General features: G+C 37.8%; 1 protein-coding gene across 1 annotated transcript; it reads left to right on the plus strand.

The window, feature by feature from the left end:
• The first annotated feature begins 6568 nt into the window (after window positions 1-6568).
• LOC131572990 (ceramide kinase-like) lies at window positions 6569-49872 on the plus strand. The gene is made up of 13 exons (XM_058826476.1): window positions 6569-6890; window positions 15741-15854; window positions 17049-17171; window positions 19116-19241; window positions 19760-19823; window positions 23872-24017; window positions 32659-32733; window positions 34240-34392; window positions 35196-35301; window positions 37962-38032; window positions 42690-42895; window positions 46006-46214; window positions 47131-49872. Exons 1-13 carry the CDS (start codon window positions 6752-6754, stop codon window positions 47228-47230), a joined length of 1632 nt encoding a protein of 543 aa, XP_058682459.1. The 5' UTR covers window positions 6569-6751; the 3' UTR covers window positions 47231-49872.
• Window positions 49873-51336: the final 1464 nt, after the last annotated feature.

Here is a 51336-nt window from a genome sequence, read left to right on the forward strand (position 1 = left end):
TCTGGGAATAAAAGATCCACTTAAAATGGCTCCACTTAGAGGCCTAAAAATGAGTTGGGAGAAAAATTGTTGCTTTGGTGATGATAGGAATTTTTATGTTAACAATACTTTCATCCCAAAGCTATTTTATTGCATAGATTGGAGCCTGCACTTGAAATTTGTCAATAGTATCATGCTGGTGGCACACACATGCCCTGTAATAGTGTAAAAAACCATTTAGGCAGTTATAAACCATAAAAAATCCTACTGTTCCTGTACTCAGAATGTAAAAAAGTTAGTAGAGATGAGGGAGGTTGCTACTGAACATTATACATTGTTTGATAATACTTCAACACCAGAACTATAGAAAATTATTTGCCTGCCCAGAGTTATGGCTTCTTAGAGCTTTTCTTGAGAGCTGGTCCCTACACAGGGTTCTGTAAAAAAGTGCCCAGGCATGCTCCAGGCAAGGTCTGCACAGGCCTGGTAAAGAGCAGGTTTTCTGCAGCTTTGAGGGACTGGAAGTAACAGCGAAGCATATCTTATAGAGAAAAATATTCTCTTATGATACAGTTGAGAGGGGTGGACAGAAGAGAGAAATTTTCTGATGTCACCAGCACTTTATTCATAGACTGACAGAATCATAGAGTGCTTGGGTTAGAAGGGACCTCAAATATTCCAATCCGCCTGCCTTGTGCAGGGAGACCTTTTACTAGACCAGGTTGCTCAGGGCCCCATCCAACCTGGCCTTGGACACTTCCAGGAAGGCAGACTGGGCAACTCATGCCAGTGCCTCACCACCCTCCCAGTAGAGAATTTCTTCCTAGTATCCAATCTAAACCTACTATTTTCCAGTTTAAATTGTTCAGTCTGACACTGCCAAAGAGCATCATCATTCTGGCAGAGAGGAGTCTTTATTTTTCATTGTTTTTTTAAAAGTTGAGGGGGAGGAGGGAGTCTTATATCTCCTCTGGGACTTTGGTTCAGACTAACAGTTAAAATAGAAACAAGGAACTAAACAAAGAAATACAAATCAGTATTTCTGTGTATATCTGTAGGTGGGAGCCATAGCTGCAACAGCTTGAAATAAATAATAGTAAGTATTTTTCACAGTGATAGGCAGTTTATGCAGAGAATATACAGAGAGGTTGGAGCTTTGGAAGAAAGGAAGGATTCTGTAAATTTCCATGGTTCGGGAACAGCATGTAACATTTCCCTTCCCAAGAAAACAACGTACCTTCTGGATCTATTCCCACATCCTGCTGTATATCAACAACTTTGTCTCAATTACCTTTTGGCTCAAGTGATTAAAGGGCTGCAATCATCCTTTGTAACAAGCCTTTAAAATTGCTCTTTTCTTTTTTTTTCTTCCCAGATCATTTCCAACAATAAAATCCAATTTAAACTTTTATGATAAAAGTGTAGAAGAGCTTAAAAATAGCTCAGGTATTTTTCTAGAGAAGGTGATGTCATTCTTTCCATCAGCAGAAAGAATATTTTACTCATGCTTTAGTCTTTGTTTGCTGATAAGTAGAAAAGAAATTAAAATATTAGTCAGTATTTTGATATTTAAAATGAATTATTTTCCTCTGTTTTATTATCTTTGTTGGCTAGTTTTCATTTTCCAAGAGTATTTCAATTGCCAAATTTGACCTCTTTGTGTATTTACACTGTACTAATGTGACTTGTGTGTGTATTTGAGAGCAGAATTTGATTCATGTGTAAGTACTTCAATCTGCCTGACATGAACTGAGATAAAAAATTTTTATTACTCCCAAGCAGCCTTCTAAAAACTTTCTTGGGGTATTTTTTTTTAGGAAGAAAAGAAATATGTCATAGTTGCTTGTGGGCAATAAAAAAGAAGAAAATATATGAAAAAGTAAAAACCATTTATTGATTTTGGTTCCAGTTTTAAATTCTTGAGCAGTAAGATTAAAGTTTCACTTCTGCACTAGCTGTCATTTGGACAAATCCACAGCTGATTTTCACATACATATTTAAGGAACAATGTTAGGAACACCTTCACTGATCTTGAACTTCCTCCTCTTCCGTCAGTGGGACTGAGCACAATTGCAGATGTTCCTTGGGACATGGAGGAGTCCTTGAGCCCACAACCATCTCCCTGGAAGCACTGGGCATAGCAGCTGAAGGGTTCCCTTACATGTCTGTGACTAGCTGTGCTTTTCAGGACTCCTGCTACAAATCTAGAACTGCAACACATAACTGAGTGGCCAATTATGGTGGAATATGATTCCTCTTTGCTCCTCAGCATACTTATGTGAGAATTATGTGAGCTTTCACTGTGGTTAAGATATTTTTCACTTTAGACTCACTCTCTCAGATAAGATTGCATACACAGTACTTTCTACCTCTGCCAAAATACTACAGGAGCATGCTTGATTTTCAGTTTGGGAATAAATTAGTTGCAGGACCCTAATGAAGAAGTACACCTGTAAGAGATTTGGAAGAGTGATAGCTGGAGTTTGTAATGATTTAAATCAATAGTTTGGTAATGCAGGTCATGCGGAAGAATATGTCACTGCTGCTGTTGATTAAATAAATGTACCTGCTTAGAAGAGTTACTTAATTGACTGCCTGCATTATCATGTAATGAACCTGGTCTGTATAGCAGTGTTGCTAGAGTGAAGTACTTTTTATAGAGATCTCAGAGTCATAGAAAGTTCTTGCTATGGGCAGGGACACCTTCTACTACACCAGGCTTCTCAAAGCTCCATCCAATCTGGCCTCAAACACTTCTAGGGATGGGGCATCCACTACTCCTCCAAGCTACCTGTTCCAGTGTCTCACCACTCCAGGTGGGGTCTCACAAGAGAAGAGTAAAGGGGGAGAAACATCTCCCAGGGTGAGGATGGCTGGCCACACTACTTTTGATTTAGGCCAGGATACAGTTGTCATTCTGGGCTGCAAGAACACATTTCCAGGTCACGTTCAATTTTTCATCCACCAGCGCCCCCAAATCCTTCTCCTCAGGGCTGCCCCCATCCCGTGTTGATATTGGTGATTACCCAGGTTTGGGACCTCGCACCTTCCCATGTTGAACTTACTGAGGTTTGCAAGGGCCCACTCCTTAAGGCTGTCAAGATCCCTCTGAAAGGCACCCCTTCCCTCAGGAGTAACAGCTGCACCGCTTAACTTGGTGTTATTTGAGATGAATGATTTAGTCTAAACTCAGACACTGAGGAGAGAAATTTGACTTTAAACACTGTGTTATTTTCTAGAAAGGTAGTAAATGGATCATAGCAATAAACTTTGTAAGTTGTGTTACCTTCCTGCATTCTTCTCATTTGACATTGTGATTGTACTTGTTACATAATGTATTATTGTTCCCAAGTCAACTACAATTGCAACCTTTCCTTTGGCCTCTCTGGACCTATGAATAAAGTAAGGTGTTTTTACAACCATGCCATTTCTCAGGGTGTAGCCCTGTGATGGGATGTCTTTACCACTAAGGCAATAAATCCTGCAATTTACTGGCATCACTGCATCCACAATAATGTCCCCTCAGTGGTAATTAAAGGCTTAGGTAATAAGTAGTAAAACAATAATTGATGTGTGTGCTTTAGTCTACTAAATCAGTCATCCTTTAGAAATTATTTCTCTGTTACAATCAGGGAAGAAAAGCATAAAGTACTAAAACTGATTGAAAATAAAAATGTATTGGTTCAAATTTGACCTTTACTTTCTAGAGACAGATGCACATGTTGATATTCAGAGAACTACCAGAGAGTACCAGAGCAGACCCAACAAAGCACTGGTAAGACTTCCTGCAAGATATTCCTGTTAGCAGCATGGAGTATCCCAAATCATGGGCTCCTCAAGACAAGAGAGTCATGTTGCTCCTGGAGCAGGTCCAGTGGAGGGCAGCAAAGATGATTAAGGGACTGGAGAATCTCTCTTACGAGGAAAGGCTGAAGAAGATGGGCCTCTTCAGTCTTGAGAAGAATAAGATGTATATACATTGATGTATATAAGTACCTGAAGGGTGGGTGTCAAGAAAATGGAGCCAGGCTTTGCTCGATTATGCCAAGTAATAGAACAAGAGGCAATAGGAAGAAATTGATGCAGAGGAAGTTTATATCTGAATATGAAGAAGAACTTTACTGTCAAGCTGACCATGGACTGGAACAGGTTTCCCAGAGAGGCTGGGGAGCTTCCCTCACTGGAGATCTTCAAGAACCGTCTTGGTGCAATTATGTGCAATGTGCTCTAGGATGGCCCTGACTGAGCAGGAAGGTTGAACCAGATGACCCACTGTGATCCCTTCCAATATTATCCATTCTGTGATTCTGTGAACAAAACACTAAAATAGTGTGCAAGGAAGAAAGTTGAGTTCTTCTTATCTAAAGAAGTAAGACATGTGGATGCCATTCCTGCTAGTGGTACTAGTATACCTTAGTAGGCTTCTAACAGACCACAGAATATTTTATCAGTTCTGTATTTTAGAGTTCAAGACTTTAGCCTTAAGTAAGCAAAAAGGAGTTTTCAAATTAATAAGAATAAAAGGAAACCATTATTGGCAGGAATGGTAAAAGGAATTAACTTTTTACTTCTTCAGCTAACATGGATCACAGTGTAAGCATATTGATTCTGGTGACTGTAGGCTATAAAAGATTAAATCTCCTTTGCCCACTGGAGAAATGATAGATAAGTACCCCTGTGCAATATTTTCAAGATGACAGTTTTGTATTAGTGATCCATTCAATCTTGGAGCACATCTGAAAGGTTCAAGAGCAAAAGCCTTCTGTGGGAGGGAGCCTGTGTTGGAGCAGGGGAAAGACTGCTGTACCTGCAGTGGCAGAAGCAATGTGTGATGAACTGACAGTAATGCCCCATGCCCCATTTCCCTGCCTCTGCAGGGGAAGGCGGTAGCCCTGGAAAGGAGGGAGGGGTGGAGGAAGGTGTTTTTAAGGCCTTACTTTATTTCTCATTATCCTGCTCTAATTTTCTAAGTAATAATTCAATTAATATCTCTGCTTTGAGTGTGTTTTGCCTTTGACAGTATCTGGTGAGTGATCTCTCTTTGTCCTTATCTCAGTCATGAACACTTTGTTACATTTGCTCTCCCATTTGAGCTAGGGAGTGAGGCAATAGGCCTTTGTGGATGCCTGGCATCCAAACAAGATCAACCCACTACACCATCCAAGTGCAAGTTGGATGATAAGAGATGATGTAGGTGGCAAAATACAAGGAACCAGTGAGATATTAATGACTGCTCAGAACTGCATTTAGCAGACTATTGTTCACAATCGATTTTTGCAACAAACTTTAAGTCTCAGTATAAAGAGCTCTGTTTGTGGACAAAGAGCTCTCACAGGTGTTTGTGGAGGGACAGATTTGAAAATGTAAACAACAAAACAACTGGCAAAGTATTCCTTGAAATTGTGGAAGTGTGGCATACCTAGACTTGTTCACCAGTAAAGGTAATACGTCTTTCAAGGTCGGAGGAAAGACTATTGGAATGACTGTGCTAGATGACAACTACTATTTGTTGTACAGGAAGACTATCTTCAACACGTAACTTCGATGACAGTGCCTAGCTCATTTGTTTTTAGAAGATGAAATCATAGAATCACAGAATGGAATAGGTTGAACAGGACCTTAAAGATCACCTATTTCCAACCCCTCTGCCATGGGCAGAGACATCTTCCACTAGCCTCAAACACTTCTGGGAATGGGGCATCCATAGCTTCTTTGGGCAACCTCTTCCAGTGTCTCATTCTCACAGTAAGGAATTTCTTCCTAGCATCTAATCTAAACCCACCCTCTTTCAATTGGAGTTATTCCCCCTTGCTCTATTCCCCCTTATAAATGTGTAAAGACACCTCCAGTTGTAAAATGTGAGTGAAATGTGAGTATATTATAAGGTTCAGAGCAAAGCTGAAGTGCAGAAGCTTTTTCAGCCTAAGCAAAGCCAGCTGGAGTGCTGGCCCTGGGCTGGACCCAGCTAGGAACAGACCGGAGATGTTTTCTATTAAACTCTGTAGGAAGTACTCTGATTTGGAGGAAAGATGGAGGCGGGTTCTGCTGCTCTGTCTGGCCTGTTTTTTGGAGGATGCTGATGGTTACACGCTTCACCAACACCAAAGAGGGAAGGCAGCAAAGAATTAAGAGCTCAATTATAGTGAATTACTCTCCCTATATTTAAGGCAGACGCAAAACGTTTTTATGTAAAGGAAGGTGAAGTTAGATGGAGAGGCTTGTATCACCACATATTTGTATGTACTCAGCATTTTCATTATCTAAAGGAAAACAGGGAAGAATCCATCGCCACTGACATAGGTGCTTCGTCGTCCCTCAAAACAACCCACGAAAGCAATCCAAGCCCGTTACGGTGTCAGCCCTGGTGTCTCTGCCCGGAGCTGGGGGCTGGGGGCGGGCAGAGACCCTTCCGTGGCTCGCAGGGCGCTCGTCTCTCTGCAGCGGGGTGAGCGGGCAGAGGCAACCGAACTGCCGGGCCCCGGGAGCCCTCGGTGAGCGGGCAGAGACCGCCGCGCTGCCGGGCCCCGGGAGCCCTCGGTGAGCGGGCAGAGACCGCCGCGCTGCCGGGCCCCGGGAGCCGCCGCCGCTCAGAAGCCGCAGCCCCGCCCCGCGGCTCTGGCGTAGCGCTGACGCCGCGCCCGCCCCGCCCGGGCCAGCCGGGGTAGCGGCGGGCCGGGGTCGCCGTTAGCAGCTGCTGGGCTCGCCCCGCGGCGCCCGCCCGTTCCGCCGGGCCATGCGGTAGCGGCTGCGGCGGGCCGGGCTCTCGGCGGCCATGGAGTGGTTCCCCGGCGGCCGCCGGCCCCGGCTCGTGTCCTCGCTGGGGCTGGGGCGGCGCTCCTGGGAGGTCACCTTAGACGAGGAGCGGGGTCGGCTGGCCTGGCGCGACCCCCACCCGCCGCGCCGCGCCGCCGGTGAGTGGGGCGGGCGGGGGCCGGGGCGCACCTGCCGCGGCCTGCGGCGGGCCGGGGCCACCCGAGGGGCGCCTGCCCTCAGCGGCGGGGGAAGGGCGCCCGCAGCGTCCCCGGCGGCGGCGGCGGCGCGGTGTCTGCGGGGGCGGCCGGCGCTGCCCCGGCGGCGAGGCGGCGGCTCCGCGCCCGGGGCTCCCTGAGCATCCGGAGAGCTCCGTCGGCGTGAGCGCTTCCTGCCCTCGGGAGCCTGTGCGTCGCCGCTGGGTTCAGAGTCCGAGCGGCGGAGGGTGGCGCGATCCCACACGGGGCCGGGCAGGGCGCTCGGAGCGGGGAGATGCAGGCGGGACGGTCCGCGGCAGCAGCCGCCTGTGCCGAGCGCTGGTCGGGCCGGGCCTCCCGTAACAAAGCCGAGAGCTGCCTTCGCTCAGCCCCTGCGAGCGGAGCAGCCCAGCCGAGCATCTGCTCCCAGCGTGCCGCTGATGGCACCGGGGGACACCTGTCCCGCAGCTGGGCGAGTACAACATCGATTTGTTCAGCTGAACCCCATTATTTCTCGGCGCCTCGAGTACGGAGAAGTGTGTGGCTTGTAATGTATTTAAAGGAATCGTAGCAGTACATAAGAGACTTACAAAACCTTAAAAACAATTTTGGTGGTTTTTTTTTAGTTGCAAGACTTGTGTTTAAAAACACTTTCATACTGAGGTAGTGTCTCAGGCAATGACTGCTGTTGCTGGTTTTTTTTGTTGGTTTGGATTTTTTTTTTTTTTTGAGCTTTTTAAAAATCTCTTAGCTTTCTCAGGGGCTTAGTGTAGTAGAAATTTAACAAAGATAGTTTAACTTTTGAGATTGGTTTGGAAATATTTAATATAAGATACTAGTTTGACGTGTGATAACAAAGATTTCCAAATAGTTCCCCTTTTTGCAGTTAGCATAGTGTGGAGGTACAAAACTGCTAGTCTGAGAAGTCACTGATGAAAACACCTGAAAAAAATCAGATTAACTTCTGAGAATATTTGCATGTCAAACTTTCTACTATACTTCTAAGAGGTACTCTTTCAGAGTCTTTGACCGTGGGGGTTTAATATAGTAATTATTCCCACTGTTAGTTTAGCCATATTAACATGGCATGTGAACAGTTGAAAATGGGTAATGTCCTTTTTTTCAAAGCAGCTGCTGTAGAGTTGGAAACTGCTGTCATCCTCATTTTAGCGATTGCAGAATCTGAGACACTAATAGTGAGAAACTAATAATAGAAAAGCTGACTAGAAGTTTCATCTGAGAAAGCTTTGAATATAGATGTTTCCAATCCTAGGCAAGTCTCCAAACTTAAATAGTTAAATAGTTCTTCCATTCTTACTATGTACTTTTGTTAAATATTTTTCGGATTTTATCATAATATCTTATTAGCCTGAGGCTTTTTTCAAGAAGGTGCAGGAAAAAGGAGAAAAAGAACTCAAGAATTGTAAGAATTTGGTGTTACAGTTTACATGTCTGATATTTGGTTATGCTTTAAGTACAACCCTTCTTATTTATAATATAAAAATAGAGTTTGTTATCCTTCCCTGGCTGTTGTGCAAGTAGTTTGACATAATCTAGTGTTTATCAACAATACTGATGAAAAAAGTAATCATAAATTCTTTAACTTTCCTCAGTTAAAGGAACTTAAGACTTTAAGGATAAATTGCTTCTTTAATTCTGACGATCTAACTACACTGCTGTGAAAAATAGGCTGTATACTTTTCAAAATGAAATTAGTCTAGATAAAGGCACCTGGATCTTAAATTTAAAATAGAAAGTTTCAGGCCCTTTTGGGATAATTGCTCCTACTAGGTAAAGTATCTCTTACTTTGGAGATAATTTGATTTTAATTGTGTAAAATCCTTTTAAAAATGCCTTTTCAAAGTCACTAGGAGACTGATGTGTAGGCTAGAGCAAGTTCAAGAGGAGTGCCATTCTCCTGTCTGATGAATTCCTTTAGACCAAGCACGAGTGCCATGGATTCACACCAGCTCTCTCATGAGCACTCTAAAGTTTATAGCTGCTTGCAGTTGTGAATTTTTACTACTTTTTTAAGTTGTAAGTTCTTGACTTGCTCCTGGTAGACCAAACCGTGTATGAACCTGCCCTGAAGCTTGTTCTGAATGTCAGTTCTGGGAATGGTGGAAGGAGAGTGGGACACAGTAAATTAAAGTCTATATGAGTCAGTTCCTGAAGTAGTACCAAGCTGGAGATGCCTTAACAGGCAAGGGAGGTTACTGAGTGCAACCACTGTCTTGTAGCACAGCTATTTACAGGATTTTGGTAAACATGATGTGAAATCACAAGAGAAAAGAGAAGAAAAAGAAATGCCTAAGTGTTCTGGAGGCACTAGTATAATTTGTGTAGGGATCAATACAATAGATAATGTAACTTTTCTTCATAACACCCTCATTAATTCAAGTGTTCCCTGAACTCAAGCTTTAATATCATCACAGTTTTGTGTTATTGCTGCCCTGTTGTCTCCAAGCTCTTTTTAAGACCTGTGATGATTCATTGAGTTCTCTGCAATTATTTTTGAAATATGAGCAGCATACATGACAATATATAAATAAACTTAATAATATGGGAGATGGTTAGTTAGAAGCATATAATTTCAGACGAGTTGCTTGACCAAGATTAGTATCTTTCTACCATTTAGCCTTTGACTACATGACTACATTGTGTCTAAATACAGACTAAATTATGCAGTATAAAAGTGCTATATTTCTTGTTTAGTAGGCAGCTATTACAGTGAAGCAGTTGTCTTTAAACTGTAGAAACTCAGGGTTACTTATTTTCAGGGCACTTATTACTGTCTTGAATTTAGGTATATATATCAAAGTTGTTTGGTATATGTTTTTTCAAGGTTTTCAGACTTTGACATGGACAGAACTAGAGCTATAGCTAGGTGTATTGTAGAAGTCTTGAAATGTTTACCTTTCCCTGTTGTGTCCAAAATCAGGAACAGATAGGAAGCAACACAGACTTTGTCCTGTTGTCCAGGAAAATACAGTTTTAGGGAGTATGGAGAGATTCTTCTGTTTTCTCATCTCTGTACAGTGATATTTATATATATGCATACATGTATGTGTATGTATATATATCTATATATATGTATATATACAGACTTGTATATATATGTATTTAAATCCTGTTCTGTCAAAATGTAGACTTATTAATTCAGGAGAATTCTTTTTAATGCTGTCATTTGGAAGATATCAACAATAACAAAGACATCAAATGCTTGCTCAAGTCATGGTGTATTTTTAAATTCTGAAATACGATTTATTTCCTACTGTTAAACTTTGTTTAACAGCATCATAGTTTCAAGTTCTCTCTTCAGCGTAATTACGTTCCTGTTTCCGGTTCTTTGATGGTTAGACATGTTTGAACTTATATGGAAAAGTTTTACCTGTAAATTTTCATGTGTTTCTCTGTTACTTTCAGCTGTGCATCTTTTTTTCCTAGGGATGCCTTCGTCTTCAAATTTTCTGATCAACATTATTTTTCAGCCTTGTAATATTTCCCTCATGTTGGTGGCACAATCAGGTTTTCCTCAAATAACACGTGATAAACATTTTGTACCAAATTCATAGCAGAGTATATATTGTACGTATATACTTAGAGGTATTTTAGAAGCATTGGCTAAGATTTTGTTATGCCTGGTACTAAAGCATTACAATGCTTTAGTAGAAGCAGAATGAGATTCTCCTGTCATTTTTCTAGGATTTTTTTTTTTTTCTAAAGTCCAAACATGAAGGGGATGACCAAACTAGACCCTGAACTCTGTGCATTCACTTATGGTGTGCACTTTCTTTTAGTCTTTGTATTTCATAATTCTTTTCCAAAACAACTGCCTGAGGAAGGTGTAGTACTAGTGTTCACAACACAGATGTGATTCTGGTGTATTCTAAAGAAAGCTCAGTTTGATAAACAGGGTACTTAACAGAGGGTGGACCAGCTTGGCAACAAGGTCTGTCCAGCACCTGGTGCTTGCAGAGTGTTGGCACTTCCTTAGTCAAGGTCATTTGTCATCAGTTATTCCCATCTGGCAGTGGGAAGTGTGCAGAAATATGAACCATGTTTCTCTATAGGCAATGCCACAACTACATTGCGCAGGTAGTATGTGGGAAATAATTACTCCAGCAGGCATTGCTTCTTTGGAATGTGTTGTCTTCTTGGAAGAGATGTTATTCAAATAGAGATGCACGCTACATTAAACAGTACATGTTCTTTAGCATACTCCTTTTTGCTGGATTGTTTCCCCCCCTTAAGGTGAAAAAATGCATCTTACTCCCTACTTTATCATTGAAATATTTATAGTTGAGCAGAAAAGATTTTATTTGGAAATGCAGAAGAAACACTAGGAAGACATTCAATAGTATGATTTAAATATTCGAGATGACCCAAGTTCAAATTGCTGTGCTTTGATTCAGATTCATGTGATGTGAAGTAGCTGTGTGATCATAGTAGAAACTGGTCTGTTGGTTTACAAAGAAGCTTTACTTTAAAATAAAAAAAGTAAATTTCCTTATACATGGCTATACATGGTGAAATAATGGTCTTTGGATGTTTCTGTTACTTCTCCACAGTTTTGATTTAAATCAGCTGTGATACCCTTTTTCTTCCCTCTCCCTTAGGATGTGAATTGTCAGTAATTCTGCTCTATATCCTACCTTCTCTTACCATAGTGTTTATTAAACACAGCTTTCTATACTTCATGGGTGGCATAATACCATGTACCTTCTGATAGAAAGTATTCCTGTTGCTTTTAGGTGAAGACAAATCTTAAATCTGAAAGCTTGACCCTTCTTGTGGACTCTAACAGCAAATTAGGTTTTAAAGTGACTGAAAATACACTTTTTCTTTAAACCTATATCCCAGCTTTTTACTTGTTGATATTTTTAAGTCATGAGAATATGCTAATAGTTTAAATTAATTCCAAATGCCTCTGCATCCATGGGCCTCAGCTGAATTTTAAGAATAAAGCAAGTGCTGTGATCAGCAATGCTTTTGTGCTTATGCACGTGTCTAGGTTGCTTTGATCTAACATATTTGTGAGGGGGAAGTTAGGTCTGTAGGATATGTAGCTGGCAGTGATGAATGAACAAGTCTTGACTGAAGTTCTGAGTGAGTGCTCATAAACTCAGGAAGTGTTCTGTGGGAGTGGCAGACAGCAATGACACACCAAAAATCTTTTCTTAACACAGAATAACACACTTCCTAACTGCTGGCTGCATTTTGAACAAAGAAAGCCCACTGTTAGTGTGATTACCATGGTTTTGTTTCTGTGGTTTTTTTTTTTCCTCCTCTTCCACTTGCTTAATGTGGGAAAAGTAGTGTGCATCTGATCCAGTGTTTTGCTGATTTATCAGTTTGCTTTTAGGAAAAATGTTAAGATTAAGAGCACTTATTGACCCAGAATGAGTAATGACTGGCACAGCCAGAGTGCTGAGAAGATTGTCAGCTGTTTACTGTGTTTTTTGTTTGGCTTTTAAAGTTTTTACTTTATTTGTTTGGGTTTTTTGGTTTTTTTTTTTGCCATGCCCTTTCACCCACCTTCTCTGGATGGTCAGATCTTTGTCTCTAATATGCTAGCCATTGACCACATTGAAAATTTTGTCTAGAAGCTGTTGTGTGCTACTTGGTTGAATAGATTGGACTGAGCCAAGTAAAGTTCTTTGTTTGATATTGTCTGAGCCCATATTTCAACCTTTTTTCATTAATGTTGATCTTGTAGTACTGGTGTAAGCAACTTTTTGTGTGTGTGCTTGTTTTGTTAATGTGGCAGTAAGGTTTTCCGTGTTTTGGGAGAAGCACATGAAGGTGAAGGCCTTTGAGTAAACACCTTTATGCTGTGTCAGTGAAATAAATGTCTCATGCTACTTGATAATAGGGTAAATGCTACAAAAGTAGGTGTGGAAAAGGACTATAATGAGTCCATTTGTGAGCCTTAAGGAGAGGCTGGGTTAGTGCTATTTTTTATGGGGCAGGTTTTGGTGACTAAACAGCAGATGAGGGCATTGTGTTCATAGGAGCAGGACTGTTGTGCTTGTGCTGGAGGTCTCTGCTTCACATTGAAAGCTTCTTCCTTCTGGGGGAAAGGAGGAGGGGTGGTAAGATTAAATAGTTGGTTTGCCACGTGATGAAACAATATTCTGTGTAGCACTAAGTCAAATAGTGATAGAGATACTTGGACTGATAGAAATTCTTGAGTTCTATTCAAGCACACTAGAATTTGTTGTTATAAGCAGTAGGGAATTTTCTGAGTAAGGCATGTTGAGACAGCTTTGCATCTTTCTGGCCATCTGCAATTACTCGGTTCAGTAGTGTGTGATTTTGACTCCCTTAAGATTGGAATATGCTCTCAGGAGAGTGGAGCTGCTTGATGCTTTTATGGTGCTAATTAGTACTGAGGAATATAATTGGCAGAGCTGGTATTCCCAGAACGGAAACCCTTCTGACTTTCACCAAAGCCAAAGGGAAGGTGGGATCTGTTCTTCACCTTTGCTCCTTTGGTGTTTCACCCTTCCCCCCCCCACCACGCCCCCCCAATTTTTCAGGAATCAGTTCTTCAGATTTGAAACTATGGTGCCGTAAGATAAAAAAAAAAAACATATATACCTATGAAACAAAAAACCAAAAATATTTACTTTTTTCTTTCTTTGCCATGTCTGTAAAGAGATCTTCTTTAAAAAAATCAAAATAGTCATGCAACTGTCGATGCAACTGTTCGAGGGGGAACACAGAATTAGGAGAGCTTATAAGTGGTTTCAAGGTTGCTAGAAGCTATGTAATATGTGCTGCAGTATATACTCCAAATAAATGCTTTTAGTGATACAGATTTGGAAGTGCTTTAGAATCTATTAGCTATCTGTGCAGTTGGACAGCTTTATTGTATAAAAAATGCCTAATAAAACAATTAGTTCAGTTGCTGTTCCCAGCATACATGGTAATAAGTATGCACTATCTACAACTATTTCCAAAAATGTTATTTAGAGCACTGTCATTTAAATTTTTGATCAAAGTGTGGTTTCTAAGTTTTATAACATATCTTTGAGCAGTAACAAAATAAATTGCCATTTAAGTGCAATCTTTATAGATGCAACAAGCTTTCTTTCATATTTTGACATATGAATCAGTGGCAGACCTAGTAGACAAATAAATAAAACCAGTTTTGGGAAAGAAAGATTAAAGAATGTACTTGATTTCCTTTATTGTTCCATCTGTGTTCTGTATTTCTTTTTCCTTGGATAAATGTTAATCATAATGAGATCCCTTTGAAGATCTTGTATCTGTTAGGAAAACCAAATAATTGTTACTGCTTAGTATTAGATATAGTCTTACATGTGTGTATGTGCAGTATACATATCATACATCTCCGAGTTCATCTCTGCTGCTGGATCTTTATAACAACATTATGTGACTGCTGCACTTGCCTGTCATGCCTCAAATATAGTAAATGCAATCATTATAAGCTAAAATTTGTTTTTGAGTTGAAACATTCAAATACAGCCAGATTCCTAAAGGACCTCAGTGTAAAGTTTGAAGGCTCCATTTCTTTTGAATCATGCTAAAAAATTCAGGGAAGATAAAATCACTAAATGAGTATAAATCACGTCAAATACCAATACCCCTTGAGTCAGTAGTCCACAAATTGTCAATGCATGTAATGATATGTAAAGCCTCTTTTGACTAAACCAATCAAATAGAATGGGGAAAAATAATAAAAGTGAGTTAGTGGCAAATGAATTGCAGTCATAGCTGTGAAGAGGTCAGGAAAACTTTTCACTCATTTTACATTCCCCACCACTACCATTGTACTACTGCAAAATAGTGAGGAAAATGAAATATAGAATAAAGTCCAGTAACAATGGTATTATTGCCTGTATTTTATGTGTTGAATATCTTAATGTTTTGGTATCACTCTCTTTGTATATTTGAGAGAAGCAAGTATATTATAATTCTTATTATACAAGAGATTGTTTACATAAGACTATATTATTATAACAATATAAATCTTTTATACATGCATATGTATACAGAGAGCACCTTCTTGTACATAAATACAAAACATGCATTTTAAGTTTCACTTTTTTGAGATGAAGTAACAACAGAGCAGTGTTGAAATCAGTAATGAGACAAAAGTCTTCAATTTGACAGGAATTAAGAAACCTGAGATGATGTTTAGGAGCTATAAGAGAAAGGAGAATGAGGTTAGAGGAATTATTTCATAGTCTGAGAACAAGAGGCCTTTAATTCTGAAAAACAGTAGTTTCGAAGTTGATATGAGGAAAATATTTCACAGTACATGAACATAACATCTAGAGTTCTCTTCTTTAAAAGCTTAGTGGGATTTAAAATCTTAAGAACTCATATGAATGCCCTTCTTTCATAAGCCAGCTAGTTACTTGAGAATAACAAATAGCCTCTGTATCTGTGCACTAGATTTAGTTGCACATTCTTTGAAGTAGCTTGTGCTGTTCACTGTCAAGTATCTGGACTAGGCCCCATAGAAGGGGCAGTTTAATTACACTGACATCAGTGTTGCTGGGTTTCGGCTTCATGCAAAAATACTTTTATACATGAAATACCTAATTTTCTGAGAAGTCATATTTAAAATACTGTTTTGGGTAGTTTGTAAGTGGTAATGGATTATGTGCTTTGACTAAAGACAAAATAAAATTGAGAATATTCAGAAAATTTCTAGTTATGCTTTTGGTTGTGCTTATTGAGCAACTGCTCTAATCATATGTCTGTATCATATCAGGTATAGAAATAATCATTCAGGTGATGTTTGAAGATTCTAATATGTGAGGTCTTGTGTTCATACAGAAAACTGTTTTGTACCTATCTCTGAGATCATTGCTGTAGAAGAAACTGAGTTTAACAAAAAACAACGTAACATTGGCAGATGGCAAAAAATGGCAAAGCTACATGCTTTCACAGGTAAGGCAAATAACAGTCTCTGGATGCTTGTGCTTGTTATTCTGTTGAAGGTACTTTAAGGCAGACTCAAAAGAAATCATCAAAGTTTAGGGTTTTTTTAACAGAAGTGATATGTTTAAAAAACTCCACCCCCCCAAAAAAAAAATAAAAAAAACAAATGAAGAAAACCAAAAAACCTGACAACAGCAAACTTCCAAAAAAGACACCCCAAAAAAACCCAAGAAGAAATCCCCACCAAAATCCCAAACTGAAATAAACGCAAGCAAAAGTCTCACAAACAAAAGAACCCCCACCAAAAATCTGTTTATATTTAAAGATCCTTATTTGAAAAAAAAAGAAACCTCTTCTTTTAAGAACACACACTATGTTTAGTTATTTTTAATGAAGTTGAAACTAATGTCTGAGTGTTCATCCCAGTGTCTTTTTGCTGCTGAATGACTCTGCAGCAGGACACCTGCTTTCTACTTCTTGACTGGAAAATCGAGAGAGGGTGAAAGAATGTTTGGGGTTTTCTAAATTATCCCTAACCATCAGGATGTATGCATGAAAGTTTCTTTGTATTATCGACTGCATTCTTAAAACAAAGTGCCAGAAGTAAGTGTCTGTTTTGGGAAAAGTGTGGTGACTTCTGTCCTAAAAAGATGTCATGCCAAAATTTTATGTTGTGGAGTATTTTTCTCACCTTTAGCCCTCCAGTAAGAGTGATTTGAGATACTGTATATGAAGTGTAAGTATAAGGTCTTAATGCAGAAGAAAACAAAATATTTTTTTTCTCAAATTTCAGCTTTATAGCTGAAATTCACCCTGTTGGTTACATGAGTTGATGTCAGTGTGGCTTATCTTCTTAAACTTGTGGCTTTTTATGTAGATATTGCAGACTTAATACAGATAATACATAAGCTCAGTGAACTTCTGAACAAGTACGTCTATAATAACTTGATGAGAATTGGCTTCTTTAAAAAAAAGTCTTTGGATGACTGCTTGTAGCAAGTGTTTTCATTTATGTTTTCATTTGGACTCTACAAATGTGCTGGTCATACTCTGAATGCTTTTGTCATTTGTAGAAATGTGTAGTGAGGGTTAATTACAGGTCAATATTTTGGAGATTGTTCTGAAATGCATTTTTCATTTCACAGAACCATCTCATTATGTTTTTGTTTTTCTGTGTTTTTGTTTTTTTCTTAATTTAAATAGTGTATTATGTGAAGAAAGCCCGGAATCACCGCTGGCGGTGCAGTGATGTGACGTTTTGGTGTGTTGATGAGCACTTATGTAATCAGTGGATACAGGCGCTGAAGGAATTACTTGAAATGCAGAGTAAGTTTGAATAAACTATGAACATTTGCACCATCTTTTTGTAGGCTTGTACATAAATCAATGTTATTTTGATATATCTGCTTTTTTTAACTCTTAAGAGCAGCTTATGCTCAAAAATTGAGGGAGCCAAGAGTGGAGTTGAAGTGTTTCCTTATCACTACTTTATCTTATATATTCACTAAGTTGTACTGAGTGCTTTAATCAGTCAGAACTGTTGGTGTCATATAATTTTGCCCAGATATAAATTATTTTTGCAAAATAGAGACACACGGGAGGCTTAGCAGAGGTTTTAAATGACTGTAGCTTTGGAAGAAGCAATGTACAGATGTAAGGTCGGGGATTTAAGGTACTCTAGAGATTTGAGGTCAAGGACTGTAGCAATTGGAAGATTTTTGGGTGTGTTTCACCTTTACAGACTCTTTGTTTCATCAACAAAATGTGTCTCATGTAGTAAGAGTTCCCATTAATAATTTTTGAGACTCTTGGACATCTCCTTCATGCGAGGTTAAAAGTGATTTTGAAGGAGTTATTCCTGAAAGAGATACCTTGATGGATGTCAGGAAGCAGCAGGAGTAGAGTATCTGATAGAAGGGAAGTCAAGGGTGATCATAGCAGAGGCAGTGCCCTTGCTGACCAGGGTCCCACTGTCTCTGAGCAGGGTGGACAGAGCAGGGGTGGAGAAAGAAGCAGGTCAAATTTATAGTCCAGGTGAGATAAAGTAATTGGGTCCTTCCAGGGAGGCTGGAGGAGAACAGCTGGAGCTGGAGCCAGGACTAGAGACGAGCTCCCTACAGTGTCGGTCTGAAGCCCATCTGAGATACAGAGCTGGAGAAGGGGTTGGGTACAAGTACACCTACAGTGGGACTCGAGCAAATATTTAAGGCTTACAGAATAAATATCACTATTTAACAAAAACAGTGGAAGGATTCTTAATATGGTTTTTTTGTATACATTACACGTCTTTTTCCAAAATGAGGTTTGTACAGCCATTCAGTACACCTGTGAGAACTGTGGCCTCAGCACTCAATTCCATTTGAATGCAATTGTTCATTTTATTGGTAACAAATTCCTTCAGGAAAGGGAATATATTCTCAGATGGGGTTACAGATTTTAACCACTCTGTCTAGTTTGGGTGATTTGTTCTAAAAGTGTGCTGATGTAGTAAGTCTGATATTTTTTCCTTTTAAAGTAATAATCTAGAATTCCTCTAGAACTGGAGGAAGTACAGATGTTAAGGTTTTTGTCTGTTCCATAAAAAAGGAGGATTTCTCGGGGCAACAGGTATTACTGTCTTGTATCTGTTAATGCAGAGGTGTAATAATAGTTTTCATTGACCCTACTTAGTGTAAATCCATAACTGTTTGGACAAATTTGAGATAGTAATATCAAAGGTGTTTTTGGAGGGGGAAGGGGTAACATTAACATTAACTAACACTGTAGGACAAGCACTTGCTGCACAGCACATAGTTTCATCAGGTAGTCTTGATGTGACTTGATCACAGAAAGGAAATGGATTTTAACTGTATAATTAAAGAAAGAAGAAAGTTTAAAGAAATTTATGTAAAAGTATTTTCAGGTGTGCTTCACTTAAAAGTGGCTTTGCTATTGCTGCCCTTTTCATCTTGTATGCCCATAAAGCTCATGCAATTAGAATAACTTGTGTAGTGGGAAGGTATTGAAGGAATGACAAGTAAGAATGTGAGATAGGGAGTCAGAAGAAATTATTCTGAATTTCACTTGCTGTTTTATTAACAATTTGTTCTGTTCTGCTGGTATCAGTATAATAAAGAGAGCAGATAAAGCGGGCTTTTAAACCCTCTTCGTTAAGAGTTACAAGTCTTTTATGCTGTGTTTGCTTTGGTGTTAATAGGTTTGGGTTTGTATGGCTTGATGAATTTTTGGTTTGTATACAAAAGCAGTATACTATGGTTTTCTTTGCTGCAGGGTCTAGACCAAAGCACCTACTTGTGTATATTAATCCTTATGGAGGAAAAAGACAAGGGAAGAGGATTTATGAACAGAAAGTTGCTCCACTCTTCAGTCTGGCTTCTATATCCACTGATGTTGTTAGTGAGTAACGAACACTTTAATTTCTTAATAAGCACGGTATGAACTTTTAAAACATTCTGGAATAGCTAAAGTTCTTTCTGTTAATTACCTTTTCTTACTAAGGAAATGAAACAAAGTGGTAGAGAATGTTTTCTAATTAAAGCATGGGTAGCCAGAAAAATGGCAGCCTTCTATCAGCTGCCTGCCTACTAAAATAAAACTTCTGGTGCTCCTGAGCTATTTGAGCTCTTAATAAAAGATGCTGCCTTTCTTCTCTTTTTGAGTTTCACTGTTAAAACTAATTGATCATTTGCACAATTTTTACTGAAATATATTTTTCTGTATATACTGTGTATGTCTCCTTTAATTCTTTCCCTGGCAAAAATCTTTTGAGACACATCTTATGGACAGGTTGTTTTACAGTCACATTGGTAATAGAATCATGGTTATTAATGAATTAATTTTTATGATTCTATATTATATACAGCTTTATAGTAATATTTTTAATAACAAATTATATTGTGTTTATTTATTCATAGTAACTGAACATGCTAACCATGCTAAGGACAACTTATTTGAAGTTAATATTTATAAATATGATGGGTAAGTAACTTTACTAGCCTTTTTTAAATTATTTTCAAACTGATATATTATGTAATTGGTCTGTTCTTGTCTCTAATTTAAAATGGTAGCCTTCATTACTAACATATTTATTGCAGCAGTACAGAAGTCCTGGGGCGCATACCTTTTCATAGGAGATCCACATTTAGGAATACAAAAAGGAAGCTAAAGTGTTTCAGTAAACTTGTTCAACACAATATATTCAAGCGTAGTATAACAATGTTTGCATGAGATTTGTGTTCAAAAGATGAATGTAAGATTATTCTGCTCAGTTGAGCATTCTGTTACAGCTCAAAAGCTACCCAGAAATGTTTTGTGGTCTTGACATACATGAGTTCAGAGCACTGCACCAGTAGCATTCAGCCTGTGTGTAAAAAACATGTTCAGAAATGTTTCAGGTAGTTCTTCTTGCTGTAGATGACTGTTCAATAGTGGCTACATTGTTTGGGTTTATTTGCATTTATTCTGTGTTGAAGTTACTGCTTTAAAAGAAGACCTGACTGAATGGTGATCTTGCATTCCATTATTAAGTCTGCTGTAGAAGCAGAATATTTTAATAAAAATGCTAGTAATTTCAGTTTCCAGTTCATGACATGAAACAAGTTGCAAGTCTGGAAAAACATGAAAATGTATGCAGATAAACTCTCATAACTACAGTATTTTAAAATTGTATCTTGTGCCTGTTGACAGGTACATTTAAACTAGTAAGTAGCAAAAAGAAAACACATTCAGTCTTTCCAGAGTACTTTTGCTGCAGTACTTTGCTATATACATTGTCTGTGTCGAGTAAGGGCATGATGTTGGGAAATGTTGTTAGTAAGAGATGGCATTCATAGGCTGAGTTCCCAGACTTCACCTTCGTTAAAATTACTTGCCTTCAAATAAACAGTTTTGTCTATACTGTGATTTTTCTTAATTTTTCAGGAGTTCAAGGGAGGGAAACATTGATCATAGAAAAACCTAGTTAGCTGTTATTTTTCCTTTTCATTTTATTTGTGATTTGAAGTAAGTGTACTGATGGTTGGTGAAATTGCAATGCAGAGCAGAAATGGAGGCAGATGAGCCCACGTCAACTCCTAGCAAATTGTTTTTTTACAGCAAGTCACAGTGACTAATTATGATGGTGTCTGAAGTGTTTTTGGCAGATTCAAAGTCTCATATTGTAGAATTTTTTTCCTTTGGTGGGTTTTATTTTTTTTTTTGTCTCTCATGCCAACGTGAACAATAGGCCAGAGAAACTGCATCTTTTTAGAATCTTATGATTCTTCTGTTCTTGGACTGGGCCTGAATGGCAGTTTGCTGGGGATCTGCAGCCTGTCTTTCCAAGCCTGACTTCTGTCCATCATGTACAACTCTTTTTCTGTGGTCAGCAGTGATGTTAGGAAGGATTTCCTGAATTAATACTACTTTTTAAATAACTGATTTTGTGGTCATCTGGAAAATTTAAAAAAAGGTTGAACCACATAAATGTGTGTTTCTTCAGCTTTGACTTTCCTCACATACAGTAAAAGGTTCTTTGGATTCCTGCATCTAATTGATGTTCTGTTCAGCTGTTTCTGTAAACTGGTTCTGATGTGTGGCTTTTCCTTCATTCAGTGATGAATTTCTTCATTTCATCTCCAGATTTCCTATCTGGCAAAGCCATACATGGTTCAGCAAGTACATACAGGATTCTTAATGATAATTGTTTTGCTTCTTTTCAAATGTTTTTCTTTAGACAGCTAATTTAAATATGCTCGTTTCCTGTTTGTTCTTCGTATTTTGCCTTATAGGAATTTCTTACAGGGAATGTAGTCACCTAATAGCTCAGTGATGGAACAGATTTTCTTTAAGCACGGTTACTTAAAATACTCATTTGGTTATGGTATAGCAAGCTTTTGTCATCACTGTGCAGAGCAATTAGAACACTGTAGTATCATGCAGGTAAAAGCCATGCTTGGAATAAATGGCATGTATCACTGTGGTTCCTTATACATGTGTCTGTTGCACAAGCCTTTTAAAATTGTTTCTAGTTGGGGTTTTTTTAAACTTTTTTGAGTTAGTTCACAGAATGGTTGAGATTAGAAGGGACCGTAGATCTTTAAAAACTCATTTGACTTGTGAATTAGCTTCTGAAGCCCTCTAGCAGATGTTGTTTGCTGTTATCATCTGTCTAAGAGGTGAAATGCTCACCCTTAGTGAAATAAGTAAAATAAAGCCCGAGAGTAAGAATCACTTAAGATGTTTCTTTCAGATATTTTTCACTTGGGGCCTTCATGTGTGGCATATGTCTGACCCATACATTGGTCTTCTGATGTTTGCTGTGCATTTGGTTGTGCTGTTATAGTGTATGTGAGGTTCTTTATCATATTTATCTTTGATAGGTATAGACATTCAGATAACTGTCCCCTCTGAGCCTGGATATAGTGTTTGTTATAGAAGATGATGAGAGGGCTGGAGCACCTCTCCTATGAACACAGTTTGGGTGAACTGAGCTTGTTCAGCCTGAAGAAGGGGAGACTCCAGGGAGATTTTAGAGCACCTTTCAGTACCTCAAGCGGACTTAAAAGGTAGCTGGAGAGGGACATTTTACAAGGGCATGTAGCAATAGGACAAGAGGGAATGGTTTTCAACTGAAAGAGGGAAGGTTTAGATTAGGTTTAAGGAAGAAATTGTTTGCTATGAGAGTGGGGAGGCTCTGGAACAGACTGGCCAGGGAACTCATGGATACCCCATCCCTGGAAGTGTTAAAGGCCAGGATGAATGGAGCTTTGAGCAAACTAGTACTGAGACAACACTGACCTTGAACTGATGTGGAAATTTTTTTCTTAAGCCCATTTTTTTGAGTTTGCAGAGAAAGATAAGGCTAAAATTGAGGAATAGTGTAGTTAAGCTATTAGAAGAGAAAAAAATTATGAAAATTGAAGACAAATATCCTTTTATTTCTTCTCCCTAAGTCTCCTAGGTCTTAATTTAGAGTTGGAAAGTTCACGTTTTTAAGACTGTCCTCACCATTCATGGAAAAGAATGACTGTTTTTTTCCAGCTTTCCATCTGCTGAAAACACAACTAAATTTAAGTTATCTACACCTAAAAATTAGGTTAATTTGTCTTGTGAAATAAGTGCTCATTCTGCAATATCTGTTGCTGATGATGTGAAAGTATTAGTTTATGAGTTGGAAATTATTGTTGTAGATAACAGTACACATTCCTAGACTTGTGTGCTAGGAACTACATAGGTAACTCTGGATTTCTCATGTATTCTTTTAGAGTGTATTGGATTTAGTTTTTTTGTTAAAGACTGTTAATGCTTTTAGAGTGCATTTGATTGTTGCTCCTAAAAGGTATACTGCTGTAAAAGAGTCTTTTTACTTCCTAGTGTTTGCTTGGCTGTGGACTCTGCTGAGTTTTAACACACTCAGGATCTGTGCAGCTGCTGTACCAGCTCTGACCTGAATTAAATTTGTGAAACAAAGTTTTGCATCTGGTAACATTTAGAATTCTGTGTCATTATGAATGATTATGTAGATATACATGACTTCTGTCTGTTTGATGGGATCTGAGCATGTTCAAAAGAAGATGCAGGCATGCACTTCTCCGGATTTTGACTTTCTAAATAGTGTAAAATATACTTCTGCCTGAAGTGCCAAATATTAACTTTTCCCTTTTTAGTAAAGGTACACTGTTTCCATTTTGTGCACTTCAAAAGCTGTTTGTACAGTCCTGTTCAGTGTTTTATTTGTATAGTGAATTTCCACTAATATTTGTCTGTCTGCGCACAGTAGTACAGAATAAAGATTCTTGCAGGTTGCATTCCAACATTTTTTCCTAATGTTACAGATATGTCTAGATGCATTTGCAGTTTTATAGCTTGAAATTTTTTTCTGCTTTTTGTTAATTGCCTAATTGACTGTGGGCTACTATATCCTGTAAAAATGGAGGAATAGGATAGAACAACTATTTTTGGTGTGCCCAGTGCATGCCCTAAGTAGAACACTTGCCATGTTGTTTATTGACTGTTAGTGTGCATTCTAATTTGTGTTTCCTGGCAGTGTTGTTTGTGTTGGTGGGGACGGCATGTTCAGTGAAGTGATGCATGGTCTCATTGGAAGAATGCAGAAGGACTCTGGCATAGACCAAAATAATCCCAAAGCATCGTTAGTCCAGTGCAATATAAGGATTGGCATAATTCCTGCTGGTAAGAAAGGGTTAACTTTCAGTTTAATTTATTCATTCATTCTTGAATTTTTTTCTTATTAATAACTTCTTGAATTTAGGCCTAAATGTAAGATCTGAGCGATGATATTCTATCAAAACACCTAACTAAAGCTGTTTGTATCCATATAAAATTACTGATCACATGCAATTTTATTTAGGAAGAATATTTTGTCAAGGAAATCAAATCTGAATGTATAACTTCAGAATTTAATTACTTTTTTTTTTTTTTTTCCTGGCTTACTGTGTGTTAATATGACATAAGGTATTGACAGTAATACCCTTCTAAACACACTGAGGATTGGAATTTACTAAACAGAAATTTACCTGTTAAGTATTTTTCCAGTTCCAATCCTCCAATAATTTAGTTAGAATTATAATGAGAACTTTCCACTCGTCTAGCAAACTCCAAACAAGTGCTAAGATTCCTGGACTCTCTTTTCTTCCATTTGTTCTCACTGCAGGTACAGGGCATCTACAGCTGAGGAACAGGTCTTGCTTTCCAGATCAAGCTGCAGTTGCTGCCCTTTGTTAGAGGTCCTACACGTTCACAGTTCTCAATGCCTGCCACTTCTTCAGGCAGTCCTGCCTGCTGGCATTTGAGAGAACTCATTCTTCAAATTGAGGTCATTCTTGATATTATTATTATTATTATTATTATTAACCATAAAGGCATTTCTTGGATCAGTCTTGCTGTTTTCAGTCTGGTGTCCCAGCTGTTACCTCATCCTGCCCATTTGGGCCTCAAAGATTCCTTCAAAAGCAGATTAACAAGTTTGCTTTCTCTTACAGGGCTGAATTAACTGTTGTAACTCTTTAACAGAATCAGTAATTTTGAGGTCTCTATAGGAATACAGATGGACAGACGCCAATCCTTTCTATGCTGTTCACTTTTCTTGTCTGATGTTGAGCTTTGAATTAAAGAAAAGGGCATGAAATAAACATTGTGAGCTTCTGGTTAGAGTTGAAATAAAGGCTTCTGAGAAAATCTAGCACGGGTTATGAAAATTTCCCAAGTGAAGTATGGTGTTTGTACTCTCAAGCTATTGGTGACTATAGCTTATCCTTACATCTTGGTGAGAAATGTTTCCAGACCCAAACGATCTGAATTGCTGCTTGCAAGAGGCCTAATATTTTCTTCTTGCAGTGTAATAAATTTTGGATATCTAAAAGTTACAATGTGAATATTCCCATATGGTTTTTCACCCTCAAACTATATTTAAGTATATTCTGATTTTATTTATTAAAGCTTTGTATTAAAGTCAGTGTGTGTAATAAACTTCACAAGAATATAACTTGATTTGTTCTTCTCCTTTCTTGGGAAAATTTCTAGAACTAAAGTTTTTGATTACATGACTGGTTTCAGCAGATTTTGCCTACTGGTGATGTGTGACTATAAGAAGATACAATTGAAAAACCATAACTTCAATATTAGGAGCTATTTCTTTGTCCTCAGGAAAGGTTAACCTTGCTTTTTCAACATATTTATTAATGCATTTTTTCCAATTGCACCCAAAAAGTATGATCTTAAATGATATTTTAATTTTGTTAACATGAATCAAGTCACTCCTCTTACATATTTTTGTTTTGCTTGTTGTGTTTTGTCCACTGTATTCTTTTGCTATTTGAATGTATACTGTATGTTCCATTCCTTGAACTGACATGAGGCACAGCCTTGTAATCAGTGCTATAGCTCAAATATTTTCCCCAAGTGATTATTCAAATCCCACAAAAATTATTTATAAAGATGTGTAAGGAAGCTGGCCTTAAAGTTCTATTAATTGTTTAGAAATAGAATAATATATATATCCTGGTCTGTTTGTATATTGTACAGTATTTAAAATGATCCATTACTGTATATAAGGGAAAATGTTTATTTTCTGAAGAAGATAGTCAAGCCACTGAAGAAATCTTGACACATCTAGTCATTACAGTGACCTTAAATTGCGTATGAAATAGCTAAACCCTCCCTGAGGGCAGCAGGATTTGGGATTTTGTTCTGGTTTGTATTTTTCCAGCCCATGGTGAAGCTGTTCTTTATTCTTGTTTGTTTGCTGTAATGGAGTTCTGACCATGTATTGATCCCAAAATATTCTCTAGTTCTATCACTAGTGCAAGAAGTCTGTTTCAAAAATAAGTGAAATTCTTAAGACTTTTTTTTTTTTTTTCCTAAACCAACAGTCCTGAAATACAAGTCAAATGTAATAATGAAATACTCATCATACATATAATAAAACTTCCTCCATTGTGTTCTTTTGACTTCTTTATAACCTCTTTTTAAATATCCTAAGAACTCATTAATAGATTTTGAAAACAAAGATTACCCATAGTTTAGAGATGAAGATCTAAAGCTCTGTGTGTCTTCTGATACAGAGAGATGGTTTACTCCGTGATGACAGGAGCCTGGGGTAACGTGACAGTGGATCAGTGTTTTCACCTTTTTTATCACTTAGTTCCTGATATCAAGTTGTGTTAAGAGAAATGTGGCAAGTTGTGGTTTGTGGTTGTGATTAAACAGTTTCTGTATTCAAACAAACACTAAATTCAGCAGATAGTCTTTTCTCAGAGACTGACAGCTTAATTGTTCAAAAGTTCAAAATTACAAATGAAAGAGATTTAATGCTAAAACCCAGTCATCTATATGACTGGGTTTCGATGATAAGCTTTATTTCATAGCAGAATTCTATTGTGCAGGCTCTCTTTTTTGAATGGTGAATACTATTTGTAAATCATGATTCTAACTTTCTGGAGCAAGTCCCTGCTTGGCTCTTTTTTTTTCCTTGAACTGTTGTGTCAGTTTCCTGACAGCATCTTTCTTTAGTGTATCTTATGGTCAAAAAATATAATTTATTCTTATGCATTATGGAACATTTCTATGAATTGTTGACATGGATAAAAGACTTCTACTCAAATGGCAGTTTTAACTTGTGAATTTCTCTTAGCTGCAGCCATGCTTCAAATCTGCCAGTGGAAATTGACTGTTTGCTGTAGTAAACGGACTTGCTGTTAAGAGTACTTAGAGGCTACAACTCTGAAAACCTCTGCTTAGTTATTTCTTCCTCTCAGCCTTAAAAGCAAGTTATTTCTTACTAGCCTTAAAAGCACGTTCAGCCATGTGATCTAGTAATATGTCTCCATAGTAAAAATAGGATCATTCCTGATACGGCTTGGACACTGAGGTTTCATCCATGTTTCAGTATTAAAATTGCACCCTCTGGAGTAAGCCAAATTAATTTGCTGTTCTTATTACAGTTGGCATAGAATAGGAGGACAAAGCTATCAACTGCTGTTCTTTTTTGGTTTAAAAGAATTTACTAGATTAAATACTCTTAATGATCTTAGCAGACAGGAAAAAAAAGAGCCCACTTCACTCTGTGGTGGTGTACTGCATTCATTTCAAAAACAAAGCCTGCAGCCCACCCTGGGGAAGAATCTAAGCACTTGGGAATATTGAGTAAAGTATAGACACAAAGTTAATACCTGCAGTGATTTTAGGCTTCTATTATAGCCAGATCACTCTGTGTTCTGGTGGTCAGCTCTGTAGTGTTTAGGATTGAAGGATGCAGTATGATTATAATCAGACTGTGGTGATATCACTGTAGAAGTTAAGAATGCTGAAGACAATACAGGCTTCCTCTTACGAATATAATACAGGAAGAAGATGAAGGATTCATTCACAGACTTAAAAAAGAGATTCAAGTCAAGTTGTGAAGTGTGACTGGACTCATACTGCTGTGATTTAAAGTGCAAAAATTATCTTTAAAATGTATTAAAACATAGCAATAAAAGCTATCTTTCTTGTTTAATTACTCCAAGTGATCTGTTCTCAGCCTTCTCAGCTACAATGCTTGTAATATTTAATAAACTTTGCCATTTAGTTAGTGTCTCATTTCAAAGTTTGAAATCTAAAGTACATGTTTTATGTTCCTCCTTCAGTATTTTAAATCCATTGAACTTCTTGAAATGACAGTCTTAAGGCTAAATACTGCATTTAATATAGTGGGTCTGCCATGGAGACAAGTCAATATTACTTATTCCTGTGATGTTAATTTCATCTCTAAAATCTGCCATTATTAGATTAATCCATTTTTGTTGTCCTGTGTTACTGAACTTGAGCTGAAGTAATTATCTACCAAAATATCCTACACCAAAGTCTTTCTGGACTGTTTCACTTTAAGCCAGTCTGATGTTCTGCAGATGTTAAACTTGACTTCTTGGTTTCTGTGTGCAGAAAGGAAGATGTATAAAACTTTGAGTAGGTGCATGGGTGTAAGCCCAGACTCTTCATCTCTCCCTGTAGCAGTAGCTTCTCCCCTAACTTTTTAATGTATCCTTTTCATTTAAAAATCACTTCTCAGAAAAGTAGTTTTGTAGAATTTTTCAAAATATTAAATGCTGTTTGATCCAAAAGTATGCAGTTTCTCTGTCATTAGGGCAGCTTACCTGACATTTTGTCTGTGCCATGACTGCATGGATTATGGATTCACATAAACTGCACAAATATGAGACACCCGCTGAAGTTGCTGTTCTACCTGTTTTCACTACAAATACTGTTCTTATATTAATTTGTCTGAGGATTGTGGGTGCCAGGGAGCACCTACCTCTGTCAAAAATATCACACATAGAGCAATGCTCATGAGCTCTAAAAGTATTTCTATTTCTTTATTAAATTTGCCGTTTTTCACAGGATCAACATCTAGCTGACTTGCTTCTGTCACTTGCTTAGTTTAGTACTTCAGTTGTTTGTAATTTGTTTAGGTTTCCATCAGTAAAAGCATGAAAATAAATATTTTTAGCCACATTTGTAGTATGTTTTGGTTTAAGAAACCTTAGTTGTTAGTAGTCTAATCATGATTCAGATTATTAAGTCTAGCACTTTGTCTGTTGTTCATCCACCAATCAATGGCATGAACTCTTCCATACAACCAGCAAATTACTGTTTGGTTTTTTTTTTTTTTTTGGTGGTTCTATTACCAATTTAAATATGTGGTGTCTGAGTGTACCTGTTTGCATAACTTGTCTACTCACAAATATCTAGCAATGTTCATATGCAAAGGGGAAATCTAGTGATTCAGCTGTAGCACATTCCACGTAATACAGTCCCTCACTTTGCTTTATTAAGTATTGCTTTAGTAAAACTTACTTATGCAAAGTGCATGCTCTTTCATACTTTAATAAATAATCTTGATCATTCTTCTTTTAATTAAAAGGAAGGATTTCCTTATTTTCTATATCATTAAATATATTTATATAAAAGATTGTTGCTTTCATCCTTGTGGAGAAAGAGAACACAGAAGAACTTGCCTGTATAATAGCCATGTGGATGTATGGTACCTCCTAGTAAAAAATAGATTTTGGGGAAAATGAGTGATGTATGGTAAAGATCGAAAGCAATTATACCTACTTTAAGAAAGACAAGCCATTGTGCCCTCTACATATTTCATGTTTTCAGTGAGTTCTTAAAATCAAAGTATCTGAGATGAAAGCTTTCTTCAGCTGGGAGGATTCAGACATTTGGCATCTACCTATAGTATGGTGGTATGGTGCCACCATCATTGTAATGTACTGGTACTATGCAGGATGATTGTAGTACTAGAGTAGGAGGACAAGCAGAGTAATCTGCAGCATTGGTGGTTGGTGTCATTTTAGATAAAGGAATTAATCTCCTTAGGGTAAGTTTCAGTTTGAAACTGACACAAATCTTCATGCTCACATTTGGTGTCTGCAAGTGAGTTGGGCATCTGAACTTATAGCAGAAGGCATCTGGTCAGTAGGATCAGCAGAGCCTGTTGATCTTCTGTTGTCTGCTTGTCACATGCAGATGTCTTGCTTCCTAAGGCCTGTCCGTGGAGGCCTGTGTGTGAGTACCTTGACTCAAGCTGCCGTCAGCTATTCCTGACAAGGTGTCCTTGACCAGAACAGAAGCTTTAGCACATTGTCTGCAGTGTAGCATGCACACATTTAGCTGTGTGTGACTTAACCTGAAACTTAATCATTGCTTTGCATGCTGATTTTCTTCTCTACTAGCAAACCAATGCAATAATTAGTTTCTATACTGAATATGTTTCTGTCTTTAAGTGAATGAAGATCCAGTTAGCAAGCAGTCCAACTACTTTCTTCACATTTGCATGTAGTTCTCTGCAACCTATAAAAACCTCTTTTATGTTCCTTCACTCAGCATGTAGCCCTTAAAAATCCCCAAAGAAAATCTGGCAAAGTGTATATATATAATTTATCTGTTGGTTTAGCCAGAGTGTACAATAGCCACCACTTAACATTAGTCAAGAATCATGCTCTATGGGAAGCTTCTTGCCCAAATTGAGTGCTCTGGCAATCCCAAGATACTAATCATGGGTTATTATTCAAGCTATATTTACATTCTAATCCTGCTTTTCATATTAGACTTGTACTGATGAAATAACCCAGATTTTGGTGGGTCTGTGTGTGCATCTGTTCAGAGTGCTGTTTCAGCAGTCATAGGTTCCATGTCTAGTAGGGATCCCCCTAATGATCTACAAGTTTAGTTTGGTTAAGTATTCAAAATGATTCAAACCCTTAGTCATCATGAATGTTTTTGTGACCTTTAAACAAGTACTGTTGGATTTGTACTTGGTGTGGTGTTATGGCAAGTTACATGACACACACTCTTTCCATATGTGTGAGGAATGCCATAGTAGTTATATTCATGTACATAGGTCACTGGTTTTGTTGTTCCATACTACCAGCTCCAAGAGGAAAGAAACCAAAAGTGTTTTACTGTTGGTATGTTCCCCAGTCTCCCATTTTGGAATCTCAAAATTAATTTCAGACTTCAGTTTTATTTTTAGCCTTTCCTTGCTAGTTAATGAATAGAAATGAAAATAAGTTATTTTTAATTGCCAGACAGATTAATCAACTTTTAATTGAATACAGAAGATCATAGGGAGATGAGCCTCTGGTGTTGAAATGTAGCTTGCATGAATTCCCTTCTCCTCCCATCTGTAGTGTAAAACTACTTGGAAGCTCTGTTTACAAGATCAAGACAAATGTGATTGAGGTAATTCTAGCAGCAGAATGCACACGAATCTGAAAGAAATGAGAAATGTTGGATATAATGCTAGACATGTACATTCAGCAGTAGAAATTTGGGTCACATCTCTCAGTGATTGTTTTTCTTTTCAAAAGTAGTCAATTTTCTGTTCATGAGCATAGGAGACAGTATGAAACTTGGCAGTAAGGTATAGCTTCTGCTTCAGAAGTCAACTTAATATTTTCTGCTATAGAACTTTAAATGTTGCACAAGATCATCACCTGTGTACCTCATCTGTTGTGATACTGAGGGAAATCGGAGTTCTCTGTCCTGCAGTGACATATGCCTGTATGCTGGCACCATCTTGAACCTCAGCCTTGTAGTGAGAGATCCATTTAAGTCACACTGTTTCTTTTGTTCTGCAGTTCTGTTACATTCTCTTTAAATGGCTCCTGGAGCTACTGCTTGTTCAGAGTGGCAGATTTCTGCATAGTGTTTACTTGGTAGAAGCTTCTGTCATGCCATTCACAGGCAGGGGAAGCGATGCCAATTTTCTGAAAATTAAAGGATTTTCTTTGCTCCTATTCTTAATTGCTAATGCCCTATTTCCAAAGTGAAAAAGAGCTAAAAGTGGTTTTTAAATAATGGTTGCTCATTCCTCCGTTTTTAGTTTCTGTTTCAATTTGATAGGGCCTCAGAAATCAAGTTCACTGTATTTGAGCTGCTCTTGCACCTAATGTATTGATAGGTAATCTGAGAACATGTATGTGGACAAAGTTTAAATTTTCAGATACTTACTCTTGACTTTGAAGGAATTCAGTTTCATGGAAGGGATGGGAGAAACTCTAAGATAAATTCAGAGTTAGGTGCTGCAACAAATACACTTCTGTATGTCTGGATCTGGGTTCCAAGTCCCTGCTTCAGTAGGAGTAGGAGCCAGGCTATGTTAGGTTCTTGTTTTTATAGGGAACAAGGAGAATTGTTCATTTCTAAACAGCATATAGGTGAAACCTAAAGCTTCCCCCCTTTCTTCTTGTAGGTATTTGCCTCAAGATTCTGAAGATACATATCTATCCATTTTGTTACCCTATCTAGAAGCTAATTCCTGAAAGCAAGTGTTTTTACTAATTTTCAAATAATAGAAGAGAGCAGAAGTCTCTGGTATAAGATGACATCCTGGAATTTTGATCAGTACCACAGAAAACAGCAGACCAATCAATTTCTCTTCTTTTCATGAGATCTCAATGAGCAAGAAATCTTAAACAGAGGAGAATCAACGTATGCCTGCCTCATTTGATATAGAATCTATAACGTAATAATGAAATTTTCTGTGTAAATTAACTTACTTTCCTTCACTAACTGCTGCATATTTATGGCTTATATTGTGAAATGTTTGTACGTTGTATGGACAGCAATAACTTGTATTCACAGGAAGGGGGGCGGGGGTTGCTACAGTTTAAATAATATAAATAATAATATAGTATCCCAGTATTTACTTTATTCCATGAACTAGAAAGTAGCAAACCAAAGGAACATAATCCTTTTATTTGGAGGACTGTGCCAATAATACTTGTTTTGCAAAGATACAAATTGATGCCTAGTTTTTATTTTTCAGGATCAACAGATTGCATATGCTATTCAACTGTTGGCATTTCTGATCCAGTAACTTCAGCTCTTCATATTATTGTAGGTGGGTGGTCACAGTTTGTGGTTTTGTTATGAAAATGGTGAAAGTAGCCCAAAATTCATTTAGTTTTCATTTAGTTTTTTCATTTAGTTTTTTCTTTATGTCTGTGAAATATAATTTGAACATAATGTCTGAGTTGAAATAAAAAGGTTTTTTTCTGGGATTTAAGTCTCTGATTTGAAATACAGGAGATTAAAAACTAATTGCTTTCTGTACCATAATTCATTTTTTTCAAGATATCATAATATTTTGAAAATTTTGTGCTTAAGTTTTCTCGAATTCTGTCATTCTTTTGAAAACAGTAAAATACAATAAGCAGCATCAGTTGTTGGACTATATCTCTCTGTATGAATATCTTAGAGAAATGCATATACACTTTAATAGTAGTATTTTGTGGTGGTTGTCCAGTTGTACTGGGCAATTCAATATTTCCTTGCCAAGTTAGGGTTAGGACACCTTCTGGTATCATTACTGAGTATCTAACAGTTGCATTTTTAGGATCTGTGTTGCAAAGATTTACACTTACTAACCTATGGTGAACTCTGTTCAGCATCTGTGGAGTTAAGGCCTTTGGACTAGGATTGGAAGGATGTGGCTTTAGTGTATCATAGTATTTTAGCTGTGTTATGAAGTCCCAGAATCACAGAAAGGGTCAGGTTGGAAGGGACCACTGTGGATCATTTGGTCCAACCTCCCTGTGAAACAAAAAAACCTCCAAACACCAAAATACCAAACAAGCAAAAAAAAAAACAACCCATCCCCACAACTCCCGCCATCATTCCAAAGCTTGCATGAGGAGGACATCAGAATAGGGGTGTACTCTTTGTTCTTAGGGATTTCCAGGACTTGACTGGGTAAGCCCTGAGTAACCTGATCTGACCTCATAGCTGAACCTGGTTTGAGTGTTGGTTTTGATGAGAAACATCCAAAGGCTCCTTCCAGCTTCAGTTATCCTGACAAAGAGGTTTAAGTAGTACCCAGAAAAGATGTACAGTAGATAGTGCATCGATCTGCTTAGGGAAAGGGGCTGTCAAGCATTGACACAGGGTGCCCAGGGAAGGAGTTGATTCACCATCCCTGGTGATATTTAGGTGATGTGTAGATGTTGCACTTAGGGACATGGTTTAAGAGTGGCCTTGAAAAGGCTGGGTAAACATTTGGAATTGGTGATCCTAAAGACCTTTTCCAATCTAAACAGTTCTGCAAATCTATCCCCTTCTACTGCTACAGGGTAAAGGAGTGTCAAATCATTATACGTTTTTGGCATACTGAGCCCTTTCTTCTCACTTAATGTTTAAAGCTTTTGAAGTATGAGGTTAAATTAGTATTAAAAATTATTTTTCCTTTTCTTCATGTGTACGAAGTATATGTACTTATGTCATATATATTGGCATAAATGCAATATGTATCTTTTATTTTTAATGACTTTACTATGTTAAAGTTACTATCTTGCTTGCAGCTGCAAATAAAATAAGGCTTGACAGACCTTTGCACTTCTAATCTTCATAGGTGACTGTCAGCCTCTGGATGTCTCCTCTGTACATCACAACAACACATTTTTGAAATACTCTGTGTCATTGCTGGGTTATGGTTTTTATGGAGATATATTAAAAGACAGTGAGAAGAAGCGGTGGATGGGTCCAATGAGATATGACTACTCAGGTAATTTTTTTAATTACTACATTCTTTTGTGAGCATGTAAACATATTGAAGCAGTTGGTTTACTCTCTCCAACCCTCTTTGGTGCTTGTAAACATCAGAAATAGACTGAACCTGATTTTAAACTTCTTGTAGCACCAAGTATATTGGATCACATTATATAAAGCTCTGTAACTTTGGGGTTAACATTGAGAGTGGGCTCAATAAATTTGTGTTGAATATGTGTCACCTATTGAAAATGGCCTGAAAAGTAATAACTTCTCTGTCCTAATAATTTTGACTTTCTTTTTAGTCACTTCAAGAGAGACAGGCACTCCTCTGTCTTGAACATTCAGCTGAATGAATTGTTAATTTTGCCCTTATTCTAGCACTCATTAAAGAGATGAGTGATTTAATCTTGTTACCTAATTGGATGCTTGGATAAATCCTATGCTAGTGGAAAGCATCTTTTGCCTTGTTTGATTTATCTTGTGTTAGGGAAAGAAGATGCATGAGGAGAATCTTTGTGCAGGCCAATTTTAAAATTCAGCACTTATATATAACTAAATTTTTAGGTGGTTTTTAAAGATGTCAAGTGAAACTGGCACTTCTGACAAACGTTAAAACATAGGAGTGGTGCTGTGGTATTTTCTTGTTCCTTACAGTCTAAAACATCATAAGAAAAAGAATTCTGAGCTTGAGGAGGGCTACTTTTGTTTTGCAGTCCTTAGAGAAGGAAGGAGAGGAAAAATCAAGGAATGTATGCATAGATGTTTGCCGTGTGGATTTATAATGACTTAATGCTGCATAATGTCTTTTTTATGTAGGCTTCAAGACTTTCCTTTCTCATCATTATTATGAAGGAACAATTGCTTATCAACCAGCAAAACAGACACACGGATCTCCACGAGATAAAGAGAGCTGCAGAACAGGGTAGGCTAATGTTTATCTCTGGATATTTGGTGTGAACTATTTATAAAGGCCTGTACATAAATAGAGGTTACAGAACTGTTGGTTTTAATATGAAAACACTTACTCTAAAAGAGATAAGCTTGTAAAAACAATTATTGACTCATTAAAAAGGACACTTCATTTTAACAGGTCATTAAACAAAAATCTAATAAAATTTTCTTAGTTGGTTCTCCTCCTCCCTCAATTTTAAGTGAAGCAAAATATAACAGCACAGGACCCAGTTACAAGATGCTGAGGACATTATGCTTGTGTTACTACTAAGAAATAAAAAATGTGGATGCCTTGTAGCTTCTACAAATGGAAATAGTAGTCAGAAATTCTCAAGTGTTCACATTGTAACTGAATCTATTTTGGTAGTTGTTTTAGTGCTGTAGCAACAGTTGGCATGGCTTGTCCTGAGGACAGGTCCTCTCAGGAATCAGCCTGTTTAGCCTGTTTCTTTGTATACTACTATGATGCTGTATGAATTCTGTGTGATATTCTTCACTTGTTTCTTTAGCTGGGGGGCCTGCCTTAATCACCCAGTGCTCCTTCCTTTCTCTTTGCTTTCACCTGCTTGAAGTTACGCACTAGTATTTATTATTCTTCTTTATATGTGGATTTAGCTGTCAGAGATAAAGTACTTGTCACAGCACCAAACAGCACAGCAGGTCACAGAAGAGCCACAGACTTTGTCCAGAAACACTAAGACTGCTGTGCTAGTGCAGCGACACACTGGAGATCAGACTGGAGCAACCATCCTGACCCATCAGGTGCCCTGATGCTGGGGAGGCTCCAGAGGGAGAAAGCTGTCATCCAGGTCTCAGGAATGGAATAAGGAATTCCTGGTGCCTCATATGGGATTTTTACTTGCTGATAACTGCCTGAAGGGCAATAGGGCCAGGCACAAGCAATTTAAGAGAATCCTGGAGTGTGGTAATGAGATTGATCAAGCAGGTGATTGACAGGCTGGCTAGACCAGCTGATCTGCTGGTCTTGTTACAGAAGATAAAAAGTGGGGATGGGATGGTTGAGGGCAGTTTTGGCAGTGATTGACTGTGGGATTATAGAGTTTTATCTTCTGAGAGAAGTGAACGAGACAAAAGGTAGAGTGGCAACCTTGGACTTTCGTTTGGTTTATTTGGGGGTCTTGGCAAGATTCCATGGGAGACTGTTCTGGAGTACAAAGAGGAATAAGTGAGTTAGTTGGTAGCTCCTCAAAGTTCAAGAATAATCCATTTTGATACTCAGAAACTTGAATAACCTGGATAGAAAAGTAATTAGGATGAGCAAGGAACTGAGTAGTAAAGACAAGGTGAAAGTGGAACGGGTTACTTTGGAAGAACTCAAAAGACGTTGCTTAAAAATGCAGAAATGAAATTTAGAAAGCCAAAGCTCAGGCAGAGTTGAAATTAGTGAGGGATGTGAAGGGTGTTGCTTCTTATGAAGGGATTATTTAAATATACTGATCATAGCAAAGGGCTGAAGGAACTGTGGGCTTGCTGTTTAGTGGCATGGTGAACATAGTGATAAGATGTATTGAAAAGGCTGCAAGTTTACTCCTTTACCCCATTTTTTACTAATATAGTCTCACCTCAGGCCATACAGGTCCCCAGGCTCCTGGATGAAGGGGAAACAGTGGATACATACCTTGACTTTGGCAAGACCTTTGATCCTGTTTGCTGTAGTACTCTTAAAACTAAGTTAATGAGGTGTGGACTAGATAAGTGGGTGGGTAAGAAACTGGCTGGACTACTAGAAAAGTTGTGAATGCCAAGTCTAGCTGGCAGCCAATTACTAGTGGTGTCCCTTGGGAATATTTGGCCTAATATTGTGCAACATTCTCATTAATGGCTGGGACAGTCTCAGAAAGCGTGCTCTCAGCAGTTTTATGGATGATATCAGATTGGGAGGTGTAGTTTATCTTGAAAGTCAGGGCTGCTATTCAGAGGGATCTTTGTGGACTGAAGAAATGGCTGATAGGAATCTCCTGAAGTTCAGAAGGCATAGATGTCCTGTACCTGGGGTGGAATTGTCCCATGCAAGAGTGTTGACTGGGCACTGTCTGGATGGAAGGCATCTCTGCCAGAAATAACTTCAGGATCCTGGTGAGCAACAGCTGTATCTGAGTGAGCATTATGTCCTTGCAGCAAGGAAAGCCTACCTTACACTGAGTTTTCTAAGCAAGAGGGAAGTCAACAGGTCAGGAATGATTCTTGCCCTGTGCTCATCACTTTTGAGATGGACTGTCTTCAGTATGTCAGTGTCTTTCACTGTTAGAGCAGTCAAATGTTGGAACGAGGTGCCCCAAGGTCTGTGGACTTTACCCTCACAAATCCTCAAAACTTGACTAAGATACTGATCCTGTAAGACCAACTTTGATCACATCAGAGATCCCTTCCAACCTCTCTGATCTTGTGACTTTCTGCTGCTGTTACTTCTGACATCCAGTAATCTTTAGAACTGTACTTAAATAACTGCACTGCCTGCAGGGCTATGATGATTCATGCCACACAGGGATTGTCAGTGCTGCGGTGCATCATGTGGTGGGGGAAGATCTTGTAATGACTGGGTAAAGTAAAAAAGTTGAAATTAGTAGTAGTGGAGGTCTTTCAAGCATTGAATGGTATTTTTATTTTCAGATGCTGCATTTGCAAGAAAAGTGAGAAACAGCTGGCAGAAAAGAACCAGGAACATGGATTAAAACATGAAGGTAATTTGTCAAAAAAAGTAAAATATGATAGTATTACATAAATTATTCTTTTTCTTAAGATATCAGTTCAAGTGTGCATGTATTTTGTTTTTATAAACATTCGGAGTTACTTGGTGTAATCCATTGCTTCTTTCAGTTTACAGAAAACATGTGTGTCATTGCCTCCCTGTACTCAGCGCTAGTGAGGCCATACCTTGAATCCTATGTTCAGTTTTGGGCCCTTCACTTTAAGAAGTGCTGAAACATGTCCAGAGAAGCGCAACAGAGCCAGTGAAGGGTCTGGAGCACAAGTCCTGTGAGGAGCAGCTGAGGGAGCTGGGGCTGCTGGAGAAAAGGAGGCTCAGGGGAGACCTCATCACGCTCTACAACTGCCTGAAAGGAAGGTGCAGCCTTATGGGGGTCTGTGTCTTCTTCCAGGTTATGAGGAAATTACCTCAAATTATGCCAGGGAAGGTTTAGTTTGGGTATTAGGAAAAATCTTTTCATGGAAAGGATTGTTAAGCATTGGAAAAGGCTGACCATGGAAGTGGTGTCATAGAAGGGTTCAGAAGATAATGAATGTGGTACTTGTCCAGATATGATTTAGTGGTGCTAAATTGACATTTCGGCTCTGATTTTAGAGGTCTTTTCCAAACAAAATGATTCTATGATACTGTGATTCTAAATATCTGAAAAATATTCTTCACCCAAACCTCAGAAAATTCTGATAAAATTATATTAATTACTTGTATATTACAGTGTGTTTAGTTTCTTTAGGGAAAATAATATTCTGTGAGCTAGGACAATGGGTTTTTGTGAGAAGGACTGAATGGATAAACTGTGAGCTGTCATAGAAGGAAGCAGTTCATTAAGATAATTTTTAGAATAGATCAGGATTAAAAATTTGTGTTTGTTAGTACAAATGTCACCCTACTATCCAGCTATGAACTTGGACAACTAGTAACTGATGTAGTGGATTTTAGTATTTCTGTACAACATCCCACCAATGCTCAGTATAAATAATAAATGAGGCTGCTGTCCTCTTTCTCTAGTTATGCTATCCTTATTCTCTTTTTTATCCCCATTCTAACCCTTGTGCGCATGTGTGGGGTTTTTTACTAATGGGCATAACTTTTCTTTCCTCTCATGTAAACAACTGTGAATGAATTCTGTTCAGTCATTCCCCTAGTTGTATCTCTTTATGTCTGGCTACTACATCCTAGTAGGAAGACGTTCTGATATTGCCACGTTTGTGGACTTGCTGGAGGAACATACATAGATTCACTTGAGTTTTGCCTCCCGCTTTTGTTCATCATCTTGGAGAAATCCCTCTTAAAGACTAGGCAGGCTTCCTGTGGGTGCTGCTTTCTGCCTTTACTCTGTTTTTATTTCTTCTTGTAGAGCCCAGTGCATACAATTGTAATTTTCTTGACAAGCATTTGGTCCTTATGACCTAGATTATCTTAAAATTACAGATTCTTTGCACTGTGACTGTGCCAGGTTCTAGGTGTTTGCTAGTAAAAAGATGATCATACTGTGGAGATTCACTGGTAGCATAAAGATTTCTGTGTAACTTGAATTCCTCTTACACATGTTTAGTGTTTTCATCCTAGCTGCTGCTTTCAGATCTTTGATATAGTCAAGAGACGGTCAGATCAGAATATTTCTTGGGTTATTTTAATTATGCCCATATTAAGCTAAAGCATTTTTTTAATAGAGTGTAAATAATGCAGATAAATAATAATATAAATATTTCAGTAGGTTTTTTGGTAAGAAAAGAATTTGTCTTTTTGATAAATTCTTGTAGTTAGATATTGCCAACCTCTTTTATTTGTCAGAGGTTTTATTTGCATTTTTTCATGTTTGTGTGTGTTGGTTGGGTTTTTAAATCTGCCTTTTTGTTACCTTACACCCAGCAAAGGAACTACTAAAAAGGTACAGGTTAGTTAACAATCAAGACAGTTTTAGCCAACATTGCAGATGGCATTAAGCAGCTGATTATGTAGGACTTTGTTTACTTTATTCCATTCTAATGGTAGCTGGCTTTCTTTGCAGTCCAGCCTGTTACCCATGCAGTACTGGTATGGAAGCAATACAACCAGCTACTTTTGATTCACAATAGAAAGGATTTTAAATCTCTGCTTCAGATAAGATTTTTACTCAGTGGAGTGTCTTGGCTGACTCTTTAATTGTGCCTGCTAAGTTTGTGTATAATTCAGATAAGTTTAGAAGGATGCTTGATTAGTTGTTGCTGAACATAATTCTTTGTATTGTGCAGGAGTATCTGCATGTGCTGAGTAAATGTTGAGTGTTACTACTTTATGCTGATTTCAGCAACTTGCAGTGTGTGTACACAATAGGCCATTGAAATGACTGCCAGTTATGCACTCCCTGCTTATGACTGCCCTACTGTAGGATATTTTGAGCAAATAATTTGCTATTACAGTGGTACACACTGCAAAATGGTTATGAAAACAGTTGTTCATGTAAGATGTGATTGATACATTGACTTTCACTTACTTTGAACAGTGAAGGTGTTCTTGGGTAACATGCTGAGATTTATACGAGATGAAAACCATCTATTATAGTAACAGAAATAAGCATTTTGCCTTAAGTAAATTGAGACTTATTTACTACAGTGAGCATACTTAAAATGTTAACACATATCCAGACACACCGATGACTAAATCACTGATGCTTCTCAGAGAAACAGCAAAAGGATTTATCAGTAAAGGGAAATGTTTGCATTTTGTTGTTTGTGCATCAGAAAATGCCTGTTTTTTCCAGTTCCAGCAGTTCATGTTCTGTTCAGTTGCCTTCATCTCAAAGGGTCTTGTCATTTGCCTGCAGCCTGAACAGTCATTCTATAGTCTGACATTTAGGTATGTCTCATCTCTCTTAAGACGCACATTTTGAATCTGATTTAAATTATTTCTTTCAGTAATGTCATGTTTGAAAGCAACATAAAAAGATCAGTTGCAAAGTAAGCAACACTAAAAAGCAATGTGGCAAATGAACCAAAAATGTTGAATTTAAAAGCTGTGACTTTTTCTTGCTATTTCTGATTTGTTTCTCAGGAGGTAGAGGGGATAGTCTAGACGGAAAAATTATAATAAAGTGGTTTTTTTTCTTTAAGTCTTTTCCTGCATTATAAGCTTGCATGTTTTTCCTCGGAAAATGTTTTTCTTGGTTCTGTTACTAGAGGGTGGATAGTAAGAAGTTTCAATGAATTCCAAGAAACAAGAGAAGTTCAAAGAATGGAGAATAACTACAAAATATTTTGGGAACAATTTTTTTCTTCTTATTTTCCCTGATGTATAGGACTTGGAACCTGTCAATTCAAAATTAATGCAGCATAGACTTAGCAAAATAACCTAGATAATTGTAATACTGATTCTCTAAAGTAAATATGAAGTTCCTAGAACTGAGACAGTAAGGAATATCAGAATTTCATGACATGAAATACATAGCATAAACATTGTCTGTAATCCCATCAGAAAAGCACCTTGAAAATCACTGTAAGTTAACCAAAATTTGGGGAACTGAATAATGTTAGATGATCACGTCCATACCAGTTAACATTCCTCAAAATCTCTGCTTTGTTTTTTGTTCACTCCTTAATTTTACTCCTAGTGGCACTTTTCTCTTTGACAGGCACTCCAGTCTTAGAACAACATGTATGTCCAAAGTTTATTTTGCAGTCATTACTTCTGTGGAATCGTTAATTTGAAATGAGTCTACTTATATTGGTAGGAGAAAAAGAGTGGTTTGGCTCTTTTTAAAGCTGGTAAAGCTTTTTGGCTTTTTCTTATTGTGATAATTGTGTAATCTAAAAACAAAAAAGGCATTTTCCATGTATTTTTATCCATATTCAAGAAAATACAGTTTAGGCAGTAACTCTGCATTGTCTGCCAGTGCTTCTTTGTTCTAGAAAATTCCTCTGCTTCCTGCTAGTATCAATGCCAGTACATATGTAAACTCAGTCTAGATGTAATCTCCAACAGAGTTTCAAGGTATTGAAAAGAGGCTTTGTGTTGTTTTCCAGAAATCTCTGAAGATTTGCACACAGGAACATTTTAACTCTGTTAATAGTTCTAATCTTGGGACATTTGGGGCAGAGTGGAAGCAGACTCATCATATCCTGCCTGCTGGTCCTTGCTGCAGCCTGACTCATCCCTTCCCTTTGACTTTTTAAAAACATTAAGTTGCTGCATTGAAGCAAAAGAGGAATATTGCTTTAGAAACCAAATACTAAACCACAATCTTTGCATCATTGTTTATTTAAGTGTAACAAGTTAAAGAGAAAAACTAGAATTTAGAAGAGTTAATGCCTTTGAGCTTTCATACAAGAGTTGTAACTTGCCTCTGTCTTTTTCCTTCCTGTGGCTTTGCAAGTGTTCCCAAATAGCGCTGATCCTGAATTTGACATGCATATGCCAGAATAGGCAAGCAGTTATAGGAGATAGTCACAGTCTAGGGAGAAAGCGACTTTCTCTGTTAGTGTATGGAAAACAGATACTTAAAAATATAATTTTAAATGTAGTTTATTTTTGATATTTTTTGATAGTACATGAATATGCCCAGGGAAGACTTTTAAGTTGCCATTGATTGCTTTTTAGTGTTCTTGTGAATAGATCAAATGATTACATATCTCCATGTCTTTGTTGATGTGTTTCAGAAGGTGAAGAAGAATGGAAGGTTATAAAAGGGAAATTTCTAGCTATCAATGCAGTAAATATGAGCTGTGCCTGTCCACGAAGTCCAAAAGGTCTTTCACCAGCAGCTCATTTGGCAGATGGTTCAGCAGACCTCATTCTAGTTCGGAAATGCTCCAGATTTGATTTCCTACGGTATCTTGTCAGGCACACAAACCAAGATGATCAGGTATGTATTCCTTTTGACAATGAATTACAGAATCTATCAAAGGTGTAATTATTGGTATTCTTATAGGACAGAAACAGTATTTATAAGGCAGATTGTTTTAGTTTTTTTAAAATGTATACATTTTGGGTGATGCAATCTCAGCATGTGTACCATGAAAAAAAAAAAAAACCAGCTCAAAACATTTTACCAAAGTCAACTCCTTGGCCATAGGACTCTAACAAAATTCTGCTTTTGCCAACTGAATTCAGTTTTGTAACATTTTCCATGTTATTTGCTGTTTGAACAATATTTCAAGTTATTTTATCACAACTGTGCCCTCATGTAGTTGTCATGAAAAACTGCTCGCGGCTTGAAAAACTACTCACAGCATGAATAGCTGAGGTAGATGTGGTGAAGAATAATAAATCATTTTTATAAACTATAAAAATGTGATTTAGAAGAAAGTTACCAGAACTGCAATTTGATTGTAAACTGCAGGCTTTTAGCAGTATTTTACTACATATAAGTGACCAGGATATGAGCTTTATGCATTCAGCTTCAAAATTATTTCTTGCATGTGTTGTAGCTGTCAGGTGGGATGATTCATCACTGCTTTGGATCGTAATATCTCTTGAAACAGAACTATGACTGTAACTACACATATCTAATATTTGTCACAACCTTGATATTATTAGCATCTCTGGAAATTATCTGAACAATGGACTAATGTCATATCTAGTGTATAAAAGCAATAACAAATCTCACATGGTTATGATGCTAGTCTTCTTCCACTGTGAAAAAATTAGTATAGATTCTTTTTCCCTTATTTCCACATTGTGAATGTGTCCATATTTGTCCTTCCCACTGTTCTCAATCTCCTCCTCTTCCCTTCACTCCTTCTCACACCCACTGTTCCCTTGAAATTTTCAATCATTTGAAGCCATCCCTGGTTACCTTTCAATTTGGCTGTAACATTTATCAAGGTACAACGTTCTGCTTATGCTTGAGACATGAGAGCTTGGGTGCTCTGTGCTTAGACACAGGTGACAGTGCAGCCCTGAATACCAGCATTTGCATCTGAGCAGTTTAGTGAGTCCCTTTGAGTCCAGGAGCCATTGCTTCCAAGCATAGAGTTTGATGACTTCACAGTTCATTTATGGTTAATAGCTGAGGGAACTTGAGACCTAGGAGGTCTCTCCATCTCTGCTTTTTCTGGTTGTGATTATAGCCATTTCCTTTCCAATGCTTCCCGTTTCTCTCCTGGGATATGCTGGTTTTGCTGTGGAGATTAAATGCAGGGTTGTATATATCTCCTTAGCTCAGGTTATTGTCCATCATAAAAATCCTTCATGGGAAACCCTTCTTGGAAACTTAAGGAAATGTAAAAAAAAAAAAAAAAAAAAAAAAAAAAAGGAAGAAAAGGGTGACTGTATGACTGTACGTAAGTACAGACTGGTTTGTGAGTAAACTTTCTTCACATTTGCTTCCCTGCAATCCCCTGCCCATAGGCCCACACAGACATACTCCATGTCCTTTGCTAAATGACCTTTCTGTATTTGTATTTTGTATTTCTGTATTTTTGTGATTTGTATTGCTGAATAGTTAGATCTGTATCTGTTAAGTTGCTTTCAGGGCAAGACAGGGGCATCCTCTAATTTATTGTCCCTTCAATTAATGTTCAATATTGTAGTGTAAATCTGCAGCCTTGGTTTTAAGAGCAGTCTTCTAATGGACCTGCTTTTTCTAGCTGAATTAACTACTTAAAATTATTTTTATTTTTTTGGAACATAATAATATTGCCCTCTATTCTTATTTTCATGCACCCCCAGCTCTGTGGTTTGATCACAGAAGCTGAGGGAAGGCTTGAGAGGTAAAGGGCCCACACTGCCATGGAATTCTTGCCTTCATGGCATTGTTCCAAGTGCAAAAGCAGAAGACTTTCAGGAAAGCCTATGTGTCTTAAGGACTGTACTTGAACAGGTCCTAAGGATGGTGCAAAGATACAATCCAAACCTTTTTGGCTTTGTCATGCAATCCAGTCTAAGCACAGAAGAGCAAAGAAAGTATCTAAATAAAAGGGATCGAACCCAGGAAGATTCTAAAAACAAGCAAGGTTAGTTGTTGATACCAAAAAAAGGATATATTTTATTTAATAGTAAAAGAGACAAAGAAAAAGAAAATAAAGAAATGAAATTTTACAAAAAAGCTGGGGGGAGGGAGTCACACAAGGCAGAGTGACAGAGACACATTAGAAGCATGTCACCCTTCTGTGGATTTGCTTCCCTCTGTCTGGTTGTCTTGGTGGTGAGAGTTCCCTGCCGAAAAGCATAGACTCCAAGGGATTAATACACATTTGGGCAGATGGACACCCAGGTGCCTCCCCCAAAGGGGGCAGGTTTGACACTGTCCCTTGCAAGACTGTAGCTCTGTTGCATCATTTTGCATCATGTGCAGTGCTCTGGTGCAGGGTCTGGGGACCCCTTTGAGGGCAGCCTTTGATGATGTGCCATGACACCCCCTCTGCTGTCCCTCATGCACCTGTCCCTTGGATGTGCCTTTCCCGGGGTGAAGGGGCCCTGCAGCTGGGCTTCTGTGCACAGCAGAGGGTGGGTGTTCACTGATTCTGACCAGAGGCTTTTCTCCCCACACACCCAGATGCTCTCCTCCTCCCCGCTTTGATGTGTGGGTCTATTCCAGCCTGGCAGCTGATAGCCCTGGGGCTGTGCTCTCCACCCCCAAGATGCTGGGTTTAATCCTCCTGTGCATGTATTCTCCTTCCGCAGCCCAGACCTGAGTCACTTTACCTTATCTCCACCACCTTGCAGTCCAGGGCCAGACAAGAGGTGAATTCAGGGTGGGATGGTCTTTCATGCAGCTTTTGTTATACAGTTTTGCTGTAATTGGCACTATATAGGTGACCATTTAGAAGTAAGATTTATTTTGGTTTTATTGTTTTTGACTTGTGCAGCTTTTCAAAAACAACTATCACTTTGTACCTTAGGTAAGCTTCTTGAGAAAATTGGAGTGGGCAGCCTTTCCTTGAGTACAAAAATGTATGCTAAGTTGCTTTACACATTTCCTGATACGTTCTTTTCTTTTCTTTTCTTTTATTTTTTTTTTTTTTTTTGTAGTTTGACTTTCCATTTGTAGATGTTTATCGGGTGAAGTGTTTTCAATTTACATCAAAACTTTCAGAAGACAACGAAAGCAATGTCATGGATATAGGAAAGAAACGTTTTGGCCAGTTCTGCAGAGATCATCCAGCCTGTTGCTGTAATATTGTTAATAGCACCTGGAATTGTGATGGAGAAACTCTGGATAGTTCAGCAATTGAAGTGAGGTAAGCTTTGATTTTTCTGTTTATATAGCAGATCTCATTACACCTTCTTGTTGATTTTAAAGATGCTTGTAAAGATATCCCAAAAAGATGCCTGTGCATAGCAAATTTGAGTCTTCTGATAATAAACCTAAATATTTTTGCTACCATTTTGAATCCTTTCCAGAGAATACTGCAACCATGTATGCTGTAAATCACTTTGAGTGAGATGGATGACCCTACCTTTGAAGTCATACTTACTTCCTAGGAACTAGTATTATGTGTTTAAAGTGTTGAAAGTGAAGCTGGTGTTGAAAGGATTCTTTTTAAGTGTGTAGAATGCCTCATTACTCTGAGCAATAGCTTTTCCTGTTTAGCTTAAGTAAGCATCTTTGCCTCACAGAAATACTGAGTATGTGCCATACTTTGTGATTTTTTGCACACAGCACAGAGTCTTATTTCCAGTATTCACATATGGAGAAAGAATTTTGCAGTTGTGCAAATAATCAAATTAGAAAAGAAGTTTGTAAAATTTAAAAGGTATTTTTTTGTTGTTAGCGTTGGTCTTGGTTTCTTGTTTTGTTTGTTGTTTTTAGAACAAAGGGAACCAAACACATAATATTTGCATACAACTGTGTTGCATTAAAATATAATCACTTAGCAGTCCAAATGTGAGTTTTATAAATGCTGTATGTTGTAAAAGATTGGCTCATCTAAGTGCCCACAGAACTTCTTGTGTGGACAAGGGGAGTAAAAGAGGATACATGAAAGCATCCAGCCCTCTTAGCAGGGAAAGATTATATCTAAAATGAGGGTGTGGTTTCTGTAGTCAGGAGTAAGAAATGTCCAGCTTTTTGAAATTAATGGATTATGAGAATTAAATTGTTAGAATTAAATATGTGGTGTCCATTCATTTCTTACTAATTTCTATATTTTTCAGGGTCCACTGCCAGTTAATGAAGCTGTTTGCAAGGGGAATTGAGGAAAACTGTAAAGATGAAGCTGCCTGCAGCCAGAGTAGCACTGAACAATTGCTATAGACATTGTTCCTCCAATGGGGAGAAGAAAAAATAAAAGCTCAAGGAAATTGAGTAAATACGCATTTTAGTCAAATTGACAAGTATTTTAAACTTCTAGGTTTTTTTAATGGCTTCACTATAATTTTAGACATCCTACTGTATTGTGTCATTTAAAAAAAAAACAGCATTGTAATCATTAAAAATATATCTTGGAGCAATGTAATCTATTGTTAGAAAAGATGGGATTGGCCTATATCTATGTATTCATGATGACTGATAAATTCTCTCTGCTTTTCTAGAGAGCTAATTTAGTAGTTGTGTTGCAATAATACCTAAATGTTATGAAACATTGGACTTCCCACTGGCACCAAGATAAGACATTTTCAGTATCTGAGAAGATGTTTTCTGCTGGGAGCGTTATGTAGCTGTGTGTGGCTTAAATGCTGGACAATGGTGTTGTCATTAGCTTTTCTTTTTTCATTTAAGTCTCATTTTGTAATTCTGACAATACCTTGCAACTTATCAATGCAATTCAAACACACATTCCTGGCTTTAAGTAATAACAATAATAGTGTACAGATATTTGAAAAATAAAAGCACAACTATATACAGGTTACACCTCATCCTATATATTCTGTCTTTGAAGGTTTTCTTGCATCATGCTTTTTGGGATTATAAAAGGTTTCATGACTGTTTGGATGATACCAAATACCACACAGTGCAACTGAAAGGTCTTGCAAGCAAATTGCAGGAGCACTTGTATAATATCAGGAAGGCACAGGAAAGGAAAATATAAATAAGTTCTCAAACACCAGCAAGTTTTAATTTTTAAAAATATCTGATACTAACTCATTAAAAGCTTCCCTCTTCAGTGCACAATTCTTCGGACATTCTACTCCATATGTTAAAATGTCTTTGCAAAATAAGTGTTGAAGTGTTAAGTTTAGAAATACAATTTGATAATTGAAAATCCTTAAAATATTTTAACCAAATATGAAACAAAATAACTTGCTTTGTGAGGCCAAGGGAAGAAATGGGCATCTGACAAATCATGAATTCACTGTGCTGATTTGTTTTTATAACAAATAACATTAAGACTGTCATATAGAGCTATGGAGTGATTATTTAAGTTGTATATAGTTTTGTATATTGTGACACATACATGTTTTGTGTCCAGGGCTGGGGCTAAATTTTGCTCTTCTTGTACTGACTTATTCCTGTTTGAGGACAGAAGTTAGCCCCTGTTTTATTCTATCTTTTTTAGTGTTTCTTTAAGTTTAAAGTTCTGTTTAAAACTGACTGCAGCTGAGGTTTTAGTGTCCAAACAGCTGATAATTCTGTATTCATGTATATTTATTGGTACTTCTGTCATCCAGCTTGTGTTAACTTCATGTCTCTCATATATGTGGTCAATGTAAGCCACGGTGATTGGTCATTTCATTACTGAAGCACTTGAATATTGTTATAAATAGCAGGTTATTTTTTTCTGTTGAAGTTACTTACATTCCAATTTTGTGTATTATCAAAATTGTGTTATGTATCTTTGCTACAAAGTATTATTTGTATTGCTCTATATGACAAAAAGCACTTGCAAATTATATTTGCCTCAAGTACAATCATACAAAGTTTAGGATCTTTATTTTGTTATATAGTATTTCAGGGAAATACTTGAATTCTTTTCCAAAACTACTGCTCTTTGCTTTCCTTATTAATACAATGAGTTGAAATGTTGGTTTATCCAGTGTTTTTCTGACACTTGTAGCGCAGGTGTTACATATACTGTATTTTTAAAGCCATGTTTAATAAGTGAAACAATTATTTTGATCTATCATCCCATTGAAAATGAAATTATGCAGTTCTACAAATGTGAATATTTTTTGAAAGTGTCATTTGTTAAAAAATGTCTATGGTTATTGTGGTTAATCCATGAATATCTGAGAGTACCCAGACTTCCAGGTTAGAGTAATTCCTGTGCAGGAGGTAATGGTGCACACTCAGCTTACCAAAAGTGATGGAGTTTGAGGCATTGCAGCTATCCAGAGCACATACTCATCAATGAGAACTGGAATAAATACTGATCAGCTCTTTCCATTAGCTTACTAGCAAGTCATGAGACCCCCTACTTGAAAAATGGAGACTTAATCTCATAGTGAATGTATATTGAAATGCTTTGACTATTTGAGTATCTGCAACGGAGTGCTTGGTGTTTCCAAAGAAAGCCACAGTTAAGGTCTCCTTTCTGAGAAAAAGCCACAGAAAAGGACAAAAGATCATTGTATAGTATGGTAAAGAAGTGTGAAGTAAATAATAAAGGTATTGCAACATAATAAAATTTAAAGATCTTACGTAATAGAAAAGCTGCATAGTTGCATTTGAATAATTCTATTTGTAGCATATTAAACTAGCAAAGCACCATATGTGAGTTGTATGACGTGTCCAGTTTATTTTTAAGAGAGCTGTATAAGTAATGTCTGCTTACTTTTTAATTCTAGGGATTTCTTTTTTCTCCAAATGTAATCTTACTATGGAAATTATGTGTAGGAAAACCAGCTTTGATTTTTCTTTTTTCCCAATCTTGCTGGCTTCAAGATTAGAAAATGTGTTCTGTTTTATGATGCTAGAGCATTTAATTAAAAAAAATAAAACTGCATTGTACAACAGTACATTGGTCTTCTTCTTTTCACAACTTGATTTGAAAAAATAATCTCACTTTGACAGAAATCTGGCAGTAGTATGCTTTGTGTAGCCACTATGAGCAGATCAAACCAAGGGAAGCAATTCATAGCCTTCCAGTTGGGTTGATGACAGCTTTGTGGCAAGTGTGAGTGTGAACAGAGTGAGGGAAAGCAGCTAGTAGAGCTGGACTTAGGCTAGCACTAAGCAACTCTACAAGGGTAAACTAAATATGAAACTTACTATAATGCAGGTATTTACAATTATGATTATGGAAGTGAAAAGCTGTTCTAAGAAGTGTGAAATGGTATTATACTATAAAGAGCATGTGGCAAATAAATGGGGGGGTCTGGAATTTTATAATTGCTACAGATGAAGTATGTATGTGTTGTATATAAGTAAAGCCTTGTAAAATAAGCCTTGTAAAATCATGGCTCAGGCCTACTACTTTGGCTAAGTACAGCTAACAGCTGGCCTGACAAGTTCCCGTGAGAGAGGAGTTTGCACCTGTAAAAGAGAGACTTCTAACCGTGAGAATAATTCTGTACCCATGAAAAAAGAATGTAAACACCCTTAGAGAAGAAAGTCATTGATAAACACATACACTAGCAGCTACAAACCAATGAACTAAGTTGCAGTAAGTTACTAAGCAATTAGAATTAAAAATTATGCCTTTAGAAAAACCATATAAATACGAGCTGTGAATAAAGATTGGCTATTGTGTGTGAAGAAATAGGTGTCTTGTCTGTCTCTACTGCAACACGTATTCTAATAAGTTAAACAAGTTCTTTGTAGATAAACAATGGACACAGAAGGAGAACATGTTTTCCAGCGCTATAGACCATTCAATACATTGAAGTGTATTGGTTTTGTGTGGCAAGGTTTTGGTAGCTGAGGGAGCTAGGGTAGCTGGACAAAGGCAGCAGAGGATGCCCCCATGTCAGACAGTCATTTCCCTGGCCAGCTCCAAGATGGACCTGCCTCTGGCCAAAGCTGAGCTCAAGGGATGGCATTGCTAATAACTTCTGTGATAAATAAGAAGGGGAAAAAGTGCTGCTCAACAGCTGTGAAAAGAGTGAGTGGAAAATAAACATCCTGCAGACACTTAAGGTCAGTGAAAAAGAAGGGGTGCTCCAGGCACCAGATGAGATTGCCCTGCAGCCCGTGGAGGACCTCACACTGGAGCAGGTGGATGTGCCCACAGGAAAGCTGCAACCTGTGGAGAGCCCATGCTGAAGCAAGTTTCCTGGCAAGGGCTGCAGCCATGGGGATGAGCACATACCTGAGCGGGTATTTTTGGCAGGAACTGTGGCCCATACTGGGATGCTTTCCTCCTCAGGAAGGAGGAAGAAGAGACATAAAATGTTGAACTCACTAGAACCCCCACTTTTACATCCCCTTGCACTGCTCGAAACGGGGGGATGAGGTAGAAGACTCAGAAGTGAAGTTGAGCA

Source organism: Poecile atricapillus, chromosome Z (genome assembly GCF_030490865.1).
Source record: "Poecile atricapillus isolate bPoeAtr1 chromosome Z, bPoeAtr1.hap1, whole genome shotgun sequence".
Taxonomy (NCBI): Eukaryota; Metazoa; Chordata; class Aves; order Passeriformes; family Paridae; genus Poecile; species Poecile atricapillus.

What these genes read in the sequence shown, in the direction of transcription:
- LOC131572990 (XM_058826476.1), top strand. Translation starts at nt 6,752, where the DNA reads ATGGAGTGGTTCCCCGGCGGCCGCCGGCCCCGGCTCGTGTCCTCGCTG. An exon ending in GGAATTACTTGAAATGCAGA is followed by an intron (nt 17,172 to 19,115) that starts GTAAGTTTGAAT and finishes TCTTTGCTGCAG; the next exon opens with GGTCTAGACCAAAGCACCTA. An exon ending in ACATGGATTAAAACATGAAG is followed by an intron (nt 38,033 to 42,689) that starts GTAATTTGTCAA and finishes GATGTGTTTCAG; the next exon opens with AAGGTGAAGAAGAATGGAAG.